Source organism: Tasmannia lanceolata, unplaced genomic scaffold (assembly GCF_043159265.1).
Source record: "Tasmannia lanceolata isolate RefF3 unplaced genomic scaffold, GAP_Taslan_0.1 ptg000003l, whole genome shotgun sequence".
Lineage (NCBI taxonomy): Eukaryota > Viridiplantae > Streptophyta > Magnoliopsida > Canellales > Winteraceae > Tasmannia > Tasmannia lanceolata.
The window spans coordinates 56,950,215-57,010,279 of record NW_027518680.1 but is presented as its reverse complement, the minus strand read 5'-3'; the positions used below and the strand labels follow the sequence as shown (position 1 = coordinate 57,010,279).

Here is a 60,065-nt window from a genome sequence, read left to right as displayed (position 1 = left end):
ACAGTTATACGATCCTCGTACAACTGTTAATGTTGAAGTTAACGTCGATGTTGATGGGGCCAAAATCCGGGCTTGCGATCTCACGGCGGGTAGAGTGCCTCCGTTAGTATCTGTAATCATAACAAAGGGGTCAGGGAGGTCCGGGGTGGGTCCCGGACGACCACTTCGACACCCAAGTCAGATTCTGGACCAGCTGTATGATGAACAACAAGAAATGATAGGAGGACGATCAAGTTTACCAGAACTAATGCGAGGGCTTTTTCTCTATAAGTTGGGCGGATAGGTTGAAAGTGGAGAGTAGGAAGGAGGGAGCGGCGTCCAGCACCTTTTTCCCCTCTCTTTGCTTGGACTTGAATGGTCTTAATGGTGGTTAAAGCTCCCTTTTAATGGTGCTTGGTTTAGGAATTTAATTTTCCTTTCTCCCTCTTGGGTTGGATCCCCCCCTTTTCAAGAGTTTAGTAGCCTATTTATCCTTCTTTCTTGCATGGAAATTTCCTTCATGGGATGCCACATCGACCTCTGTCATAAGTTTAGAGAGAGCCTTCTCTTGTTGGATTGGGTTGCCCCCCTGGCTCGGCGACGCGCATGGCTTTGTCGTGCAACCTTATCCATAATCGCAATGATGGTGATTATGCTTAAGATTTTGGTGGCGGGGAAGATGACATGTGGCGAGATCACATGGCCCTGCCGTGTCTTAACTCCTTTCTTAACCATAATTAGATTCCTCTGGTGCAAGGGTGACACGTGGCGTGATCCAACAGACTCACCGTTTTACTCCCTATCGTAAGGGCAAGCCTTTCTCCTCTCACATTGCCAAGAAGCGGTCTTTTTTCTCCAAGGTCTATTGGCAGGGGATGGAATTATGTGATCGTGTCCTGATGATTGGTGAGGAAATCGAGGATTTGAAGTGGAGGAACGGAGAGTTGCAGAGGAAGGTCCGTGATCTTAACGAGCAGTTGCTCGAATATGAGGTGGACCCTTTTATGGAGAGCTTTGAGGAGGAGAGAGAGGAGGAGGAGGACTCCTCTGAGGAAAGTTCCCCAAACAGTCGTTCAGACTAACTCTCGGGGGTCGCGCTTCCCTTCCTTCTCCTATTTTTTGAAAGAAAAAGTTGTTTTGAGAGCCCTGTTGGTTATGGGCCTCTTCTCTTCTTGTTCCCCCTTTCTTTCCTTTTTTTTTGTAGACATTCGGGCCAAAAAGACAGTTAATGGATAGTTATCTTTTGTTCCCATTGCGTGCTCTTTGTGGCATCTTTATCGTTGTCTGTATGCCTTGCGTGTAAGGTAGATATATTCTTTCCTTTTTTCCTTGTGCGTCTTTTGGTCTAACACGACTCCGGCCTGGGCCGCGACCGGTACTCAACCTTGGTCCAGCGTGACTAAGTCCTTCACTCATGCCCATGTATCGTTTGCTCGAACACGACTCCGACCTAGGGCCGCGCTTGGTTCTCTTCCTCCTCCTTCACTCGCGCCTAGGTCTCTTTTGGTCGAACACAATTCCGGCTTTGGGACGCTACCGGTTCTCTTTCTTGTTCCAACATGACTAACTCCTTCACTCGTGCCTAGGTCTCTTTTGGTCAAACACGACTTCGGCCTGAGGTTGCGACCAATTCACTTCCTTGGTCCAGCATGACTAACTCCTTCACTCGTGCCTAGGTCTCTTTCGGTCGAACATGACTCCATCCTGGGCCGCGATCGGTTCTCTTCCTTGGTCTAGCATAACTAACTCCTTCACTCTCGCCTAGGTCTCTTTTGGTCAAACATGACTCCGGCCTGGGACGGTGCCTGATTCTCTTCCTTTGTCCAACCCGACTAACTCCTTCACTCACGCCCATGGCCCTTTTGGTCAAACACAACTACGGCCTGGGGCCGGGCCCGGTTCTCTTCCTTTGTCCAACGTGACTATCTCCTTCACTCGCGCCCGGGTGTCTTTCGGTCAAACACGACTCCGGCCTAGGGCCGCGCCCGGTTCTCTTCCTCAGTCCAACGTGACTAACTCCTTCACTCGTGCTCAGGACTCTTTTGGTTGAACACGGCTCCGTCCTGGGGCCGCGACCGATTCTCTTTCTTGGTCCAACATGACTAACTCCTTCACTCGCAACTTAGATTTCCATATTTTACTTCCCCAAACATGATTTTTTTGTTGTTGCATTTCTGCAATCAAATTATAATCAGCCATTAGCCATATAAAATTTTATATAATTTCAACGGTAATACATAATCACAAAAAATCGCAGACCCTATATCCCAAGCCCCAAATCAATCATTCGTTTCACCCAAGCACTCAGTTTTTTTTTATGCTTTTTTTTTAATGGTAGAGTTTTCATTAAAAAAAAAGGAGAAGACCGAGATGGTTGTTTTTTCATGCTTTGATCACCGATATAAAAGATTTCCACGCTTCAAACAATAAGTCTTAATGTCTTTGTTTTTTTTTCCTTTGAAATGAGACTCTTAATGTCTTTAAATCAATCTAAAGACAAAATCCTAAATCCAAAGTCTATTATTGAGAGAAAACGTTAGATTGTGAGACCACAGAGAGAGGGGGAGATTGAGAGATTGAGAAACCCAGAGAGGGAGAGACAGAGAAATTGAGAGGAGGGAGGGAGAGAAATTAAGAGAGGGAGAGATTGAGAGAGAGAGGATGAGGAACATACATGAATGGATATTGCCGTAGTCCGTGGAGTCTCGGAGAACTAGAATACCTAGAACCAAACTCGTATTTGCATGTTTTCCTTAAAATCAAATTTGAGAAGACCTAAGAAGGTTCGTTTTTTTTAAATGGACGAGTTTTTACGAAAAGGGCATTGGCTTTCTTTATGTTAGTTTGGGAAGGGGGTTGGGGCCGCAAAGGGTATTTTGGGTATTTAATAAAGTAAGATAATTTTTTTTTTAAGATTTTCCAGTGGGCAATTGCCCCCTCGCCCCTTGCCTCCATCCTTGTATTCGTTTCACCCAAGCACTTAATTGTTTTTTCTTGCTTTGTTCACTGATATAATAGATTTCCATACTTAAAACAACAACTCTTAATGTCCTTTCTTTTTGAAATGGGAATCAATCTAAAAGACAAAATCCTAATGTCTTCAAAACTCTTTATGTCTTCAAATCAATCTAAAGACAAAATCCTAAACCTTAAGTCTATTATTGAGAGAAACTGTTGGATTGTGAAGGCTAGGGAGAGAGGGAGAGCTTGGGAAACCCAGAGAGAGATTGAGAGGGAGAGATTGAAAGAGAGGATGAGGAGCATGTAGGGACTCTTAACAGGGTAGAACTCGCCCCTAAAACTTAAGTCTATTATTGAGAGAAACTGTTGGATTGTGAAGGCTAGGGAGAGGGGGAGAGATTGAGAAGCCCAGAGAGAGGGAGAGATTGAAAGAGAGGATGAGGAGCATGTAGGGACTCTTAACATGGTAGAACTCGCCCCTAAAACTTTTAGGGGCGAGTTCTACCATGTTAAGAGTCCCTACAAGTGGTATCAAAGCTAGGGTGTGGTAACCCTGGTTTGCTTCCGAGGGCGGGAATATCTCTCGGGGAAGATCTTAGTAACCCCGATAATGCCTGCAATGACGGAATAATCCCTCAGGGTAGATCTCGTAGTTCCCACGTTGCACTCGCGTGGATGGGCGAGATTGTCCACGTTGCTTCCACGTGGAGGGGGAGATTGTTGGGGGTTCCACGTGAAAGCAAAAATAGTCCCACATCGGAAAAGTCAATGGATGTGGATTTGCTTAAAAGGGATGGGCACCCTCCTTCTAACAGCTAGCTTTTAGGGGTGAGTTCTACCCCTGTTAAGAGTCCCTACAAGTGGTATCAGATATTTCGTCGGATTCACCCCGTGGTTTTGAGGGTTTTCCACATAAATCATTTGTGTTCTCTTGTGTGATTGCTCTCTTGTTGGTTTGGTTCTTTAATCCACATATTTATTTGCTTCGTAATTAAAGTGGGTTTTCTTCGGCGAAAAACCCAACAGAGCATACCTTAGTGGAAATCGTTGTGGTCTGTGAAGTCTTGAACCATAAAACCTAGAAGATTGATCAAAACAATCGCGATAGGGGGGATCGAGAAGATCACTGCCAGATACAAACATGCATCAAGATAATGACTCATTGCAGTGGAAGCTGGCCAAAATTGTGATGGTAAGTGTTCATATCCAAATCCATTCTTTGTTTTCAAGATTATCATCTGTGGAATTTTCATGGGGAGATTTATTGCATGCCTTGATATGCCAAATTTTTTCCCATTTAGAAATGGTGAATGTCAATGATCAGCTTTTGAACATTTTTATTGTAGTCTTTTTGTTGCCATTTGCTTGTCTGACATAATTTGGAACTTAATTGTCGTTCAGATGGAAATGCAAGTTGTGTTTCTTCCTTGGATTGATGGCCATTTCGTTCTTCAAACTCAAGGATTTAGACTGTAAGAATTATTTAAAGATTATTCCTAACCAAAAAAAAAGAAAAGAAAAGAGCAAAGCAGAGCTGTGAACATCATTGATTTGGTGCTGTTTTATTAATATTTTTCACCAGGTGAACTGATGAAGAAGAATTCAGACCAGAGATGGGACGTGTTTTCTGAAAGGAACAACAAAGTCATATTATTCTTCTGGCTGCAGAAGAATTCAGACCAGAGATGGGACGCGTTTTCTGAAAGGAACAACAAAGTCATATTACAAGGAAAGTTGGTTTTTTAGCAGATGAAATTTATGGGAAATAACTGGAAATGCCTCTGGATTGTGTAGTCTCTTTGATGGAAGAGGATTGCTACCTGCAAACTCAAGGTCTGTCATTCATACTATACACACACACATTCTCTTAATTTCTAAGCTTTTGGCTATCTATTCTCTAGGCCAACTATGTTTTTCTCAGTTCTTCCTCGACTACCCAAATCGTCTTTTCTTGCTCCCATCCCTACAGCCATTATTGCACTCTCTGCATCTCCTTCTTTCCCTCATAAAACACTCGGCATCCCAAAGCAATCTGCTCTCTACATACAAGAGTTTTCTTCTGTTTTGGTTTTCAACCAAGCTTGATTCAAATCAAATCTCATTACAAACTGTGTTGAACTGTTTGTCACATGTTGAAGAATGACTAAGGAATCTCCAATCCCTAAGCAATCTGCTCTCTACATACAAGAGTTTTCTTCTGTTTTGGTTTTCAACCAAGCTTGATTCAAATCCAATCTCATTACAAACTGTGTTGAACTGTTTGTCACATGTTGAAGAATGACTAAGCAATCTCCAATCCCTAAGCAATCTGCTTTCTACATACAAGAGTTTTCTTCTGTTTTGGTTTTCAACCAAGCTTGATTCAAGTCCAATCTCAAATGTTTACAAACTGTGTTGAACTGTTTGTCACATGTTGAAGAATGACTCCATTGTTTGAAACAGACGGGAATCAGATTTCTCTATGTCTTGGTTGTCATTCAAACATGGTAAATTGAAATTAATTTATAATTATATTGCATTTCAACATGGATTGAATCAAGGTTGTTCTTCTGCGCTGCAGGGAGACACCACTCTTAAAAAAATTCATTGTGGGTGAATCCCAAAGGATGTTGGGTCCACATGCCTTCGATCATCGTCATCAAATCCAGTTAATCTCAACCGTCGGTGTTTCTCTTCTAAACTGCATATAAAATTATGGGATATTTGCCTACAAATCTCTAATGAGCAGAAATATTTCCCAGTCAGTCATTCAAAACTATGTAATGACCTTATAGATTGAAAAATATAATCCAGAATGTCCCTAAATAATTTCTGATATGGGATTTGCTAGGATTCATCCCAGAAGGTATTTAGCAGATGGTGGTATGTTGCATCTGACAGCGGCCACCTTGCGAATGTTGACAAAATGCCGAAAAGTGAGCCTCTGTGGCTGCTGTCAGATGATGCAACAGACCATCTGCCAAATGGGTTATGCAATGGACCCTGGCAATTCCCTTCTGATATTTTCTGACAGAAATGTCTTTAAATCACTTCTAAAATCTTGTTTTTTACTTAAAAAAAATTGTTTTAATCTATCTGATACTGAGCCCTTTTGAAGTTTTATAGGGATACAGGAAATGAAAAAAAAAAGGGTAAAAAATCATGCTCTTTGATTACACGGATGACATTTGTGTCAAATCCAAAATTTGTTATCTAATATACATCAGCACAAGTAACATGTAAGGACTTACTGGAAATATATATTTTTTAAATTAAACCGTTTTGGTAGATCATGGTTCTTGATAGGTGGTGGAAATATCATCTCTCTCTCTCTCAGTTGAAATGGGCTCAGGTGGACCCTAACCCAACCCTTAGTCTAGCATGATAGCAGTTGTCCTTGAAAAACAAGGGTGTTTTTTTTTTTTTTGGCAGAAAAATTTTCTATGGAAATTGAGTAACCAAACAATGGGAAATTCATTTTCAATGAAAAAAAATCCAAAAAGTTACCTATTTCCAAACAACATCAAATATTTACTTCAAAACATCAATGTGAATCCTAAATGATCATATTTGCCTATTGGACACGTTTTTATTTCTCCGTTTTGTACACCCAACTTCATCTCCTCTTCAAGGCATGGGCAGAGACACCTTTGTTAAAGTATAAAAGATAAATAACGCCTTTCTCCAACAGCTTAAGCTTTTGGAGAAGTTGGTAAGTTAACATGGTATCAGAGCCAAAGGTCTCGAGTTCAAACCTCCCGGATAGCAAAAGTCCACATGCGATGGTCGGCCCAAAGTGGGACCACATGTGCCACGTGTTTGCCAAGCGGGCCACACGTGCGGGGGAGTGTTAAAGTATAAAAGATAAATAACGCCTAACAACCTTCAAATCAATTGTTGTTGGGTTTCCAAGAATAATGAAAAGACACCACACGATGCCTAACAAGTTCCAAAGGTCTGGTAGATCATGCCCATGTTTTCTAGATCTAGAGTATATGCTAGGCTCACAGGAAAGTAGCAAAAGATACCCATTTGGGCTTATTTCAAAGGGATGAAAGATCATCCCTTAAAAAAAATTATATGGGGATATGCACAAAAAGGTACTCTTGCATTCACAAATGACCATTTGATGGATATGCCAACCATGACAGATATGGTGGTTTTGTCTACATCACATGTGTTTGGTCATAGAAAAACCCAAATAAAGATTTTCCTACTAACTAAATGTGCTTTTATTAAGATTTATGTTGTTATCTAAGCATGCTTTGAGGCGTTGTTAGTACCAGATTAGATTAATGAAATGGTTGATCAAATATTTGAATCAGATTGTATTTACCTGGCAAATTGATAGTGTGATTGGTCGTTGGCTTGCGGGAGATTATGCTTTTTCCGTCACCGGCTGAATCCGCAGGATATTAGTTCTCCTGTCATTATATTTTATTCTACATGGGTAATTAATTGCATTCTAATCACCTCCATTTGTGCACCAATTTGCTAGATCAGCCAAAAGACTTTGTTCTTCACATGTTATATTAAGAAAATATTTCATCAAGAAAAGAAATTCTTGCTCTTCACTTCATGATCATTTCTTAGTCCTTAAAACTTTTATATTTAATTGAAGTCAGAACCTTTTGACCTAATCAAAGGGAGAGAAGCTAACCAACCACAACATGCAACTTTTCCTTATTTCATGTTCACACAATCTTGGATTCCTTTTGAGAAGTCTTTAGTATTATGGACATCTTGCATTGAATTGTGATGCTTTTGAAACTTCTAAGATGAAGAATATGGATATCTTAATGCAATTGTGGTTCACACTCTTTCTTCCTCTCACATATATATTATATATTATATGGGTTTGATAGGGATAGATGAGTGAAGCCACATTGACCATAGACCCCAATTGTGACACCATTAATTGATTTGTCCCCTCATAATTTAACTGAGGTTTAGGCATTAGATCCCATCTTGTTGACTAAAATGAGGGCATCATGTGCCAATCAAGATGTGCAAATGGTTGTTGTTCCTTGGAAAATGGGTTGGGATGATTGGGACAATTCTTCAGTTAGGTTGGGGGCATCCCACCATGTGATCTCTTCACTTTTTGCATGTGGAATTTCTCACTCAATCCACCTATCCCAATCACCTTTGAGGTCACTTTCATGAACACCATATATGCATATATTATATGTGTTAATGTATATATTAGAATATCTTTGTTTAGCATTGCAAGATTTGGAATGTACCTAATGTGCCTCTTTTTTGTGATAATAACACCCCCTATTTTTAGCTTCTCTAATTGGTTGTTACAATTCCTTGAAAGCTTTCAACAATAGATTCAAAAAAGTTTTGAAGTAGGGTGTGTCAAGTTTCAGCTCTCTATAACTATTTTTTTTCTTGACAAGAATACCCCTTTTCTTTCTGTAAAATCCTTAGATATATCCTTGTTTTGGTATACATGGCCACACTATTAGTCTGAGGTGGCCATTTGGAACAATCCTAAAACACCTAGAACAAGTGTCTTCATATCATTTTTTCTAATAATTAAATGGAAATGATATGAGCACAAACATGCTTTAATAATTGCACAAACACACCTGTCTTTTCCTTTTTAATTGGTTTGTAAGAGCTCTTTGGGACCTGTAATAACCCTTTGACAGCTCTTTAAATAATAAAAGACAAGATGGATCATTGCAATTAGGCCCTAGATCTATACTGATTGTAAGATACTAGAAAAAGTCCTAAGATTGGGCCCACCCAAGGGCCCGCTATGAGCCGTAACCTAAAACCACACTCATCAGACAATCCTAACCATCCAATCCCATAATTTGAATTGTTCATTTACAGGCACAAATTGGCCAATTACGATCACCGATTGTGTTGAATTTTAGGATATGATATCTCCATGTCTTGACCCACTCAAATGAACAGTCCAGATCATGCTAAAATCACATGGGTGGGCCCTCTGACTGTATAGTATCATTCCCCTTACAATTTAAAATCCCCCTATTCTTACAGATCATTTGCAAGGTGATTTCAATGGTTCTATTTTATTAAGACCCCTACATATTATTAGCTTTAGATATTCTTTTGATCCCGGTCACGAATAGGCCGTGCCCCAAAAATCCTCTCCATTGAATTAACCTAACCATCGCATACGACTTTACGTTGTAAAATCAACGGCTTAGAATTGTTTTTTTTTTTTTTAAATAGTCTTTTGAAATATAAAATATAAACCAACTAGTTGTTTAACTTTATAGATTGTCTGAACACATACAATCGCAAAGGACGGGTCAGACGTAGCCTTTGGAGAAGATGGCTGGCAGAAAAACTTTTCCAAAATTTTTTTTCCTGAAAAAGACGAATGACATTTTGGAAAGTTAGCTGCATAGTATATATATATATATATTTTTAATAAGACCTATGTGCTTACTTATAAAGATTTTTTTTTTCTCATTTTTTATATATTCTTTTGAAACTGCAATCTTTAATATGAGAAAATGCTAAGGCTAAATTTTCTTAAGCAAAAAAAATCATAAGTTTAGAACTGATTGAAGGATTTTTTGTGAAAAGAAAATTGTACAGTATTTATAGATCTATTAAGAAAAAAATCTTTGAAAATTTGAACATTCGGCTGTTTTACAATTTTCAATGATTAACTAGGAAATATTTCATAGATTATTTATAGGCAAACATTTCAAAAATCAGTTACACAAAAAATTGATAAAGATATTCTTATAATTTTACAAAAAAGAATTACTTTTCCTACGAATATTTTCCTTCAAAAAATGGATGCGGACACCGTGTAATTCCTCTTGTTCATGTAAATTCTTATAATTTCCTCTTCAGTAATATTTTCTAATAATGAAATACAATCATTTCCATTAATTTTTGCAACAGGAATTACTTTTCCCAGCAATGTTTTTCCTTCAAAAATAGCCGCGAACACTATCTAATTCCTTTTATTCATGTAAATTCTTATAATTTTCTCTCTTGTACTGTCTAATAACTCAACATAAAAGGAATAGGCTGTTGAGGTAACTCAATTGCTTAAGTCTTTGTTATTCAACCTCCAGGTAAGTGCCTCAGTGGTTCAATCCCAGCTTACCTACTAAAAAAAGATAAAAGAAATAAAAAAAGTTTAATACATTAATTAGTCAATGTTTTAAATAAATTATACTAAGGAAGACACAAGTAACATGCAGGTCGACATCTCAATTTAATGTTACAATATCTTTTAGCAAGATAAGTAAGAGAAGAAAAACCAATTATTTAGATAAAAAGGGGCCGATAGTCCACACGCAGACATGCAAATACTTCTATGAAATGATATGGGTCCCATCGATTCCACCAATGAAAATAGATGGGCCCACAAAAACTTGATTTAAAATAGTATGTCTGTGTCTTTGTCCATAAATTTTTTTCTTCCATATGATAGAATTAAACTTTTATGGATTGAACATTTCTAGAAAGGGCAGTGATAAATCGACCCCCCATATATCTTAAATCGACCCCAATATAGGTCAGTGCTTAGAGAGAGAGACAGAGGGTCGATTTAAGATATTAGGGGGTCGATTTATCACTCCCCTTCCATAAATAGTATTATTATATTATTGTTTTAATTTTAATAAAAATCTTAAAAAACTCATTTATTAAAAAGGGAAAAAATAAAGAAAAAGGTTACCCAAAAACATTAACATCATTATTGCCAATGTTGTCTATACACAACAAGCACTATGATGTGCCAAAACCATAATTCTATTTATTCTAAGTATACATTTGATAAAAAAAATGATAAATTTTGTAAGAAAAAGGAGGGAAATGTGATCCCACAAGGCAATAATATTAAGAGAAGAGATAAACTATCTCATTGCCAGCAATTTTGTGAGGTCTTGATCCATTTGAACTTTTAATTTTAAAATTGACTTTTTTTGGGGGGAAAGGAGAAATAATGTGACAAAAGATTTTATTAATGGTGGGGTCGGGCGATAATTGGGGGTGAAATTATCTAAGAATTTATAGAAATTATCCAAACTTTAATGGATCTGATTTGGGCATAATAGCTGGATCAGAACAATTTCTATTGAATCGTTAGGCCCTATTTTTTGGATTTTGAGAACCGATTGTGAGTCCAAAACTGATTATTGTGCTCAAATTTATGTTTAATTTTGAGTCCAATAATCAGCTTTGGATTTAAAATCCGTTCTCGAAGTTCAAAACTGTAAAGAATTGCTGTTCTTGGTTAATGACATAGCTGTAAAGAATTGCTTCTTGCTTAATGACATAGCTGTAAAGAATTGCTTAAGGCATTTCAGCCATAACTTAAAGATATGTTTTTAGATTGATTGTCTTTGAATATAATATAAAATATGTAAAGACAGTTTAGAAACTGGTTGTGTTATGACTTTTGTAATTTTAAAACTTCTCTGCATGCTTAAGACAGTTTAGAAAGATTTAAAACTTTGAGCAAGCACATCTTGAGTCATTGCAAGATAAAAGAAATTGAACCCTTTTGCCAGTTTTTGTAACTATGAACATAATAGAATCATCATCAATTTCAAAGTACAGCCCTAATAAAAAATCCTAACTAGAGAAAAAGCAATAAGAAAACAGATTGTTAGTGGAAATGAGATGAAACCCACTTGAAATGATAAGAAACCTGGTAGTAACAAAGCTTTTGCAATAATACTAAGGACAGTTTGGTAGTCAGTTGAGCAATGCCCCACCCATTGCTATTGGTGGAAATCAGAGAACCATGGTAAATATAAGTGGGTCATATTGGAGAAAGAGCACAGGTGGGCTTGTTTTAGTTTTGATTTTTTCTCTTTTTTGGTAATTAATGATTTTCTGTTTTTCTTTCAATTGGGATGAGACTAGGGGTGCACCTCAGCTCGAGTTAAACCTGAACCCGTCGGGTTCAACCCAAAAAAAATCACGGGTTGGGTTGTGTTTGGGTCGGGTCGGGTCAGGTCAGATTCAGATTCAGGTTGGCAAAATTGAACTCGAGTTGGGTTGGGTTCGGATTGATCCGACCTGCATCAAAACCTGACATTTAAAAAAATTACCAATTTTCTGACTAATCGATTACGATAAATTGAACTGGATTTTGCAGTGATGAACTGGACTTTACTTTTTTGGCTCCTGAATAGAACATAAAAACCTAAAGGGGAAAGATATCACCATAATCGGGTCAACCCGACCCAACCCCGACTCAACCTGACCCGAATTGGGAAATCGGGTCGAGTTTGGGTTGAGATATTAATTTTTTGGGTTGGAGCGGATTAGCCCACGCCGGCTTCAGAGTCGGGTCGGGTCGGGTCGGGTCAGGTCGGGGTCGGGTTGACGGTTTAGAGTTTGGGTTGGCTTCAACCCAAACCGACCGAGTTGCACCCCTTGAGGAGACTCAATGATTTTTAAGTATGAAGGAATTAAGTTGGGACTGTTTGGAGGATTGAAAGTGGAAAAGGAATTGGTTTTTGCAGGCTTTCCATAAAATAACCCACTCCCTTCTGACAGCTCTCACATGCCCCTTGTAAGACAGCTGCAAAAACCCACCTACATAATGAGCCCACATGGAAATTTGAGAAGATACCAGACGAGATCTGACCCACCGCATTTCCCTATTTCAACTCTCACATTCATTTAACTTCCCATCGAATCTCTTACTATCCTTAGATAAAAAGAACCCACCAAGGACATCAGCTTTTCATTCTTCTTTAGATTCATAATCATGATATACTTGCCATGTTGCTTTCTTGAACAAAACCCAAAAAAAAAAAAAACAGCATCTTTTTTTCTCAAACCAAGAAAAAATCTCTTGGGTCTGCAGAACTTCTTGCATTGGTGAATGCTTAATTTTATAGAATGTGATCTGGGGTATTTGCTCTGACCATTTCTTTGAAAACCCAGAAAAATCAGTTGTTGTGCTACATATTTTTTGTGCTAAACAGAGGTGTTGAGGCTTAATAAGTGGGTTTTGAGGGTTTGGTTCAGTTCTCCTTTCATGGGTTATCAGAGAAAGCAGTTGAGTAATTCTCTGAAGCCCAAATAAAGAATTTGTTGTGGCACTGTCCAAAATTTGTTGTGGGTATTGGAGGTTTGAGTCAAATTTTTTGGGTGAGTTGAAGGAAACCAAACAATCAGTTTTTCTAAACTGGAATTGGTTGGAAACACATAGGTTTTTTAACTTTATGTTGTGGTGGTGGCAGTGGTGATCATTTTTATTGAAGCTTTGATGGTGTAGATTTAATTTACTATTTTCAAGTAAGTTTTGATAGAGCCCAATTCTGTTTTGGATAGTGCTCATCTTTGATAACAAGTCTTTTTGAAGTACTTTGATTTGGAGGGTGATTAAAGCTTGAATTATGTTTTTGGCTTTGAGAAGACTGGGGTTGGGGTTTAAGGTTTCTGAGTTAGATGGTGGATTTTAGGTTGTAGAACTTACAGCTTGAGCATTAAACTTGCACCTTAAGCATTAGATAGATAGGACAAGATGTCGGCGAAGTTTCTCCAAGCACTAACAGATGAAAACCCAGATTTGCAGAGGCAAATTGGATGCATGACTGGGATTTTTCAGCTCTTTGATCGCCACCATAACCTCTCAGGCAAGCGCCTCAATGGAAAGAACCACAAGAGGCTTCCTTCAGGTAGCTGTTGAACTGATTTTGCTCAAAAATTTGAATTCACTGCTGTTATTTCAACATGGGTACTTCTCTATTTGTTAAGTTGATTAGAAAGTAGTCATTTTCAATCATGATTTGGAACTCTGAATTTGCTTTGAAATGTGAATTCATTGCTGTTATTTCAACAAGGGTACTCATCTATTTGTTAAGATGATTAGAAAGTAGTCCTTTTCAATCATGATTTGGAAACCATAGTTCTCCTTTCTCCAAAGCCCTGTTTGGACTGCAAGAATTTTCTGGAAAGTTACACATGAAAACAATATTTTTAAAATTTCTTACTTTTAAGCATAATCATATCACTTCCCTCTAAATTGTGTGAAGAAAATATTTTCCTGAGAAAAAAATTTCCATCAGAAATGTTTTTCTTGCAATTCAAACAGGGCCTAAAAGAAGTGATGTTTCTGTCATTGAGTTTCTTCCCACAGGCTTCTGAATTCTCCTTATACACCATGGACTTAAACTTTTCATTTCCTACATGGATACCTTAATTTATTTTTCTTATTATCTCAGAGATCTTTCATATCTCAGACACGCTTAATTGGCCATTCTCTGCTTCCAAAATCATGTCATCGCTACCATGCTTGTAATATGTTATGTATATATTAACTCAATAAGATGATAAAATCCCATGGTTATACCCTAGGATAGAATGCCTTTATTTTTTAAGAGTATTATGCTTGATCATTCACAAATCACAATTGACTGAAGAGTTCATAAGTTGATGAAAAACTAAGAGAACCTCTATGTTATGACATTAGAAATGATTGGAGCATCCAATAAATGCAGCCTTGTAATTTTTTATTAACTGATTGAGTTATCTTTAAATGGCGAACATCCTTATCTTTCTATATTTAACTTTCTTCTCAAAGTAGAACTCTTTAAAATTTCACAAAGAAAATCAAGTGTCCAGTGGTAGGCACTTGTGCCTTGTTTTACAGCTGGAGACATGAAAACACGCTCAATTATCTCTTAGAAAACAGAATTCTTGTTTTGAACAAAACAATATAGGCACTTCACTGATCTTTGATGAGGACCATAATAGTAGTTGCTTTCATATTCCAAAGTCTGTTTCTCGACTGATTATAATTTTATTTGGTTATAGGTCGTTCTCGCGTGAAGATCGGCAATTTTGGGGCAGAGGCAATTACATGTTCTCCACAGACAGAAACTGTAAGAATTGCTTCGAATTTTTCACCATAGAACTATGTTCAAAAACTGTCCAATCATCTTGTCACTTGGTCGAGTTACTCCAGTCTGGGCAGACTCGAGTACTGTGTTCAAAGATAGATTTTATAAAAACTCTGCAAATTTTTCAGCGACTCAGTTGAGTCAAATGACAGATTTCTAAATGGATTCCAAGTTTTTGATCATTATCGTTGTGTGAGTGTCATTCTGTTAATATTTATAAGCCTGTGAATTATGATTGCAGGAAAAAAGCTTGAACAAGAATCCAAATGAAAATCAACGAACCGCTATCGAGTCATCCAGAACTTCTTTCTCGTCTTCATCTTGTTCTTCTTCATTTTCTTCGCTTGACTGTAACAAAGCCACCCAACCCGAGACGCCTTCATTCGAGAAAACCACTTTTTCAGATCGGTCCTTAAGAAATCCGCAGAAGTCACAAAATTCAGATGTCGATAGCAGGCACAATAAGTACGCTCTCTGTAGAGACCAAACAAATTCTGCTCGGTCTGGATGGCGATCCCTTGATATCCGGGACATTGTCAAAGACTCCATCTACAGAGAAACACACGGACTATCGGTTAAAACCCCAAGCAGAGATGAAAGCGTGAATCACGTTTCGAAGCATAGAGACTCCCCAAGGCCTATGCATCTAAATGAATCAGTCAGAGTTCTTGCAAAACTTCAAAAGGCGCCTTGGTATTTTAGCGAAGACCGAGAGCTGTCACGATCGTCATGTGAAGCAAAAGACGCGTCTTTGTATCCAGGATCAAAGGACGCTCCCCGGTTCTCATATGATGGGAGAGAATTACCTCGATCGTCCTTTGATTCCAGAGACACCTACAAATCCACCGCCAAACTTAGAGAGCTCCCACGACTGTCATTGGATAGCAGAGAACGTTCCATGAGGAGTTCCAACCTTGATTCAAAACCGAGCCCCATTATGAAGGATTTGCGAAGGAGTACTAACTCCAACCAAAAAAATTCTAATTATGGAGCTCTGAATCCACAAGAGTTGGGAAGTTACAAGCAATCTCCTAGTGTTGTCGCAAAACTTATGGGGTTGGAACCGCTGCCTAATTCACAATCAAAATTAACTGAAGAAAGCAAGCAAGATCGAACTTCACGGTCTCCAAGGAGTTCCCTTAAGGACCCTGTTTCGCCACAACTAAAAAACCCTCACTCTGCCACAAAACCTTCAAGGTCTATCGAAACCGCTCCATGGAGGCAGCAGGATAGCGGTCGTAGTACTCAGAAAACATCATTAAGAAATCGGGAAGCACGTGTAAGGTCGCCATCTCCCCAATCTGTTTATATTGAGATAGAAAAAAGGTTGAAAGAGTTTGGGTTTCAGCAATCTAATAAGGATCTCAGAGCTCTTAAACAGACTCTGGACCCATTGCAAGCAAAGGGACTTTCAGAGACCAATAAAGGAAAAGATCAAGCTTTCCACATTCTAGTTCAGAAAAATTCTAGTAACCATGTTAAGACAGTGCCTGGTCAGAATCTGAGATCAGCAAACAAGCGCAACCCACCGAATAATCACTCGATTTCTGCTCCCATCAAAGGAAACAGTTCTCCAAGGGCTTTTGAATCTCCAATTGTAATAATGAAACCAGGAAAATTCATCGACAGGTCTAGTATTCCTGCGTCCTCAGTTATTCCTTTTGATGATTTATCAGGCCTTCATAAGCTTAGGACTGTGGATTTTGGTAATGGCAAAAAGGTTTTAGTTAATAACCATGTGTCTAAGGACACAACTCCGAAGCTCAGTCCAAAAGAGCCTGCTAATCGGATTCTGACTAGGACTGAGGAAAGTAGTTCACCGAAACCTAGGTCATGGTCGATGCAGTCTTCATCTAGGACCCAACAGTTACCTATAGAGAATTCTAAAAGTCAAGCAAAGAGTTCTGGGTCTTTAAGCCCAAGGATGCCGCCGAGAAAGCCCGAGTCAGAGAAGAGATCACCCCCTCCCATACCTTTGACCGATTCGAGCAAGCCCAGAAGGCAATCTGTTAGGCAGCAAACAGAATTGGGTTCTCCAGGTGGCAAGCGTAGGCTGAGATCAACCCATGTGCAACCAATTGATGACCAATCGACTGACATAAGCAGCGAAACGAGAAATATTAGTCATCAGGGGGATGAGTTTTCTCTGCAATCTGATAGCAATGTTACCTTGACCTCGCAGACAGATATGGAAGTGACAAGTGCCTACCGATCTTCCGAACTGAACTGTGTTTTCTTCGAGCAAGGCGGCCAGAGTCCATCTTGCAAGGTTGCCAATAACGCAGTTTCAAGCTTAAGTCATAAGGTGTGATTTAATGATTTTGTATAGTATCCATTTCTGTTTGTTCTTCATTTTGTGTTCACTTGGTTAATGATTTCTGTTCTTTTGCCTGTTTTCTCCAGAAGTCTCTGTCAAGTTTTAGCGAAGATGGTTTGTCTCCAGAATTCACAATGGTTGCCCCAGAACAACCAAGCCCTGTCTCTGTTCTTGATGCTTCATTTTACAGAGATGATTTACCGCCTTCTCCAGTGAAGACAATATCAAGTGCTTTTAAAGGTAAGGTTTGAACTTTGTAAATGTTTCTATCTTGTTTATAGAATAACAAAGTTTAGATACTTGTAGAAATTACAATTGTGTCGCTGCTGATATGCTAGGGAATTACGTTGGCCCATCTTCAAATATACTAGAAAATATCACAGATATTAATTTTTTTAGTAGGATACCATTCAAAAAATAAAAAAATAAAAAATTAACTGAATTATGTTCATTCTTAAGGTGATAATTTCACTATGCCGGCTGGGGAGTTGGAAGTTAAGTATATGAGTGATTCTTTCCAATGTTTTTTCAACGCAAAAGGTGTCACAATCTTTGTCTTGTGATTCCTAGATTTTTTTTCTACTAGTATATAGTACCTGTACATATTCCCTTGTCCAACCTTATAACACAAGGGGGAATTCTATTGCCATTTTAGAGCAATACACATCAAATAAATCAAACCCTTACTTTACCAGAAGCTGAGGAAGCAAGACCAGGTTTGATCACATAAATCAAACCCACCGTTCTTCCGGGTCATGAGATGTTAATGAGCAAATGACAGACTGAACTTTAGATGCATGAAAATTCAAGTTAGGTGTTGCGCCTGGTTTACATTTCACAATTCGTATATACTGAGGGTCCAAAAATAGTAAATATATGCATTACATTGTCTCCCATTCCTTGGGACTTCTAATGACTCAGGCTTCTAAAGATTTGAAATGCGGAATTAGTTCAGACATCACAACAATAGACTGAGGAATTATAGTTATGAATTCCCATCTTGACTCCGCTTTGATGCTGTTATTGTATTTCATCGTTTTTTTTTCTTTTGTGATGGATGATCTAGAGTCAAGGAAAATGTTAGTTTTATCTGAAAAAAAATACTGATCATTCCTTTAAAAGATTTTTCTTCAGATGACGAGACTCAAAATCCTGACAACATTTTTGATGAAGATGGTTGGAACCTAGCGTGTCTTGACCGCTTCTTCGACCAGAGACAAGCCAATTTCAGCTCTGAAATCAATCACAAGAAATTAGATAACATTGAGCACCTGGTTCAGAAGCTCAGGCCCTTAAGCTCATCCCATAATGAGGCCACTACAGATTACATTGCATCGCTATGTGAAAACACGAGCCCGGATCACAGATACATCTCTGAGATACTGCTAGCATCTGGTCCTTTACTCAAGGACCTCGCGTCTACCCGAACACCAATTCAACTCCACCCATCAGGCCAACCCATCAACCCCAACTTGTTCTTCGTCCTCGAGCAAACAAAGGCCAACTGCCCTTCAAAATCTGAACCCAAGTATGGAAATGTCCTTCAGTCGAAACCCGACAAGGAGAAGCTCCATCGAAAGCTCGTTTTTGACAGTGTCAATGAAATTCTCGTTAGGAAGCTGGTCTTCACATGTCAGTCCGAGCCATGGCTCCGACCTGATAAGCTTATGGGGACTACCCCAAGCGGGCAGCAGCTTCTGAGAGAGTTGTGTTCAGAGATCGAACAGCTTCGAGCTTATGGCTCAGAACGAAGCCTTGATGACGATGACGATGACTGGTTGGGATCGCTCTTAAGAGCAGATGTGATGTGTCGGGAGGAGAGCTGGACGGATTTTTGTAGGGAGAAGTCTGGTATGGTGTTGGACATTGAGAGATTGATTTTCAAGGATTTGGTAGATGACATTGTGAATGGCGAGTCATTGACTCAGCAAGCCAGACTGAGTAGGCGGAGAAGGCAGCTGTTTGCTAAGTAAGTTCATCTATGTTTTTTCCTCTGGGTTTTTTTCTTGTAACAGTATAATTGTTGATGGATAGAAGTCGCAGTTCATATGTAGCTTTTTTTTTTTTTAATCAAAGCTTGTAAATTGAAGTTGAATTGGAAATACCACTTTTGCAATTTAAACATCCATAGATAGATAACACTTACAGTTCTTTCTAACAGTTTCTGTTTCATTTCTTGAGGCACTTCTTTTCTCTTCTTCTGTGGGTTACTTGAATTGGAAAAGACTTGACTTGGAGAGTTAGTGATTCTTGAATCTTCATGGTTATTTTGACTGCTTGTTAGAGAAATACTGATAAACAGATCCTTGCTGATTGATTACTTGAGTTCACATTTATGAGCCAAAAGTTTATTTGATTGCAAGAGTGCACATTTTACAGAAAAGCTCATTGATGCATGGTATGATGAAAAGTGCTAAAAAAGAAATTTGGATGTTAGACTCTTCTTAAGAATCCCTTTTTGGGTTCCATGTGTATCATGTGGATGTGATCGTATCCGCTGATCTGTATGGCGACTTCGAGTCTAGCAAATTGAAGTTGAGACCATCATGATCGGATGATCCTAGCCCCTTGATTAATGTAGCCTTGTTAAGAGTCCCCTTGTGATGCTTTACAATGATCGCGTCGGCCATAACAAGTCCGGATTACCCTTGATCACCGATCGAGCATGATAAAAAAGTACAAAATTCAAATGTTTAGTTGTTGTTAGCGAAATGTTACATGCCTAGATGGATCCCACTCGAGTGGAATAAATTAGTTTGAATTTAGAATATATGGTAGATTAGGCAAGTAGGGTAATCCAATGACCAGATCTGATGTATTCTAAATCCAAGCTAATTTATTCCACTCTAGGCACATAATATGAAACCCTAAGTGGTTTGATGGATAAGGACCTAAGATCATCCGATCAAGGTGTTCTCGAAGGGATTTGGCCGGACCCTGATCACATAGAACAATGGGGCTCAAAGTGTTAAGAACGAGCCCAACAGCCAACTGTTGACGGCAATGCTGGAAAAGACAAACAACAGGTGGTGCCAAAGCTGGAAAAGGGGGTGAAAACACCATTTTCATTCTCAAAAGTTCACCCTTCGCAATCAACCAATTAAAGATTGAGGACGAAACCTTTGGTGAAAACTAACCCATATGGCAGAAGGAGAGGAAGAAAGAGATAAGTATCGTCAAAGGAACCATGATGAACATTAACTAAATAAGGAAATGGTTACAATTATCTTCCTGCACCTTTGTACCTTTTACATTGGCATTATTTGCAAGGCTTTTGTTGGAGGGTAGCACTACAAAAAGACCAAAATCACAAATAAGTAGAACCACCCTACCTGGTTTTGCTGTCCATATGCAGATCTATTTGTTTTCCAGTGCTTCTTTCATGCATCACCTATGGCATAGGTGCAGGCTGTGGGGCCCATATGGCACCTTATATCCATGGCAGGGTGGACCCATTGCATGCAACAATGTCTACCCATAAGTAGAGCCCCTTTAAGCCCGGGAGGGTGTGGCTCTTTGGCGTAAAGTCATGGGTATGCTCCCCAGTGACGAGCGTTCGAATCCCCCCTTGTTCAACCGATGCGCGTGGTCTACCGGGTGCCTGGGTGCATCCCTAGGGACTAGTCCCGCCCCACGAAGTGGGGTGGGGATACCCTATGGCATAAAAAAAAAGAAAAAAAAAAGAATAAGAAAAAGAAAAAGAAAGTAGAGCCCCTTTAAACTTTTGCAATAGAAGAAAACATAGCTAAAAGACCCCCTCGAAATAAAACTTGAACCGATGTGGTTCAATGTACATTTTTAATTTACAATTAAACAATAGAAAATCAAGAAATTTTGGAAAATGTTTTTCTTTTCTAAAGTTTTTTACAAAAACTCCTTCAATCCAATTTTTAATATAGAAACCTCAATATTAATGAGTCTTTTTTTTGAAATGATGAGATTTTATTCATTCAAAAGCAATTGACAAAGAAAGTCAGGGCAACAAGAGAAGAAGGGAGGGAGAAAAACAAGGCAGCATAAAAATCTCAGGGAGGGAGAAAATTAAATAACTGTAGTGTCGGACGAGATACTCCCGTCCTAGCTAGCCTCTCTGTCTGTCCGTTCGCTGACCTCCTAACATGATGGAAACGGACCGAGTGGTCCTCAAATTGATCAATGATCTCATCGAAGAATGCTAAAAATCTCCACGGTGGAAGAGACTTCTTTTCAGGCCATCTGATCACCGTAAGGGAGTCTCCTTCCACTATTAGATTGTCCAAGTCTATGCATGCCGTCAATCTGATCCCCTGAAGGACCACTCTGACTTCCACCTCGTTTGAATCTATCATGCCATTCGGACCCGCGAAAACCCATTTTGTAGAGACGTTTTCATCATTAATAAGCCCCAATGCCTACCTAACCTGTGTTACCCAAACTCGACCCATCAAAGTTTAATTTTAAGCTCCAAGGGCTGGGGGCTTCCATCTCAGAACTAAGGACTCTTCACAATCCTTGCTAGAATCTTTGTCAAGAAAGTATGCCCAGATAAACACATGGCAAACAAGAGGGGGTGAATTGGGATAGTAGAAACTTTTGCCCTTTTAAAAACAAAAAATAAACTTAATGCAAAAAAGCACAGAGCAAATCAAACAATTAAGTACAAAGAAGATAAACGCAAGTTCACAAGGAAAAGATAGACAGATCAAATCAAACGAAAATACCATTGTAATGTGTAACAGATAACCACATCTCTTAAACATCTCTTTGACAACAGTTTAGATAATGAAAGACAAGAAGAGTTTGTGCAATTATCAAAACATGGAAGTACCAATATCAGTAACCGTAGGGTAATATAGGAAACTTGCCTTTCCCTAAGTCCTAATTCCTAAGTAGCTTTCTCTCTCCCCAAAATTTACCGTAAAACGAACTATTTAACATACTGCCCCCTTCAAAAGGTAATTGGGGAATCGTATAATAATTGGTCCAAATCATTTTAAAATATTTTTAACAAAAAGATCTTCTTCACATATCCGTCGAGCATAAGAACGTCAAAATCTGATAAGAAATGAGGGAGATATGATTTCCGGAAGATGACTGAGCAAATTTTCACGAACCTTATGAAGCACTTTGCCGTTCACTACATAGGATTTTAAAGGTTGCCGCTTTGGCGCCTAATGCAAGAGATTCCGAGGGTCGCCGCTTTGGCACCCACTACAGACCTTTCTCGCCGCTTTGACGCCCTATGCAGAAGATTTTAAAGGTTGTCGCTTTGGAATTAAATGAAAGAAATTCTGAAGGCCGCCGCTTTCCTGTTTACTTTTCCCACATATTGATTCTACTTTTTTGTGTTAAATAAAATCGTCTGGGGGGAAGAAAGTTGAAGAGTCTCAAACTGGGCATACCGACTCCCTCTTTAGCCAGACGATCAGCAACCGAATTGCCAAATGTTGGGGGAACCCAAGTCCATCCGGTATCAGTGGTGCCTTGTGAGACCATAATGAAAAGTTTTGTGGGCATCTGCGAGTCACATAAGGAATGTAGATTGCACCGAAGCAGAAATGAGAGCTGCTCATCATGGAATCATGCTGCTAGTAAGAGATCAACTAAACAATGTTGTGTTAGAAGGCGATTGCATTGATGTTATCAACTGGCTAAGATGACCTATTCATCCTAAGTTTCTTGATGTCTTTTTTTGGTACATGAACACAGGTGCCCAAAAGGATGCCTTTTGGACCTCATATGAAGGAGGAAACGTTTGCTAAGCTCCAAAAGAGAATTCGACCGCTAATAATCAAAGACAATGCTCGTCATATGAAAATGAGGATAAGGCAAGAGCTCTTACTGTTCATTTAGACCACTAATGAGAATTCGACCACTAGAATATCTGCACTAGTCGCGAAAGCGGCAACATTTAAAATCCTCAGTGGGCACCAAAGCAGTGACCCTTAGAATCTTCTGTATTGGACACTAAAGTGGTGACTTTTAAAATCTTCTGCATAGGTTCAAAATCCTCTATAGTGGGCGCTAAAGCGGTGACCCTCAGAATCACTCTCAGTAGGTGCCAATGCGGTGACCCTCATAATCTCTTTCAATGGGCGTCAAAATGGTGCCCTCAGAATCTTCTACATGGAGCACTAAAGCTGCGACTTTCAGAATCCTCTATAGTGGGTGCCAAAGCGGCGACCCTAAGAATCTCTTTCATTGGACGAAAAGGCAATGACGTTTAAAATCTTTTGCATGTTGTGTCGCCAAAGCGAAGATTTCCAGAATCTTCTATAGTGGGCGCCAAATCGGCGACCTTCGAAATCTTTTTCATTGGACACCAAAGCGGCGACATTTAAAATCTTTTGAAGCGGCAACCTTCAGACCTACTAGGAAGGAGTAAACGTTTGATGAGCTAGGAGAATTAGACTACTAATAATTACAGACGCTGCTCTTGATATGAAAAGGAGGGTAAGCCAAAAGCTCTTCTTGTTCATTAATTTTTTTATATGCTAATAAATTCTAATAAGCTGACATACTTTTACATAAGTGGGCTCCTCCTGAGCCAGTACTCTTTAAGCTCAATTATGATGGCTCCAGCAGGGGAACCCCGGTCCGCCTGGTATCGGTGGCGTCGACTACTATGAAAAAGTTTTGTGGGTATATGCGGGTCTCAAAGGGAATGTAGATTGCACCGAGGTGGAAATGAGTGCTGCTTAACATGGAATCATGGTATTAGTACGAGATGTACTAACTAATGTTGTGGTAGAACGCGATTGCCTGGATGTCATCAACTGGCTAAGATCGCCTATTCAGCCCAAGAAGTTTTTTGCCCGTTGTTAGTTGAGATGCGGAATTGGAAGGTTTATGGTTGGATTGTTTTCCAGTATGTCCCAAGAACCAGCAATTCGTTTGTTGATCGTCTTGCTAAAGAGGGAGTCAATATGCCTGGTTTGACGTTCTTCAACTTTCTTCCTCCAGACGATCCTATTTAACAAAAAAAGCCGAACTAATATGTGGGAGAAGTAAACAGGAAAGCGAATTTTTTTTTTGAATAGCAGGAATGTAAAATATTAGGAACTGGAAAATTCAGAATCGTTTGTGAGAAGAGGTAATTTAGAGGCTGATCCAAGTGGTTGTGGCCATTGATAGAGAAAGTGATCTTCAATGTAGTCCCTAGACCAAGAACCTGAAGGTTTCCCAGAGTTGGCACTTTTCACTTCCAACACAATCCATCAACGCACTGCGATATGTAGAGCAGCTCAAATTATCTTAAAGCCTTCTGCTTTATGGAAATGAAAGCATGCCAACACATAGTCTTGAGTTAGGAGACAAACCTTGTGTTTATGAATTGTTTCTGAAGCTGCTGCTTCAGCTCAGGTCCACTTTGGTCTTGCCACATCTTGGCTTCATAAAATGGCAATGGACATGAGGCTTGTAACTTGGGGTTGTACAATAGGTGTCTCACCAATGACTGGGTTTTCATGTCCTCTGTAGGGTTACCGGTGTCATGTCCTCTGTGGGGTTACTGGAGTCATACTCGGCTTGCTCTAGATGAACTGGTGCCAGGAAATATATGATAGGGATCCCACCAAGAGATAATTTAAAAAAGACTTTTTAGCCACACTTTAACAAAAAACCCATCATTATTTACTAAGCCATAAATTAGAATACCTGTTTACTCAAGTCACACTTACACAAGGAATCCCATCAACACTATTTAGTAAGATACCATGAATTTCAAACAACTATTTATTCACACTTTATTATGTTTTTCATACGTATATGAGTGCACGGGGATTTATAGTGGTTTGGTTTTTAGATCCACACTAAGGCCTCCTCCATTCTACCAAGGTCTTCTTGGTGGCTTCACTATCCAATCCCCTTAACGGTGATGATTAAACCAAATACAATCTGTGTCCTCATTACTTGCAAAAGGAGGTAGCTCTGCCCCTCCAACACTCAATCTTTGGAGATGCCTCTGCGTATCCAATACACTCACCAATTACAATGATTGGATTAAAGAAAAGAAAGCAAGAATGCCTATGAAAGACTACAAAAGAATTAAGAAGATATACAATTTAGATCCTATGTACAATCATCATAAGGTTCAAGAGAGGCTCTAAGGAGTGTTCTCTACATGGTTAAGAAGGTTAGAGGCCTTTACCTTGGCAAGGGAACCCAAAAGTACTCATTATTGGGTCCCTAACAGCTAGTGTGGAGGCTCTAGCCGTTAGCCCTTTTTTTAAATTTTTGGACAGACCCTCCCACGGAGCTCCGTGGGATAGCATAGAGGTCCGCGCAGGAAAACTTATTACAGTTCCCAAAAGCTCTCAAAAGCTAATTAAAAAGAAACAGACAAGTTGAGTCCGTGCAACTATTAAAACATGATAGTGCTAATATTCGTAGCCTTACCCTACTCTTGGAACAACTACCATTAAAACATTAAAACATGGTAGTGCTAATATTCGTAGCCTTACCCTACTCTTAGAACAACTACCATTAAAACATGGTAGTGCTAATATCAGTAGCCTTACCCTACCCTTAGAACAACCACCATTTTGGTGGGAGGGTGTGGTAAATAAATATATTTCTTGTAAGACACATTTTATGCCCATGCATTTTTATGGCAAAAGAAACTAAGCATTTTTTTTACGCCTCAAATGTACAGTAGAGTAATTTTGTAAGGCGTAGGGGTGCAACTTGGGTCGGGGTCAACCAGAACCTTATGGGTCCATCTTGGTTTTGGCTCGGGTTGGGTTGGGAAAAGCCAACCCAATTTAATTTCAGGTTGGATTATGTTTGAGACCTTGGCAACCCGACCTGAACCTTCATGCTGGTTCCGTAGTAGGTAAACTGGAAGGGGAACGGGACATCACTTTGGGTTTTGTTGATTTACTACGTGATGATTTTATTGAAAAAGACCGAAGTCGTGGTGGCGAGGTTCAAACGAGGAAAGGCTTACGGTGGATACCTAGGCATCCAGAGACGAGGAAGGGCGTAGCAAGCGACGAAATGCTTCGGGGAGTTGAAAATAAGCATAGATCCTTGAATTTTACCTTGATTTTCTTTGGGTTATTGTATTTTTTCTGTTTGGCCTTAGGTGAACCTGATCCCAACCCGAATTAACCCAACCTGATTTCAGATTAGATTGGTTGGGTTAGGGTTGAGAGATTTAAAGGCGGGTTGGGTTAGGGTTGGCCATCCTCAACCCGTTGTTGGGATTAATCGGGTTAGGGTTGGGGCATGCTTCCCATGAATGGCACAATTGATATTATCCCATAATTAGAGGGATACATGAGACATTTTGGCTTGTCTTCCTCAACAAGAAAGCAAGTGAGCAGGATAAGGCCCAGATAAATCTCGAATTTTCAGAGAGAGATGGAGAAATATTTTGGGAACCCTTATAGAGGCGATCCAGGCGTTCCGCACACGGATCCGGACCGGTTTGTGAACATATGGATCGGATCCTTTGCTTTCTCAGCACTCGCTTGGAATAATCCCTACATGTGGCAGCTCTCTAACGCATTCAAGTAATCTCTAGTACCTCCTTTCATTTCTTCAAACTAGGGTTTTATTTCAATTTCTAGGGTTTTGTGTTTCTTCAATTTATTGGAGTTGTTTGTGGCTTGTGTATTTTCTTTGTGCTTTATCATCTTGGATTTCTGTTAAGGTTTTTATTTTTCTATGTTTTCATATTTTGAATTTCTAGGGTTTTGTGTTTCTTCAAATTAGGGTTTTATTTTTCTATGTATTAATATTTTGGATTTATGTTTAGGGTTTTATTTTTCTATGTATTAATATTTTGAGTTTCTAGGGTTTTGTGTTTCTTCAATTTATTAGAGTTGTTTGTGGCTTGTGTATATTCTTTGTGCTTTATCATCTTGGATTTCTGTTAAGGGTTTTATTTTTCTATGTATTAATATTTTTTGAATTTCAATGGTTTTGTGTTTCTTCAAATTAAGGTTTTATTTTTCTATGTATTAATATTGGATTTTTGTTAAGGGTTTTATTTTTCTATGTATTAATATTTTGAATTTCTAGGGTTTTGTGTTTCCTCAAATTAGGGTTTTATTTTTCAATGTATTAATATTGGATTTTTGTTAAGGGTTTTATTTTTCTATGTATTAATATTTTGAATTTCTAGGGTTTTGTGTTTCTTCAAATTAGAGTTTTATTTTTCTATGTATTAATATTTTGGATTTCTAGGGTTTTGTGTTTCTTCAATTTACTTGAGCAGTTTGTGGCTTGTGTAATTTCTCTGTCCTTTATCATCTTGGATTTCTGTTAAGGGTTTTATTTTTCTATGTATTAATGTTTTGAATTTCTAGGTTTTTGTGTTTCTTCAAATTAGAGTTTTATTTTTCTATGTATTAATATTTTGGATTTTTAGGGTTTTCTGTTTCTTCATTTTACTTGAGCAGTTTGTGGCTTGTGTAATTTTTTTTGTTCCTTTTATCATCTTGGATTTCTGTTAGGGTTTCTGTTTTTCTATACATAAATATTTTGGATTTATAGGGTTTTGCGTTTCTTCAATTGATTGGAGTTGTTTGTGGCTTTTGTATTTTTTTGTTCCTTTATCATTTTGGATTTCTGTATGGGTTTTTCTATTTGTTTGAGTAGTTTTTTGCTTGTGTATTTTTTTGTCCTTTATCATCTTGGATTTTTATTAGGGTTTTTATTTTTCTATGTATTGATATTTTGAATTTCTAGGGTTTTTTGTTTCTTCAATTTATTGTAGTCGTTTGCGGCTTCTGTAATTTTTTTGTCCTTATGTCCGTTTGTTTCTATATAATTACGAGCTATGTTTTTCTGTTTAATTGTTTTTATTTTTAATTTCTAGGGTTTTTTTTTTCTTCTGCAATATATTTAATCAGTTCGTGGGCGATTAGGATGTCGTTTTCTGTTTTTTTGGTATATATCTGTTAGGGTTTGTAAGTAAGTTTGTTTGATTTCCTATAGTTTCGATTTTCTAGGGTTTGTGTTTCTGCATCCCTGAAACTTACGCTTCCGACTAGGAATTATTTAAAAAAAAAACAATTTTGTTGTGGGTTTCTGTTGGATTTATTGGTCCTTTAGATGCCATTTAGCTAGTAGTTCTACTGATTTTGTTGTTACATTTTTTTTCAGATTTACAGTTCCTCCTTTGTTTTTTTTCTGCTGTCTTGCTGTTCTGGTTGATTAGGATTTTTTTTGCTGTTTTCTGGATGTTTTGGTAGTTGGTTATTCCTCAGTGGCGCGGCTGGGGCCCACCAGTGGATAAGTGGTTTCAATCAAATATGGGACCCGCCTGTGCAATAAGGCATATCACATCATAAGGGTGTTTTACTTCTTATGCTGATGGTGTCACTATTTATTCATCTTGCACTTTATTTCCTCCCTTAAATCAGTTAGCAAAAGGCTTATATTCATGTCGATTTTTCTTGCATGTTCTTTCATGTACTGCTATGTGTGACCTTTCAAATTTCTTGGACATTATTGTTTGTTATTCTTTTGGGTGTTGTTCCTGAATTTCTTTTTTGAGACCATGATTCAGCAATCTCTTTGTTTCTGGTGATGGTATTGAAAAGGTTCATATGCTTGAATTATGATCACATTTTGTGGTCTCAAAAAGGGTTAATAAGCAACACTAATGTATTTAAAATCATCGATGTTTTTATGTGAGTCGTGATGGTTGAATCATTTGGAAATGTTGTTATTCCCTTTGAAAACTTCAAATACATCATTGTTGCTTACTAAATAGACCACTACAAATCTTCCAAGCCAAGGAACAATGAATAAATAAGTGGTTCACTATTTCCCCATCCAAAATACGCAAAGCGCAGTGATCAACAACCAACATCGTCCCCATTCTCAGAAAATCCACAGTTTGAATATGCTCACAAATGACAGCCCAACCAAAGACAAACTTGAGGAGGGGCCAATATGGACCATACCCTAGCAATTTTAGGGACCTCAGAACAAGCCACGAGGTGCATGTGGAAGGATTTGGCGGAGAACTTCCCTGAAGTATTCCAGATCCATTACCCTTTTATCACAACTATCTCGCTTCCGATACACCCCTCTAATATCTCAAAAAGCCTGATCACCGCTGGAAGCTCCTTGTCAAAGAAGTTGTGCCTAAAAGCTGGAGACTACACAACCCTGTCCTCACATCTTTCAAAGCAATCCTTTACTAGGGCATCTTTAGAGGAAGAGATGACGAACAACTCCAGAAACATGTCCTTCAAGGGAATGGCAGAACACCACTTATCACACCAAAATTTAACACGATCACCTGACTGGACGCTAAATCTGGTACCAGCTCGAAATGAGTGCGAAAACAGCAGAACGTCTCTCCACAGTGTACGGCCAATTTTACTGAACCGATCATCCAATTCTCAATGCCCTCCTAAGGACCCATATTTGCTATCAATTACTTTAACCGAAAGCTGAGATTCTTTCTCCCCGTTTCTCCACAACCATTTGCTTAGCAATGATTGATTTACTTCTTTAATCTTTCGTATTGTAATGATTGATTTACTTTAATCTTCCGTATCCCAAGCCCCCTGCCTTGCATGGTTTGCAAACCTGTTCCCACCTCACTAATGGAATGCCTCGGTTCTCCTCTGAACTTCCCCAAAGAAACCTTCTTTGAATTTGTTCTATTCTCTTTGCAACACTAACGGGAGATTTGAAAAGAGATAATGGGTAAATGGGAATATTCACCAATACCGGCTTTATAAGAGTTAGTCTACCTCCCCTGGATACCGAGCTTCTCTTCCACTTGTCTAACCTTCTTTCAACCTTCTTCAACACGACAGGCTCCTTTTGACAACTAAGACTTAAACGATACGGCCTTCAACTCTGTAGACTTATTCTGTGGGCACATTTGAGGTCCTATATTCTGCTGGTACTTCTGGCAGGGACGTAGAATGGTGGAAGAGGCAATGGTCACGGTAAATGTGTTCACAATTAATTTCATTCTCAGCATTATTAAGGATTTTATCTCCCAGGTTCTAGGATGGGAACATATGGTCCTCGTCCTGGGCAAGGTCTCGACCTCAGTGTGGCTTGCTACCCACTGCATCAATCCCATGTTATGCCATCAGTTCTACCCTCATTGTCCAAGCTCCACCCTCTCATATACTGCAGGGATCTCTTCTTATGGTGCTATAAGTTGTCAGATATGTGGAGGATACAACCACACTATAAAGGATTTCTACTATCATTTGAATGTGAACTGTCTACAGCATTTGAATTTTCAATGAAATACAAATGAAGCGGAGGCGAGGGCTCTTGTATGTGGTCTTCAAAATTTCACATCTTTAAACTGGAACATAATTGTCGAAGGCATAGTTGTCAAACTCTTACGAGTCGTACGAGACAACTCTCGAGTCGAGTCGCTGGGCTTTCGAGTCGAGTCGCCCATGCGAGTTGCCTCTGTCGAAAACTCTTACGAGTCATCTAGTGACTCTTACGAGTCGCTCCGAGTCGAGTAAAAAAACTGTGACTCTTACGAGTCGAATCGAGTCGTTGGGCTTAGGCTTTCTTGCTTTGATGGTTGAAAACTTGGAAGTAGGAACTTAAAACTTAATTATTTTTGTTCATGCAAGTTACTAGTTATTTACTAGTAAATGGTGGGCCCCACACCATCAAAACATGAGATGTAAAATGGCGGGCTCCAATCAAATGCATAAGACCGGCGCAGCATCTCCGACCTTTCTCAATAAAACATCTCGAGGTTTAGGTAGGGATAGTGGACACCACCTTGTCAATAACATTAGGGGTAAAATGGTGGGCCCCACTTTCTGCGTTGGTTTGGGTAGAGACAGTGGGCCCCACCAATCCTAGGCATGGTCATTAAATATTGGGCCCCACCCCATCATAGCATGAGATGTAAAATAATTAGTCCAAACCATTCAAAAAAAAAGTTGGTCCCACGGTGTATGCATGGGTTTGGATAGAGTTGGTGGGCTCATTAGATCAAGGGTAAAATAGTGGACCCTACCCATGCTATTCTTGGGTATAGAATATGGGCCCCACCCCACCCAATCAAAAGATCAAAACATGATGTCAGGGAAAATACTTTCCAGGAAAAACTTTTTCTGCAAAAGGTGAATGACATTTGGAAAGTTACGTGCTTAGTATATATTATGGATGGATATTTTTGGCTTAGTGCTTTATCTATGTGCAATTGGTTTATATTTTTTTTACATGCTTCATCTTTTGAGATATAATGATATTTTTTTCAATTACATTTCTACTCGAGTCACGAGTCACGCGTCATAAAATTAAGAAATCGAGTCATGAGTCGAGTCACGGGTTGACAACTATGGTCGAAGGGGATTCCACAAATGCCTTATCAAGGGCACAAAGAGAATCACTGGGAACTTGGAGATTGGCAAGGTTTATTTTGGGATTATTAGACTTGTGTGGGAAAATTAATGATGGGGACCATCTATGGTTTAAGGAAGAAGAGGTTGTGTCAAGCATATTAAGGGTAAAGTAGGGCTCGTGCAACCCCTAACACCACTTCTGGGGGTTGAAGTGGCCTAACAAATTCAAGAAGGGTCAAAATTGAAATTTGCTACAAGTTAGACCATGTCAAAATGTCACAATTGGTGATTCTCCCGTTAACTGGGATCTCGTAAGTTGGTGGTGGGTCATGGGTGGGTTTTTTTTTTCTTGGTGTGGGGGGGATGAAGGAGATTTCCTATTTTCCTAGCCACTCCAAAAGTTGAATCTTTGTTAGTTGGATGTTTCTATTTATGATGTTTCTAAATTCAATTGTTTCAAACTCTTACGTTAAACTTCCTTTTCCAGTGTCAAGTCCTACGCTGGTTTCTCTTTTCATGTCGAGTCTAACATAGACTCAAGACAACCAACCTAGTTGTGGCGTTCACTTTTGTTTACCAATTGGTAGGAAAACATCCCACACTAGGATTGGAACCCTCTAGAATTCGTGGAGGTCTATAAATAATGTAGGCCTCTGGCCATTTTCACATGTGAATGATGATGAATGCATGAATAAAACACTTTCCTTGCAATTTGGATTGAGTGATTCTTTAAACCCTATATCATTGGTGCGACGCCTAAATAGTGCTCTAATGGTGTGATGCCATAGGAAGTTCTATCCTCTACTTCTATTTCTTTCTCTTGATTTAATTTCTATTATCTTTATGTCGGTTCTTCAATTCTATTTTTTTTTCAATCGAGATCGAGATTCTTCATCTTTTCACTTATTTTTATGGTTTTGGTTTGCTCTAAACCCTTGTATTTGATCAATATCTAAGACCTAATTTAACCATTGAATTGCTATCTCATCTCAATTGGATTCCCTCGATCAGATCGTCCCCTTAGAGTTTCAAACCCTTATGGATAGAAATACTGGGTGTGGAATTTGGACCAATTTCGATCGATCCCCCGAAATCAGTGATCCAACAGTTAGATTGAATTGAAACTTTCCCTACTTTGTCTTCTCATCATTAAGAATCACTCCTAATTTCTATCTGATCCAACTCTTGGATCATCCCCTTCTTGAAAATTAAAGCTGTGCTAACTTTTTTATTTATTTTTTCAAACCCCCCTTTCTTCCAAATGCAGCCCCTTTCTTCTTTTTTTTTTAATAAAAATAAAAAAGTATTAGTTTTAAGACTCCCTTCCAGCCTAGCTCAATCCAACGGCCCATATTTGCTTAAGTTTGAAAATCCAAAATTTGATATGGGATTTGCTAGCTGTCTTCACATAAGCACCTTAGCTCTCCGTCCTTTCCAAGTGATGACAGCCGCATATGTTGACTTTTGCTTTTTTCATTTAATTCATCTGACATGGCTTTATCTTTCTCCATAGAAAAAAGGGCAACTTTCACCTCGTCCTTCGATTTCTTGTTTGTCTTATGTCAAGGCCGACGTCCTTTAATTCATCTGAAAGAGGCACCTTGCTAGCTGTCTTCACCTCGTTTCTGTTTAGCTTTCTTCCAGTCTTTTTGGTCTTATGTCAAGGCCGACGTCCTTTGATTTTTCAAGGATTTTCACAGAGGTATTTCTCTTGATAAAGGATCTGGTGCCTCTTTCATTTTCTTGATCCCTAAAGTAGAGGGTGCCTCGAAAGTTTCAGATTTCAGACCTATTAGTTTGGTGGGCTGTTTATACAAACTTTTAGCCAAAGTTTTGGCTGATCGTTTAAAAATTGTCCTTCCCAGGGTGGTGTCTGATAGTCACAGTGGTTTTGTAAGCAACAGACAAATTCTTGATTGTTCTTTGATTGCGAATGAAGCTATAGATTACTATTCGAGAAATGGTGGAAAAGGAGTAGTATGTAAGCTGGATATGGAGAAGGTATATGACAGAGTCGAATGTGACTATTTGGATTATATCCTTGGGAGAATGGGTTTTGGGAGAGGCTGGATTCGAAACTGTGTTTCTTCGGCGTGGTTCTCTTTATTGGTTAATGGTTCTCCTAAAGGTTTTTTTAAAGCAACCAGAGGACTCAGGCAAGGTGATCCATTATCTCCCTTCCTTTTTGTTCTAGTAGCAGAAACTCTCAGTAAACTGATCCAGAAAGGTTGCGAGAAGAAATTAATTGAAGGCTTTGTAGTCGGTAAGGATAAAGTGGAAGTGTCCATTTTGCAATTTGCAGATGACACATTGCTTTTCTGTGAGCCGAAGGACAACAATCTTTTAAATCTCAAGGCGATCCTAAGATGCTACGAACTGATAATAGGACAGCGAACAAATTTGTTAAAATCCAGAATCTTTCCTATTAATATTTCTTCTACAGAGATTAATTTGTTTGCAGAAACTTTGGGATGCAAGGTGGATTCCTTCTCATCTTCTTATCTTGGCTTGCCTTTGCGAGTTGGAAGACCAAACAAAAGTCTTTGGGATCCAATTGTGGATAGAATAGAGAGGAGGTTGGATAACTGGAAGAGAAAATTAGTCTCAAGGGGGGGGGGGGGGGGAAGATTAACTCTGATTAAATCGGTTCTTGCCAACATACCAGTTTACTTTTTATCCCTATTCAGGTGCCCGGCCAGCGTGGTTTTGAGGATTGAGAAAATCAGCGTAGATTTCTTTGGGGAGGATCAAATCACAGGGGTGGAATTGCTTTAGTAAAATGGGATACAGTTTGCCTTCCTCGTAATAAGGGAGGCCTGGGTATCCGCAGAATAAAGCAATTCAATCTTGCTCTCATGAGCAACTGGTTGTGGAGATTTGGAGAAGAGAGAGCAGCTTTATGGGTGAAAGTTATTGGCAGCAAATATGGTTTTCTCTCCGAAAATTGGGAGTCAGATGACCTTTTTGAAAAGAAAGGTATAACTACCTGGAGGGATATTTCTATTTTTGAGTAATGATTTCAGAAAAGGGTGTTGCTTCAAGGTCTACTCTGGAAATCAGATCAGATTTTGGATTGATGCTTGGTGTTCAAAGGAGCCTCTGAATAATATCTTCCGTGATCTTTTTATTGTCGCTGCGGAAAAGAATGTCCTTGTCCGTAACTGCTTCGAAAGAGTGGACCCAAAAAGTGGTGTGGTGCCTAAAATTTCGCAGGAACTTTTTCGAAAGAGAATTATCTTCTCTCTCATCATTATTTGATTTAATTGAAAAATGTTTTATCAAGAAGTCTGGTTCGGATAAAAGAATTTGGATGTTGGATTCGTCTGGCTTCTTCTCGGTTAAGTCTTTTTATAATCGGGGAGGTACTCGGTTTGAGGAATCCTTGTCGGCAAAGATTTGAAATTTTCATTGCCCGCCAAGAGTAATTTTCTTTGGGTGGTCTGTCAGTTGCCGTCGCATTCAGACTATTGATTTCTTAAGAAAAAAAGGTATGTGGCCAATTGATCACTGTTCCTTATGCTTAAAGGATGGTGAATCAATTGATCATTTGTTCATACATTGTAGTTATGTTCGCGAAGTATGAGGTTTGATTTTGGTAAGATTCGGTATTAAGTGGGTTTTCCCGTACTCTACTGATCAAGTTCTTGAAAGCTGGGATTTTGTTCCTTGGAAGAAAAAAGGGAAGGTTCTATGGAAGATTTGTTTATTGGCAGTTTGGTGGTCCATTTGGAAAGAGCGTAACGAGAGAATCTTTAATGGAAAGGCAAGTCTCCTCTCTTCTGTATGGTTTCGGCCTATGATTTGTAGGAGGGTTGGCAGATTATTTGCAATGAGGCGACTTCCAAATCCAAGGTGATTCAAAAGTGGTCTCTTCCTCCTGAAGGTTTTTTCAAGCTTAATTTTGACGGAGCTTCTTTTGGGAATCCGGGTGCAGCTGGAATTGGTGGTCTTCTTAGAAATGATAAAGGTGAAGTGGTTTGGGCTTTCTCTGGTCCAATAGGTATAACTGATTCTTCTGAAGCGGAAGTAAAAGCGGCTTTTTCCGGAATCTTACGTATAGATAAAATCATTCTGGACAAGGTGATAGTAGAAGGGGATTCAGCAAATGTGATAAAGTGGATAACGGGTTTGGCTCCACCGCCGTGGAGATTCCTCAATCTTATGGATGAGATTTCTGATTATGTTTTTGATTCAGCTGCAGTTTTCTTACATCTTCGGAGATCGGCAAACGGCGAATCAGATTCTCTCGCTAAATCGGGGGTTACAGGGCTAGCTTAGAGTGGTTTGATTATCTCACTCCGTAAATTGTACGTCTTTTCATCTCTTTGTATTTTGTGAACCTTCTCGGTTCCCTTCTTCAATCTATTAATATTTCAAAAAAAAATAAAAATCTGACATGGCTGTTGTCACTTGCAAAGAACGGAACGCAAAGGTGCTTCTGCGAAGGAGGCTAGCAAATCCCATTTGATATATGTATATATATATATATATATATATATATATATATATATATATATATGCATCTTTGGTTCGGTTCTGGGTCCCATGACCCCAAACCCAGAACCGAACCGAAAACCAACGGCTCCAAAATTTTGGAACCAGAATCGAACCACATATTTTCAGAACCGAACCGAACCGAACCAAATAGGCCGGTTTGGTTCGGTTCTTCGGGTTGGATCCGAACCATGTCTACTCCTACTGGTGTTGCTCCATGCCCAGTGGGCTATGTTGTATGGATTCTTTGCCCCTATGCCGAATCCATGTCGACACGTCTCCACATGCAAATCGGACATGGATTCACATGGGACACACCCGGATTCTTGTCGTAGCCGTGTCCCGCACGAATCTTGTTTTTTCCGGGCGAATCTGATTCATCGTTGTCTTCTTTAAAATGCGAATCGTGTATATTTTCTCTTTAAACGTGTTTTCTTATTAACTTTTTGTATATGAAAGCACAACCCTTACTCTTTTAATAAAAACTCTTGCGCCTCGATCCTCAAATATCGACCCCCTTCCTCCTTTGACTCTCTTAATACAAAACTCGCCTCGACCTTCTACCCTCAAATTTTTCATTGATACATATACATACATGTATGTGTCTGTGTATATATATTTAAATTTTTAATTTTGAAAATTTTATTTTGTTTAAAAATAACCGAATCCAAATCCTACTTTTGGGGGTATGCTGAATCCGACACCTCGAATCTGTGTTGGATCCCGACACGCGAATCCGAATCCATAAAACACTGCCAGTGGGGGTCTGATAGATGCACGCTCAATTGTGCATTATTATCTTTTCCATCATGACATATCTCGCCACATCTCTTTATCTACCAATTGGCACTTTGATGGCCAGAGCCATTTCAATTACAAACATCCCATAATAAGTCAAGCTCAGCCACATGTAGCAAATCAGTGGCCTGCATAGATGGACCTGAACACAAAAATTTTATCCCTTTGATATGCTAGTAGCCATGTTACATAGATTCTTCTAGCAAAGTACCTGTGTAGGACATGTCTCAGATTCTAATATTTCAGGATTCTTTGCGACACTTCTAGATTTTTTATGTATTTTTTTTTCTGAAAACTACTACCACAACTTTACAATTACTACTCATTTCAAGCTTTATCTATTCTAATACTATTTTTTATGTGGAGATAAATCATTTTATTTAATAACCTATTTAATATATTACTTGTTGTAATTTGAGAATTGATTAAACTAGTTTGGCGAATCCACGAATCTCATGCCTGTACTGATGCAACATAAGCTAGCAGATGTAGCTTTTAACGATTCCATTTGTGTATCAGATTTTTCTTATTCATTTCACCTGCATCTCATGGCTATGCATGTCAAAACACTTCTTCGCTCCTTAAGAAGTCACACACATCTTAGTTTCCTTTCTGCCCTCTGAAATACTTTTATGCAGCTGGCATGATCGTGCAATGTTATTCGAGCAATACCATTGGAAGAAAGCAATGAAGAAGGGGCAAGAATATGAGTTTAAGGTAAGATCCCATGCTAATTACTGATCATTCAAAAGGAGCAATGTTGGTGGCAGTCCCAGAACAGCCCAATCGTTGGATCCATCGCACCCTTTCGGGAATGGGCTGTTCTGCAGCTGCCATTAGCACTCGTCTATAAATTTAACCAATCTGGTGGCGAGTTTGAAGACATTACCTCGAGGTCTGACTCAACCCACTTTGCAAGTTCAATTTTTTTTTTGAATGGCCATCTTGAGAGTTCAATCCGAACAAACCGCTAGTCAGTCGGCTTGGGCTGAATGTCAATTCAGTTTTCTTTTCGCAAATGATATTCACACTTGCTTTAATAATGGCACTCCTCTCGTTATTTGCACCACCCATGCGGTTGCGTAAGAGAGAAGAAGAAAATTAACACAAGATACACTAGCTAATGAAGCTCAACTTACTGGAGCACTTCATGAAATACAGCTTACTAGGACTAATAAATGAGGTATTTGTAGAAAAGGCTTTCAAGCATAACCTTGGACACTCCACCTAAGCCCACTAGGCGTGACATGGCTGCCAAGTTGGCACTGCATCAACCATTAATTACCTGTTAAAGACACTCGCAATTCCCCAAAAGCCACCACCAACCTACTAGTGTATAATGAATCGTGGAGCGCTCTTATCACAAGAAGGGAGTGGAGATTATTACCATTCCAAAAAAAGAAAAAAGGATTGGAGATTATTTCTGATTTTTCTTATGAGTAATGATCTTGTTGTCTTTGTTTCTGCAGTGGAACCAGTACATGAGCAAGGCGGAACGCGACTCGTACTACTTCAACTGGCCTGTCTACTTCCCTTAGTTGAGTGACTCTTTACTGTAGTTGTTTTTTCTTTGAATTTTAGACTTGCTCTTCCTCTTCCTGCTCAGGTTGATTTGATTTTCATAGAACTAAACTATGTGTTAAATGGAATTTGGTTTCTCTTCAACTTGTGTGTTCAGGCAGTAGTTTCGATTTATACATGTTCTTGTGAGACCCACCAACACACACACACACACGGAAAAAAGTAGTTTGAGGATTGAGTTTACACACACACACACACACACACACAAAACAAACGGAAAAAAGTAGTTTGAAGATTGAGTTATGTGGGCAGTTTGATCGAGCGGTCAGGATCTCTGGTCGGTGTGAAACCGATGGTTGGCCAGGGAGTCTCGCATCTGTTAATCCGAAAATATTACTTTTTGTTTGAGAGCTGCTAGGGAGGACAGTGTGCTTAGAGATGCCCTTAGGTCTCTTCTCCAATAACACACGTATTTCCTTTTTTATAGTTTTACCATCAATGATAAAAGGCAATTTATAGCTCCTAAGGTCATATAATCAAGGTGTTCTCAACTGCATTTGAATGGATTTATGGTTGCCGTTACAATCAACGGGTCTGATCATTTCTTTTGGAAAGCTGCATAAACGGTACTCTTTTTTAACATTCTCCTGAATTAGAAATTGAAAATGCTTACTAGAATTTCACTTTTATGCTCCTTCCCAAGAGGCACCAGTTCGGGCCCTGCATTTGCCTCATTTATTTGTTGAGATCTGTTGATCTAAATGACAACCAAAGGCAGTACAAGTAGTGTTGGATTCATCTTGATTAAGTGATTCTAAGCCCTTATCAATCAACCAACGACCTAGGGTTATAGTTGATCTTATGCTTGTAGAATTCATGACTACCAAATTGAGGGACAAAATCCAAGTGGTAGAACACAGTCTCTGTATTGTTAGAAAGAGAGGAGAAGCATAACTAAGCTAAGATGATACGGATCAACCCTTATCCTTACAATGTTGAATCTAATTTGGTCCATAAATCTAAGAAATAGTGAGAATTCTTGATGATGCTCGGATGATTTACAAGATCAACTGTACATGTCCCACGGTATTGGACACAGAAGTCTCTTATGCCCTGTTTGTAGAAGATTATGTCAACCGATTGTGAGTGCCAAACTGATTATTGAGCTGAAAATTATGTTCGTTTTAGATTGTGACAACTGATGGGCTGTCACAATCTGACTCGGACAGGGCCTAAATTTTAAGTCCAATAATTGGTTTACAACTCACAATCAATTTTCATAATTTAAACGAACAGGGCCTTAATCAAAATTAAACGATTTTTAAGCCCCTTTCGGGACACGCAATCGGTCACAAACGGGGTACCCTAGCAAATCCCTTGTTTTATATTTTAACAATTTCATGGATCCATTGGTTTCATTGTGTTCTTTTTTTGGCACAATACATTCTTGATTTTTTATTATTTGTAGCTTGGTTAGGAAAGTATTTTAAATTTGCCCACCAAATTACTTGGAGAGTTGATTTATGTTTCCATCTCTTGTTTAGAACCTTCCCTTCATATTCATCCAAGAACAAAATTTGAATATTAGTGGCTTCGAATTCAAGGGTATTTTGGTCATTTTACAGTCCATCTTAGAAATTGTATGTTTCTGAGGGATGAATTAAATGAATGAGACAAAATCTGCTGAAAAGTGGGCTTGTGTGGCTGCTCTCACATGCAACAGCCCATCCGTGAAATGCCTTCTGAGATGGTCACTAGCAAATCCCTTCTGGATCTAGGGAGTAATTATATGGTGCCCTAGCGTGAAGTCCAATGTAGGTAGTGCGACAAATGTACCGCCCTTGATATTTGATCCGACAACAGCCTCTTAAAAAGTGAGCTACACTGGACTTCAAGCTCAGACACCATATAAAATCTCTGGATATAGGTATCCCTCTTGTGCTTGTAGAAACAGATGGCGTCGAAGATGCCAAGGATCCGGTTCCTTGCCGCTGGTGGTTCAGTCCTTAGTTTGGTGGTTGTTTCTGCTGCGGCTTGTCTTGGGAGGTTCCCTCTTAAGGAAACCGAAGCCAAGCCCCACAAATGAGGCCATTGCATTTCTACACAAAATCAAGAAACGAGGCATGAATTTGAGGAGCACATCTTAGTGTCTTCCCACAACATGCTAGTTTGATCATCTATACAAATAATGTAATGGTTTTCTTCTTATAAATTTATTAATAATGTAGTCTTCTTCTTCTTCCTCTCTCTCTCTCTCTCTCTCTCTCTCTCTCTCTCTCATATTTTTAACTACTAGCTGATGAACCAAATTGGGGGATTATTTAGTTTGCATTACCATTATCAAAATCGTAACAAAAATATTAGTAATAATGAAAATAATGAGATTACTTCTGTAACCCCCGGCCATACACACACGTACACATTAGTAACAAAGAGCCGTTTTGGTGGCATAAGGCTTAACGTCTGTTCTTTTTAAAGTCCTCTCACAAATGGACCTATACCATATCTGTAAAATGCCCACAACTTCATGAAATCAAGCCCAAATCGTTTGATCTTGGGCTCGTTAGATAGTTAATTGAAAAATCTTTCTAAAGATATCAAAACCAAACCAAACAGACAAGATTTGATGCCCATAAAATATGCTACGGATAAAATAAAGAAAATAGAAAATAAAAATAAAAAAACTCGTTCAACGCCATGCGTTTTGCATCATTTGCCCCCGCTTGAAGAAAAACCGACCTTGAGTTTTGGCGATTGTCCTCCAAATCTAATTGTTAGGCGTTGCATCAACCTTCTATTTTTCCTTTCTTTTCCCATCTTTTTGTGATCCCTTACATGACGCTTGGCCATGAAAAAAGCTCTCGAAAGCACTCACAGATCCATGTGTCTTCGTCACGGATGAGGTTTTCAAGTAGTGCTAACTATTGGAAAGTATTCACTTGTTGTTCGAGTCGCTCGTTCTCTGTGGCCATAATAGATTGGTCGACATTTGGTGCAATGACATGATCATCTTATCCACTATGACTGCCCTGGTCGACTCAAATCTGTGAATTCTTCGTGTTGATTTCACATGGAAATGTCAGGAAGCGACTTCTTGTTCATTTCACTCAGAAATACCAGGAAGTGTGGTTTCATGTGTTGATTTCTCAAAGAAATAACTAGGTAGAATGGACGATTTTGGGTGACGGAACCCGATCACTTAGTAGGGCATGCTTGATGCTCTTCCAGTCAATGTGCCAAGGTAAGAAAGAACACGAAATCACCTTTTCATCTACTCTAAAGGATATTCGTATGGGTGGTTTTGTGTCCTTTACGAAACCTGATCATTCAGTATAGGGTGCGCTTGATGCTCTTCCAGTCGATGTGCCAAGGTAAGAAAGAAGATGAAATCACCTTTTCATCTACTCCAAAGGATATTCGTATGGGTGGTTTTGTGTCCTTGCCCATGATTACAAGAGAGATAGAATCTCTTGTTCTCTAAGCTTTGATACCAACTGATGCAGAGAAGCGTAATGGCAACACGAGATGAAGATCACACAAGCAGCGATTAAAATAACTCATGGGGATTTGGAAAATCCATACAGCAGTTTTGGATAAAAACTCCAATATTACACGGGAAAAGAGCCAAGCTCCTTCAACCACGTGAAAGAGCCAAAGCTCTCTTCACAGAGAATGTTCCAAAAATTAACTTTATTCAATTCTATCTTCTACTTCTCATATCATAACATTATATGGATGAACAAAACCTAAAAATAGAAACCCCATATTCTTTCCTAACAATTATTCTCAAGCCTCTATTTAAAGTAACATAAATAAAAGTTAGAAATATGACTAAGATAATCCTAAAATAGAAATCCTCTAATAGACCTATACCATATTCATAAAATGCCCACAACTTCGTCAAACCAAGTCCAAATTGCGTGATCATGGGGTCATTAGATAGGTACAAAGATACCAAAACCAAGCCAAACGGACAAGATTTGACACCCAAAAAATACGCTACAAATAAAATGATGAAAATAGAAAAAAAAAAAAAAAAAAAAACTTGTATGCCGCATGTTCTGCCTCACACAGCTTTAGTGAATGCTCCATGATCATTTTCTCCCATTGGCTGTAGACATGATTATTGAACGACACGTAAAACCCCTGGTGTGTAGATCAATTGTTTTTCATAACAATATTCTCCATAGGATGATAATGACTAAGATATATTTGTGTAAAATACAAGTATGAGATTGTTCAAAAAAATGATATATATCTACAAAGGGTTAGGATTATTCTGCGAAGAAGATTATTAAGGCCTATCTAAGGAAGAGACCAACAAATGAACGGGTGAGATCATCTAAATAGGTAGGCTCCATTTTACTTTTTCGTGGATGAGCACGTATAATCTCCAATTAGCGATGCTTAATTTTCTTCTCTCTCCATCGAACACGTCTGACCATAGCGAAGGTGTTTTGGTCCTATAAATACTTGTTGTGAGTCCTAAAAATCTTTAGAGAGTATGGGGGAGTGCAAAAGTTTAGGAGCGAAGTCTATGGTGAAAAAGAGTCTATAAATGTGTGTTATTTATTTGTGGTGGGTATGTATTCTGATCTAATTAAAGCCTTTTCTCTTGGAAGTTGGTTTCCCTCGAAGAAATTGTTTTGATTTCCTTTATGGCCCGTTTTGGAATTGAGTTTTGAATACAGGGGGGGGGGGGGGGGGAGAGAGAGAGAGAGAGAGAGAGAGAGAGAGAGAGAGAGAGAGAGAGAGAGAGAGAGAGAGAGAGGCGTGGGGTGTACTTCCTAGTGGAGTGGAGAGGGTGAAGGAAACTGCCAGATCGATCGGTGGATTTCCAATTACTTATTTCCACAGCATATTTGTAAATCTGATTCCTTTCAGTGCCAGTTGCTGATTTGGAAATCTAAGGATTTGATTCGGATCCAAATCACAATGCAAAATGGGCTGCAAATGTGACAAATCCAAATCAAAATCCTCTCGGCATCCAAACAGGCCCTTAATGTTCTTCTACTTACTCGGAATTCTGTTCAAGGACTCTGTAGGTATGACCAAGAACAAAGGGAAGAATCATGTGCTTTCTTATTTAGCTCGCAGCTTTGGCCGGTCTTTCATGATTGATCTGCCTCTCAAGCTGAGGAGTGAAGGGGACAGAAGGCTTCTTTAATTTGTTCTTATGTAAGAGGCTTAATCCATAATAATAATAAAAGTTTTTCGTGCAATAATCAGGCCTTTTAAGTATAAGTTTTGGGAAATTATATCAGCACAACCATATTTTGATATTTTCATTAACACATCTTGTCTTTTTAGTATTTAAAGAGCTGTCAAAAGGTTATTACAATTCCATGAAGCTCTAACAAGCTAATTAAAAAGAAAAGACAAACTGGTCCGTTAAAACATGTTGCGCCGATATCATTAACCTAAATTTTTCTTTGGTTACAATAATTCAAGCCTATAGGCTCATATTAAAGGGAGATGATAACCACCACCACCCCCCTCCCGCTCTTAAGGGTTTGTGTGAGAATGGTTCACTGCTTGAGGATAAATTCACCCCTTTATCATTTTTTCTTGCCTTTAAAACTTAACGGATAACGTTGAGAGGGGGGGGGGGGGGGGGGGGGATTTATCTGTCGCGGGCCTGGGTGGATATCATTTCCCATATTAAAATACTGATCATATTAAAGCAACAAAATCACAGGCCTTTTGGTACCTAAAAATCCAAAACATCATACCTAACTTTATGGGATTTGCTAGTGTCCATTGCAGAAGGCATTTTACGAATGGCCTGCTGCATGTGAAAGCAGCCACATGGGCTCACTTTTTAACAGATTTTGTCTTCATTCATGAGGTGGCTGCTCTCAGATGAACAGGCCATCCACAAAATGCCTTCTGCCATGAACGCTAGCTGATCCCTAATTTTATATTACGTTTCCTAGAGAATTGGAAGAGAACATATAGCAGACAGGAAGGAAATTCTCACAAGCCAACATGTTGAAATTTTCTTCTCTTGTCCCTTTTGTTTTCTTGTTTTATATCTAACTCGGGTTTCTTGATCTGACAAAAAAATAACGGTGCAACTTGCTTTCTTTTGTCTCTATCTTCTCTTGTCAGGTCTACAGACAAAGAAGAAAGAAAAAGGACAGTATGTAAGATTAAAAAAGAGGGGGTCATAAAGATGGTGTAAGAGCATTATTTTATGTAAGAGCATTATTTTACTGCAAAAGTACGCGCATCTTTAATCACGTTAACCTGTTTTCTGGTTCGGCACTTTCACTTTCACGGGCAAAAGAGGAGAAACAGAGAGAAATAAATGCATGACTAGAAGCATATGGTTGCATAGGAGAGAGAGAGAGAAGCTTTGATATGCTTTCATGGGATATGCTTTCATGGATCTTTCTATTATTTTGCTCTGATTGCATTGTTATGTTTCTATAAGCACATTAAATAAAGAAATTGTGCCCATAACTCTCCCCCCCCCCTCGGGTCCACGCTCAACACTTGAACATGTGAAACAACCAATTACTCCCAAAGATTAAGCTGTTAGAGTTGATATAATTTAATCATTTATACTTGATCAGGATATACATGCAACCATGAAGAGTAAGTCTCTCTCTCTCTCTCTCTCTCTCTCTCTCTCTCTCCACACACAGGCACACACATATAGGCTATGTGGAGCTTATGGAGGAGGCACAACTTCGCATCTTCTAAGAAGAAACATGAGTTCACTCTTCTTTATCAGATCCATATAATTGGAAAATGTACCCTTTCTCCAATGAAGCATACATGAAACATTTTGTTTTGGTAGCTAAGTTGTGGGATTGAACCTCCGACCTCATGGTTAAAGAACATAGTCTTTATACCAATTGAACTAGAGGCTCAACTCCTAAAAAAGGAAGGTATTTAGAATACCTCTTCTTAATCATTTCCATACCACCCAAGGTTTGATCCTTAGACCATTTGGTTAAAAGTATAATATTTCTTCCAAATAGACCGAGGTTGAGTGGTAAGGATGCATGAAACATTTTAAGTTGTTGGATGCTATTATGAAGCCACCATCTAATTTGGGTTAACATTTTTGGGCCACCATGAAGGGGCTTGGCCAAATATATATGAAAGCTTATATAATGCTTTGAAAGCTTATATAGTGCTTTGTTAGTAAAGCCATCCCTTCCTCCCTAATCACAGATCTAATCACTTATTTGACATGAGAAACGAGCAAATCTCATTAAATCCAATATTTTTAGCTTAAGCTGTTGGAGAAAGGCGCTATTTATCTTTTATACTTTAACGCTCCCCCGCACGTCCGGCCCACTTGACAAACACGTGGCACATGTGGTCCTACTTTGGGCCAACCATCACATGTGGATTTTTGCTATCCGGGAGGTTTGAACTTGAGACGTTTGGCTCTGATACCATGTTAACTCACCAACTTCTCCAAAAGCTTAAGCTGTTGGAGAAAGGCGATATTTATCTTTTATACTTTAACATCCTTCAGGTGATTGTTTCCTAAAGTAGATTATTTCATATTTTCATCCTACTATTTAGCAATTTTCTAGTTTTTGCAAACTTCAGTAGTCTTATTTTCTTATCTTGTAGCTAGTTTTTAGGTTTGGGAGTATCTTTTGAAATGTTACATGAGAGATGGACGATGGAGTTTTGGATGATTAAATAAAATTTTAGCTTCTAAGATTTTGCTTGTTCTTTGATCGTAGCCAACTATTCGTTGATCGTTGCCGTTGGGCTACTCCCCACTAGGAGACCAAAAACAACCATTACTGCTTCAAGATATCCTCTTGCATTACTAGCCAACTTTGATTCAGCTTTGGAACCCTTTTCCTTCTCCGAAGCAATCAAGAGGACAACCTTGCGTACAGCTACAACATATGAATGAGACACTTTGATTCGAAATTGCATGCATGGACGCTTCATTGTCCACTCCAAAAAATAACGTTGTTACACAAATGGGTACTTAAGATTAAATAGCGAGTTAATGGATATATCAAGAGTCATAAAGCTCACTTCATTGCTAATGGTCTCATTAGCTCTATCGCACGGTTGGCACACCTTCATCAGTTAGACATTCTTAATGCTTTCGCAATGCTTTTGTTCATGGTGTTGTTCACAAGAAAGTATATATGTCCCAAAGGGCTCGTGTAGAGCTCCACCAACATACAAATGTAACACCAAAATGAAAAGACTTCTATATATCAAAACACACTTTAAAGAAATCTCTACACTTCTTCTCCCTTGAACCTTAACCATTGAACGCTCTAAGCTTTTCCTTGAAGCTCTTTAAGCTTACAATCTCTACACAAATGACTCCATAATTATAGACCCAAGACACTTGCTCCTAAAATAGCAAATACGTTAAAGACTTTGATGTAGTCCCCATCAGTCCTTTAGGTATCCTAGGCAACAGGGGCGGAGGCACATATAGCATGAGGGGGGGCCATGGCCCACCGTGACTTGCAAAATTCCTTCTATATTGCATGGATGTACATGTGTGCTTTAGTTAGTTTAGTGGCCATGCCCCCCCCCAAGAGTTGCAATTGATGAAATCTTCTTCTTCAACTTTGGAATTTCTCCTTTAAGCAACTCGATGTGATTCTTCAAATATTTCACACAATCTCTTCTCCCATTAGATTGTGATAATTGGCATCGACGAAGATGATCGGGTAGCATTTCAGTAAGAAATGAACGGCAACATGTTCCAACTTTGTACTTGCCGTATTCCCAAAGAACTTATTGAAAATCTCATAGTTTCCAACTTCAACCGAACTGTTGAGAAATGATTGGTGGTCCGATCCTTCTCTCCAAACACTGTAAATGGGAGGCTTTAGATTCAATTTTTCTATAGCTTCCTTTAGAAATGCTTTGAATGAAGCTTTGACAATAACACTTTCCATGGTCGTTGTGCATAAACAAAAATCATAATCGCTGCCTTCTTGCTTTCTCCCAACACTCATCGAGATAATTAGAGAAATTTGTTTTCCTTCCCGGCACACAAAGGAGGACACTTGTCCGTTCAACCTTGAGAATAAGAGAAGAGTGTCATTCTCTATCTGACACAAAAAATTTACACCAGACATCAAATGGAAACCAACAAGTAGATATAGAGAAGAGTATCATTCTCTATTCTAACAAAAATTCCAAAACAAAACCTCTCTGTCAAACATTTAAAATTTAAACCATAATCAATATATTAAAATAGATCATCCTTCCAACCAAGTACTTGAAGGAAATTTTTAACTAGAAAATTCGGATTTCGGAAACACAGTTTACTTTGATTGACCTTCACTCTTTTGACAATAACTTTTTGTAGAAAACTCCGATTGACAATCTTTTTTTCTTTTTTTTTGAAAATTAGACTAAAAAATCTTTCCATCGGTAAATGATAAGCCATGAGTAAAGTCATGGGTTTGGTCCCCAGTGACGAGCGTTCCAATCCCCCCTTGCTTACCCAATGCGCGTGGTTTCCGGGTGATTGCGCGCATCCGTAGGGAATAGTCCTACCCAACACCCTTCGTTACCAAAAAATAAATAAAAAATAAAAAATGATAAGCCATATTTTGATTGAAAAAGCATTTTTGTAAAAATAGAATAAACCATGCACAAATCTTGGACCGAATTTTCAATACAACAGAACCTAAGCTCTAATACCACTTGTTGGCCCACTAATTTGAAAGGATAGATTATGCCGTGTTGTGGTCATAAGAGCAAGGCAAGGGAGCTTGGTAGATACACGGCCAAAGAGGCCTTGTGTAGAGCTCCACCAAAATACTGATGTATCACCAAAATAATATAAAAATCTGCTATATATGAAAACACACTTGCAAGAAATCTCCCCACTTTTTCTCCTTTGAACCCTTGATGCTTCTCTGTAAGATTTTCCTTGAATCTCTTTAAGCTTACAATCTCTACACAAATGACTCCATACTTTTAGACCCAAGACACTCCTAGAAGATCACAATGGCTTCTTTGATCATCAATTTCCTCCAAGTGTGTGTCAACTTTGGAAAACAATTTATGGCCTAAAATAGGCACTTAGGGCATGATATCATCATCTCAACAACTTATTATACAATGTTGGTTTTGTAAGCTCACGATACGATATTGCCTTATTTATCAGACAGATGTCGTTATCATCCTTTTCGTTTATATTAATGATAATCATCATTGTAATAACCTAACTACTTCTCTTACTTGGTGGTGAATTTACTCTCAAAGATCTCGAACGTCCTTGATTTTTCCTAAGTGTCAAGGTACATCCAGACCTAGAAGGTTTCTTACTTAAAACAAAGTAAGTTGTTCACTTTTTCAGTCCACAACTTCGCTCCAAACCATGGTTTACTCCAACAGATGTAAAGGACTGCAGAAGCACTGTAGGCGCTCTATAATAGCTCTCACTGACTCGGCCTGACGTATCCTTTGCAGTCAATAAGGTCTGTTAGTTTCTTCATCATCCTACAACCGACCACTAGGATGCTGTAAAGGAGATCATTGATACTTAAAAGGTGTACCATTGAGTTTCGACTCTTTCTTCGAAGGCTAGATAATTTACAGATATGTTCCTTCGATAATGTGGCCTAGGTTGGTTTCCCAGAAAACCAATTAAAATCAATAATGGATATTGTTTTTATCTTGGAGCTAACCTTGTGTCCTAGAGCTCCCACAAACAACAGACAATAGCCTGCTCTAGCACTGATCCTGAATACAAGGGATTAGCCAACACATTAGATGAAATCACTTGGTTAGTACCCCTTCTTCATAAACATGTTACCTTCCTATGCAAACATCCTTTTATCTGGTAAGAAACACATCATAGTGATATGCCTCACTGCTATCACAATCTTTCATGCCCATACCAACCACTTTGAAGTAAAATTCCACTTTGTTTGAGACAAAATTTCCTGTTAGAGATTTGGATGTCAATTTCCTATACCTAGCTTCGACCAAGCTGTTGATAGTCTTACCAAACCTCAAAGTCCAAGACATTTTCTACTACTCAGAGACAAGCTCACCTTGAAGACCTCATGAAACTCCATAAGGGTCAATCACAGTGTCCTAAATTATACATAGAATTCTTGTTGTGTTTGTATCTTTTCCATTTATTTCGGTTCCTATCCCGATTGTCTAGTTGTAATGTATATCTCCTTGGAAATCATATCCCCATGTAATTGATTCTTTTGTTCTATAAATCATGCATCCACTCAGCCAAGATGAAATTAAGAGCTCAACTGAAATCTCCTTGGGTCTTATTTTATAGGTTAGAATTACTATGTTTTTTATTTTAATGGGAAATGATATAGTACATCTTTTCTGTACATTAATGTGGTGCAATGATCATGTATTTGAGATATGGATGGTCCATATATCAATCAATACTATCACTTGGAAACTATCTAATCACACCCTAAAAATGGAAAATATTTCAGCAATGAATGTTTAATTAGGCTAATGAAATGGAGAGACTGAATAAATTATCACCGTGGGGACCGTAGTGGTCCCTTCCCTTGGAGTGAATAGGGACCACAAGGCCCACAGCCCCTCAAAAACCCCCTCTACTTTCTTTAACTTTTCAGTTTTCACCCTAGGACCACCTACATCTACATCCCTTTTATATTTTACTACTTTTTCATTAAACAATAAGTGCATCTTGCTCTCTCATCCCTTTATTTTCTTGGATCTTGTGCAAAGAGGACATTTCTACAAACTCTGATCTTTCTTAATCAAACCAACATATCAAAATCAATCTTTTCTTTAATTGTTCCCTTTTTTTTTTTTTTTTTTTAATGGTGATTGTTCCTTTTCTATTTATCTCAGTTGAGGCTTCTTTCTAGGTTTGGAGGAAAGGAAGCCCTAGTCTCATTAATCGTCATGTTGCGAAACTACTCATTCATCCTCCATAGTTTATGGTGTGAAACATTCATTCATCCTCCATACTTTATGCGAACAAACTAAGTTTGGTTTCCCTGTATATACTCTTTGAATTGTTCATGGATGCATGCACGTATGTACTGATAAGCATGAGAGAGAGAGAGAGAGAGAGAGAGAGAGAACACTGAAGTGAAGTTAAAATGATATATTATTCTCATTTACAAATAGATAATTCAATGAATCACAAGTTGATAAAGCAATGAGAGAGAGAGAGAGAGGAAAAAACACTGAAATGAAGATACCCACATTATTTATTATTATATATCATTGACAAATAGAGAACCCAATGAATCACAACTAGAGAAAGCCTTGGTCTCTTTGTTTTGATTTTCTTTCATATGTTGCAGAATTATTTAATAACTGAATAACCTAGACAATTCATTCCAATCAAACCCTATAATGAACAAATAATATCTTTATTATTACAAGCTTCTCAGCACTATTTACATCACATTCTTTGAAGGTTCCCCGTTACTGTAGAGCAGAAAGGTTCTACATAAGTGCCATATGACTTGTAGCGAATTATTTATTTGAAAACTGGAAAATGAAAAACATTTAAATGGAGAATGCCCTTCTCCATCTTGAAGTATGTAGAATGCTCTTCTACGATGAACGAGTTGTAGCATAACCTGCAATGTTTGTGAAGAATGCCCACATTTTCATCACCAGTACAATGCCGACTTATCGGTTATTTATCTGACCCACATGTTCTTATGCAATAGAAGAGGGATTTGATCCAAGAGTAGCTTTGGAGTCATTTTGAAAGGAACTTGCAGCGAGGGAACTCGAGGGTCCAGTACCCTTTCGCAAGGCATTCGATTGGCTTTCATGGTTATTTTGTGAATGTTGATACTTGGGAGTTATGTTCAAGAAGGGTCTCATGGTAGGACTAACCGAGTAAAGAGGTGTTGTGTTGGAATTTGGCAAGAGATTTTGGGAAGTTGAGCTCAACATTTGAAAGTAGTTCATTTGTTTCTGGTCAAAGTCTGTTGAGTTACTCACATATGAAGGGAACAATGGCTGAGATCCTGATTGTAGCGACAATGAGGATGATATCGCTGTAGGATTGTAGTTATGAGGTTCTTCTGTTTGAGATGAAAATCCAATTGCTCCCAGGTGGGTTGAACAAGGATTTGGTGGTATCTCTGAATGATAGTGGGAAGTGTATGGCATGGCATTGTTTAGGAAGTCGGGGAGCGAGGTATGACTCGGCCTTGGAAGAGGGTTATAAGCCAACAGTTTTGCATTATGAAATTCAATACCCACTTGATTTCCTTCTTCATTTCCTTTCATCCAATCACTTTTCTGATTGGTTGTTTCCCTTATAACTTCTTTACATTTAGCTCTCACAGAAACATCTGAGTTCCTAAACTTTGGTAATTTAGTTTGATGATCTTCCCCCTCCACATTGTTATTGATCTTTACATTTCCATATCCAGGTAATAGATTTAAAGAGTAAGCCGCACTGCTCTTTAGGTAGTGAGTATTTGCACCTAGAATGGAAGATGAGGGCACTTGTGATGGGGTCAATTCATGAGAAGCTACAACTTGTTGAGGGTATTGAACAAAATGTTCTGGAGGTATTTGGAGAGGAGGAAGTTTATCAATTTCATGTTGAGTAGCATTGAGTAACCAATCCACAACTTTGCTAGGTTGATTCAGCCCAAGCCTATCTTGAAGGTCATATAACTGAATTGCAGTGGGTACCGAAAGTCTCACACGCCTATCTCGTAATCCTCTTATTGTAAAAACTTTACTGTGTCTATCTTTTCCTCCAAACGAACGTGACACCCGTACAACTCGTGGATCCTTTAGCCCTTGCCATGGTCTTGAACTAGATGATCCTTTTGGGATGTTGTGATCCTCATTTGAACATTCTTTCTTTGTTGCAAAATCATTTCCTCTTGAATTCCTATTCATCGTAAGCCTCTCATCATCAAATTAAACCTACAAAAAGAATCCAAATGGCATACCTTTTCCTTTTGATGATAGATTATTTCGGCTTTCTATCTATTCCATTTTATGAATTTTCACTACATAAACGTGGTCCTTCTGGTACTTCATGGTTCTCTGCTTCACTATTCATAGAAAAACAAAATCTTAAAGTCTTATGTTATGATTGAATGGCGCTATGATCATGTGATCTACAAACAAATGATCAATTTTCTTTGTTGATGAAATATATATTTATAGCTAGTCCATGTGATCTGAAAACAAACTATTGAAGGAATTCTCAATTTTTTTGTTGATGAATGCATATTCTATGTAGTACCAATATGAAAAATAAGAAAGAATACTACAGAAACGCTTCTGTCTAGTTTCAATGGTATATGATAGCAAGGAGAGAACAAGAAGGTAAAATAAGACTTACTCTATATTAAGTCAATAGTTTTTGAAATTGATGGTAACACATTTCATAAATCACAAAAATTAAACTTGCATCCAACAAATCTCAATTATACTCCTTCGCAACACTTTAGGTTGGCATCAATATAACAAAGGAAAAAAAAAAGCATGAATCACTTGCTTCTAACGACAGTATTCACAGTGCATAAAAAATTAATAATGTATAATTCATGAATGAAATACACATGCCCAGTTGAATATGATTGTGGGACCTATTCATGAAGAAGAAATATTTTTTTAAGAACCAAGTACTCCCCTATAGCAAGAGCTAGAGGTGTAGAACATGCTTACTTTTGAATGCAAACATCTCTTAGGAAACTGAATTTTGATTCCTGGTGGCTCAGTGTAGAAAAGGCTGAAGATCCTCCAACACCATTGAATTCATCTTCCAAATTTGCTTATGAAATCGATTCGCAGGAGCACAAGTTTCAAAATTGAAATTGGATTTCATAAGAGAAATGAACTTGATGAAGAATCTATGTAGTTTCAGAAAGATATGCAAGAATTCCAAAAACAATGCCCTATGGAAAGAAAAGTAAAAGGTATGGCGCATCTATAAACAAGTGGCATGTAGTTACACCTATCAAACAAATGGTCTAGTAGTCATCTCGCATCATTTTAACATCATACGTATGCGGTACGATCGCCCTTTTGAATTAAGTGGGTTGGTTTTACCCTATCCTTATCAGTTAGTTCCATATAATTTCACCTAAGATGATTGGAAATATGATACAAAATTCTTATTATACTTAATCAAAGGATCAACAGAATATTCCTTCCCTAAATCTACTATGCTCAATCCCCAAATAAAATATTTAATGAGAAAAATAAGCCTTGGTGAATTATTGAAATCACTAGCACAAACAGATAAGGTTAATCAACTTTGAGTGAAGGAACCCTAAAGAAAAATCTTAATGAGTGAATACTGGTAGCTGCAAGAATATTACTAATTGCATCTAACTGGAAAAGAACATGTTCTACACAAAATTAAAGATGTTGATATCGTCAAACATGTTTAAGGATTTACTATGGTTATATTAGCATATATTTTCTCTTGATGTTCCATAAATTTATACAAATAAAAGTAAAAACCAATATTCAATTGTGTTGGAGAATATTACTTGATTTGGAAATCTTTCGCCTCATCCGCGCTATCCTTTTCATATCTATCGCATAAACAGTAGGACACGGGAGGTGCGTGCGAATCGATATCACATGGTAGATGATTTTTTAATAACAAAGAAATCAAGTAAAATAAGTGCAGTCATGTGGCTGTCAAAGTTGTGATGAAGACCCCAGCACAACTGGCTCCTATCATATAGGCAAGGGACCAATATAAACTTCTTTATATCATACATCTAGTAGAGAGAGGACCACATACAACTTTGCAGTGCCCTCCGGGAAGACAGAACTTTGTAAAACAAATTGAATATTGTGAAGATATTATAATAGCTCCTGCAAATCTATGGCTTCATATGTATTATATGAAAGCAATATATGGTCCAACTTGGTGTCAAGGGCTCTATCAATTGTTCTATATAGGCATTTCACACCACAGAATTGCATTTGGCATTGCTCCAACATGTAGATAATTTGAAGCTATTCTACTTGTGAATTGGGAAAATTATAATTAAGAGAGATCATAGAGATACTTGCAAGTTCCATCCTGCACAAACGCTCTTTCACCTCTACATACCATATTTTGTGATGTTCTCCAATGGTAGAGGGGTGGAATACTTAAATGAAATCTCTCTCTCTCTCTCTCTCTCTCTCTCTCTCTCTCTCTCTAGGTAGTCATCAACCTTCTAATAATATTCTCTTTCAAGCAGTCTTCACGTTAACCCTATTAATATACCCATTTATAGTCCAAAAAAATAGTTCTTCCTCTTGAAAGAATGTACTGAGAACATATGCTAAAACCCTAACATCTCCCATCTTTTTCCTCTATGCAGAACAACAAAGAGAAATCTATATTCTCCTTTTTGGGTCCTATCACTATCTGAAAAGAAAATCAAGGAATACTTTTTCATGTGTTATGCCTTAACTTATTGTGATCTGGAATATCTTTCCTTGGGAATACTATAATGTAAAGGAATCAGACCCAATCCCTAAAACTGCCTTTCATTTGTTAAAAATTGCACCAGAATAGAATGAATAACGAAACAAAGAAACTCACAAACGAAATCTAAACCCACAACCTCCAAAGCACATTTTCCATGACTTAAGAAGCAGTAGAAAAACGGAGTTTTCATGGGGTTTTACCAAAACGGGTGATTAAATTGAAGTTGCACCATACTACAAAGAAACCGTGTTCCCTTTTTTTTTTTTTTTTTTTTGGGTTTGTGGTCTGAATCAAGAAAGCCCAAAACTCTTCCTTTATGTTGCTTTTTGATCCAAAAGAAAAGTGGGCATTTCATCAGACTTTCAGAGTGTTTTTTTCATCAAATTTTCAGAAGAATATTCTGCTAATTCATTTTCTCTTGCATAAAAATATCAGTGAAGAGAAGAGCATTTTTTAGTGTTTCGAGCCGCAGAAACGAATTTTGGTACTTCTCAAGCAGCCGACCTAAAAAACGCTTAGTTTTCTTTCTAGGCTTCTGGTTTTGGGATAACAACAAGACTAGATAAATGGTCCCAAAAATTAGTCAAAGAGATCTATTAATTGGCTATTAATCTGTATTTCTTGGTAATAATAATAATAATAATAATAGGGAAATGATATCTGCGCCAAGCGTTTCAATAAACATGCGCTCCACTTGTTTGTCGTGTAGTATTTAAAGGGTTTAAAAAGGTTTTTGAGAACCGTAATATCCTCTGAAATCCCTTTAAATACTACACGACAAACAAGTGGAGCGCTTGTTTATCGAAACACCTTGGTGCAGATATCATTTCCCTAATAATAATAATAATAATTATTATTATTATTATTATTAAAGGGAAGTGATATATCCGCCCCTTTTGATTACTTGGGAGACCCAGCAGCAGTGTACGTGGCAATCAGCCCCATTGAATCATTCTGACGTGAAGTACATCAGCCCCTCTGGAGTCATTGATATACTGCTGCTGGGTGTCCCAAGTAATCAAAAGGGGCGGCGGATATATCACTTTCCTAATTAAAAACTCACAAAACATAAAAAATGTTGAAAAAGTCCCAATATATTTATGGAATGGCTGAAATGGGCACTGCTTTTGTATATGACAGGAAATATTAGTAAAATCCCTGGTTTTGATAAGTATATCAGTATCTTTTATTTTAGAGTCATTGGGAACTGTAACAATACCACCATGGAAAAAGTGTAGAAAGAATATGACGCAGACTGCATCAAGAAACGGGAGTATAAATATCAATGTCCCACCTAGGGTTGTGGGTTTCCCTTCTTCTAACAGTAATAAAATATTTAGAAAGTACAGCAGCTAACAGTAATAAAATAAAATATTTTCATATTTTACATTTCTTTACAGTTGAAAATTCAGGTTTCAAACAACTTCGACCCAAGGCTACTGGTTTTAACGTAACCTTAGTCATTGATATACTTAAGTATACTTCGACTTTTTCACGTAACCCAAGTCATTGATATACTAAAGTATACTTCGAACTTTACACGGCAGATTTCTCAACAAGTGATATGAGAGTTTTGGTTGGAGGGATAGTTAGTTGGGTTGCAGTTGGAGCGATCGTGAGCGTTGTGATTGGATCGAGGTAACTATGATCGTTGGAGGTAGAAAGAATCTCCGAAAAATTCTCATTCGAGTTGGAGCTTTGCATCAAGGGTGATATGCGATGACGGTAAAATTAAGTTATACCTAATTCAATATCGACATATTTGAAAAAAAAAGGACAGTTTCACCCTATGGTATGGAATGCCGGAAAAGATGACAGATAGCGAGTGGGAAGACATTGAGTCAAAGGTAGTTGGCATGATTCGACTGTGTTAGCAGATCACATTGGGAGAAGAATCAAGGCCTAAGGTATGGGAGACGTTGGAAAAGCTTTATATGTCAAAAAGATTGGCGACGGATTACATCGTCTGACTAAGGATACAGTGACTAGTGTTCCTAAGATCTCAATGGCTAGTTGGAAACAGAGTGGTGGCATGCGTACCCGTAAGGTCTCTTTTGCAGTTGTGGAGAGACGAGTTTCTAAGTTGCAGAAGGTGGTGAGTAGATGTTGGTATGTGCATTTGGGATGATGGATCGAGATCCCTCTCCAAGGTTGACTGGGTGAGTCAATGGGTTGGTAGCTATACATGTGCATTAGCCAAATTGATTGAGTCAAGTGAAGTCAAAACCAAGATGATTAGAAGGTATGTAGTTGGTGCTTCAGAAGGACAATGGTGGTTTGCGACAATGGACCGATGATGACATCGATGGAAACTCTCCAGTAACAGAGAAACAAGCCTAGGTGGGGATTTTTGGTAAAGTTTCCTTATTTCCCTTTTTGTGAGAAGCAAAGATATGCATGTTATTTTTTAGGTTTGGTAAAACCTTAAGTATAAAAATTATTTAAGCTCACAAGCTCGTATGGAGAGAGGTACAGTCTAAAAAATTAATTTTTAGGCTTTTCTCTTGGTTTTTCTCTCGGATTGTTCTCGTGTACAGTCTTGGTTGAGAGGGCAAGGCTTACGGATTTGCATATCTGCAGGGTAGTCCCATTGTAATCTTTGTATATTGTTTTCTCATAGTGAAGATCATTTTCATCTTGTGGCTTGTTTTCTTGTTCTACATTTCTTTTTTATGTGCATGATCGGATTTGTCCGGCAGATTTTCTCATCATTTTATATAGAATTTAAAGTTTTAGAAAATAAAGAAATGATATTGTGGAATTCTTTCAAATATTGATCTTAAGCACAAATTAAGTTGCAGCTTATTTTTGGGGAGCTGTGTTAGAATGCTTTTAAGTTTATGTGGCATAGGCGGCATAGGCGAGAGCTCTCCTTAAAGATAGGAAGTGTCTGTTTTGGCAAGATTATGATTAAGAAGGCAATTTTAAGAAGTAAAGAGGTTGATGGAAGCTCTTGTATATTGTACAAGTATAGACCCAAGGTCCCTCTTCCCGTACTATATTTTGAGAGCACATTGAGCATGTGCTTTTCGCATCAATAAGGAGGTTTCCATCAACCTAGTTCCAGTAGAAGGCCGGCGACACTTCTCACACAATGGCGCTATACCTCTCTTTTTTCCATTGAAGTAAATGTTTTCTTGGTTTTTGATGGCCAAAGATCCAAATTGACGCAGGCCGGAGCCCACGTGGGATGGCTAAGATCAAAATGATCTGAACCAAGAGGAAATGATAGTTCCGGGAATCCTCAACCGGAGGCAACGGACGTCACTCAACGTTGCTAATCGCGGAAGTCACTCGACGCGACCAAGCCACAAGCTTGATTCGTAGGAGGAATCACTCTACTCCAAAGCAAGGAAAGTTGCATAGAATATTTTTACAGCCATCAAAAGTCCCTTTTCCTCTATTCTCATTCATTCTTATAGAGATTACAACAAAATACTTGTACTCCAAGACTCCATAAATGCATAGACACATTTCCTAGACACACACAAGTTACTAGCTAGTTAAAGCACTCTTTCAAGGCAATTAAAACAAACCACAACTTACTAAGAAAGCTACAACTTTTCAAAAACTAAATTTTAAAGACCAAAGACTAGTATTAAAGACAAAGGCCAAAATAATAAATGTGGCTGCATGTGACTTTATGCTCCTGCATCATTCTCCTTTGCTTGAGAAAAACTCGACATCGAGTTTGAAGTCAAGTCCTGCCAAAGTTGCTCATTCATCTTCTTTAATTCTTCAACTAAGACCCATGCGTTCTTCGTGCTTAGCTTTCCCTTCCAATGAACTAAATATTGAGTATAAGTCCCACGGCGAGTAGTTATGGAACGTGTATCCAAAACATCAATTGTTTCACGTGAAGGATTCACAGGTGTAGCAGAAAAATCATCAACTTCCGGTGAAGTTTTGTCAAAATCACCATGATATGAATATAAATCACTCACATTAAAAACATGACTGATTGATAACCCATCTGGCAGCTCTATACGATAAGCATTTGGTCCCAATTTCTTGAGTATTCGACACGGCCCAAACTTCCTTTGCTTAAGCTTGTTATAAGTTCCAGCAGGAAATCTTTCTTTCCGAAGATAAACCATGACAATATCACCTTCTTGAAACTCCTTATTTCTCCTATGAACATCAGCACTTGATTTATAGAGTTGAGAAGAATGTTTTAAGTGCTCACGAACCTGGTTGTGAATAGCTTTAATGTGGGCAGCAAATTCTTCAGCATCCATGGTCACTCGGGACTGATTTGGCAATGGCAATAAGTCCAATACTTGATGAGGATTTCTACCATAAGTAACTTCAAATGGAGACTTCTTAGTAGATCGGTGAAGAGAACTGTTATAGGCAAATTCAGCTTGAGGGATGACAAATTCCCATCTCTTTGGATTCTCACCAACCAAACTTCGCAACAAATTACCAAGTGATCTATTCACAACTTCTGTTTGGCCATCAGTTTGTGGATGGTAGGCACTAGAAAATTGCAATCGAGTTCCCAAAAGCTTCCAAAGTGTTCTCCAAAAATGACTCATAAACCGCACATCATGATCAGAAGTAATGGACCTTGGAACTCCATGTAAACGAACCACTTCGCGGAAGAATAAAGTAGCCGTATGAGAGGCATCCATGGAGTTCTTGCATGGTATAAAGTGTGCCATCTTTGAGAATCGATCAACAACAACAAAAATGCAATCATTCCCATGCTGTGTCTTCGGTAAACCAAGGACAAAATCCATAGATATATCTTCCCAAGGTGCTTCTGGAGTAGGAAGGGGCTGATACAAACCTGTATTTTGAGAACTTCCATTGGCCTCTTGACAAACAAAACACCTTTCCACAAACTGAGCAACATCACGCTTCAAGGTAGGCCAAAAGTAACGCTCCTTTACAAGTGCTTCTGTCTTGTCCCTCCCAAAATGTCCACCGAGTCCACTACCATGCAACTCATTAATGACAAACATCCTTAGTGAACCTTCTGGTAGGCACAACTGGTTCCCTTTAAAAAGATAGCCATTAATGATCATGAAATCATTGTTGTTCCCTTCATTCAACCCCTGCAAAACTTTAGAAAAGAATGGATCTGCAGCATAATGTTTTGGTAAGAGATCAAACCCAACAATCTCATAAGATAAAGTGACCAATAAACTGTGCTTTCGGCTTAGTGCATCAGCAACCTTATTAGAAGAACCAGCTTTATGATTTAAAACAAAACTGAACCTTTGAAAGTAGGATACCCAGCCCGCGTGACGAGAATTCAGCTTCTTTCGTGCATTAAGAAACCGCAATGCTTCATGGTCGGAATAAAGAACAAACTCCACTCCAATGAGGTAATGTTCCCAATGCTTCAAAGCTTGCACCACCGCATACAACTCCTTGTCATAAGTTGAATATTTCAGCTTGGCATCACTTAGCTTCTCACTAAAATAAGCAATCGGCCTTCCACCTTACATTAGGAC

General features: G+C 38.5%; 3 protein-coding genes across 7 annotated transcripts; 2 read left to right on the top strand and 1 right to left on the bottom strand.

The window, feature by feature from the left end:
* Positions 1 to 12,440: 12,440 nt before the first annotated feature.
* Positions 12,441 to 19,232, top strand: LOC143856404 (protein LONGIFOLIA 1-like). Of its 3 annotated transcripts, none has more exons than XM_077366613.1 (5): positions 12,441 to 13,565; positions 14,704 to 14,771; positions 15,031 to 17,094; positions 17,196 to 17,346; positions 18,229 to 19,232. In XM_077366613.1, the coding sequence occupies exons 1-5, from the start codon at positions 13,412 to 13,414 to the stop codon at positions 19,077 to 19,079; spliced, it is 3,288 nt and encodes a 1,095-aa protein (XP_077222728.1). In that variant the 5' UTR covers positions 12,441 to 13,411; the 3' UTR covers positions 19,080 to 19,232. The 3 variants fall into 3 exon arrangements, with proteins under 3 accessions (XP_077222728.1, XP_077222722.1, XP_077222734.1); XM_077366607.1 differs by having other exon boundaries at positions 12,443 to 13,565; positions 17,193 to 17,346; XM_077366619.1 differs by having other exon boundaries at positions 12,446 to 13,565; positions 17,193 to 17,346; positions 18,241 to 19,232.
* A 7,105-nt stretch (positions 19,233 to 26,337) lies between these two features.
* Positions 26,338 to 38,342, top strand: LOC143856393 (actin T1-like protein). The gene is made up of 3 exons (XM_077366599.1): positions 26,338 to 26,600; positions 37,316 to 37,394; positions 38,147 to 38,342. Exons 1-3 carry the CDS (start codon positions 26,449 to 26,451, stop codon positions 38,213 to 38,215), a joined length of 300 nt encoding a protein of 99 aa, XP_077222714.1. The 5' UTR covers positions 26,338 to 26,448; the 3' UTR covers positions 38,216 to 38,342.
* Positions 38,343 to 50,512: 12,170 nt separating this feature from the next.
* LOC143856377 (uncharacterized) lies at positions 50,513 to 53,120 on the bottom strand. 3 transcript variants are annotated; one of them, XM_077366578.1, is made up of 2 exons: positions 52,833 to 53,120; positions 50,513 to 52,213 (listed from the first exon to the last, which is right to left on the bottom strand). In XM_077366578.1, the coding sequence occupies exon 2, from the start codon at positions 52,053 to 52,055 to the stop codon at positions 50,847 to 50,849; it is 1,209 nt and encodes a 402-aa protein (XP_077222693.1). In that variant the 5' UTR covers positions 52,056 to 52,213; positions 52,833 to 53,120; the 3' UTR covers positions 50,513 to 50,846. The 3 variants fall into 3 exon arrangements, with proteins under 3 accessions (XP_077222693.1, XP_077222708.1, XP_077222701.1); XM_077366593.1 differs by having other exon boundaries at positions 50,513 to 52,208; XM_077366586.1 differs by having other exon boundaries at positions 50,513 to 52,205.
* Between the last annotated feature and the right edge of the window lie 6,945 nt (positions 53,121 to 60,065).

Coding starts and splice junctions, on each gene's coding strand:
- LOC143856404 (XM_077366607.1), top strand. CDS start 13,412: ATGTCGGCGAAGTTTCTCCAAGCACTAACAGATGAAAACCCAGATTTG. Junction 13,566..14,703: donor CCACAAGAGGCTTCCTTCAG/GTAGCTGTTGAA, acceptor ATTTGGTTATAG/GTCGTTCTCGCGTGAAGATC. Junction 17,347..18,228: donor AATATCAAGTGCTTTTAAAG/GTAAGGTTTGAA, acceptor TTCCTTTAAAAG/ATTTTTCTTCAGATGACGAG.
- LOC143856393 (XM_077366599.1), top strand. CDS start 26,449: ATGGAGAAATATTTTGGGAACCCTTATAGAGGCGATCCAGGCGTTCCG. Junction 26,601..37,315: donor CAGCTCTCTAACGCATTCAA/GTAATCTCTAGT, acceptor ACTTTTATGCAG/CTGGCATGATCGTGCAATGT. Junction 37,395..38,146: donor GGCAAGAATATGAGTTTAAG/GTAAGATCCCAT, acceptor TTGTTTCTGCAG/TGGAACCAGTACATGAGCAA.
- LOC143856377 (XM_077366578.1), bottom strand. CDS start 52,055: ATGAATAGGAATTCAAGAGGAAATGATTTTGCAACAAAGAAAGAATGT.